The sequence below is a fragment of the Myotis nattereri genome, assembly GCF_964212035.1.
Source record: "Myotis nattereri genome assembly, chromosome: 10".
Lineage (NCBI taxonomy): Eukaryota > Metazoa > Chordata > Mammalia > Chiroptera > Vespertilionidae > Myotis > Myotis nattereri.
The window spans coordinates 41702592-41753481 of record NC_138085.1 but is presented as its reverse complement, the minus strand read 5'-3'; the positions used below and the strand labels follow the sequence as shown (position 1 = coordinate 41753481).

Below are 50890 nucleotides of genomic sequence, written 5' to 3'. Positions count from 1 at the left end.
TGGAGCAGCAGGGCTTTCCAGATTCGGGCAGGCCCGGGTGGACTGCAGAGGACTCAGCGTTCCCGGGGACCCAGGAACCCTCTGTTCTGGAGGTGCCGATAGACATCTCCTACGGGAGCAGTGTGGGAACACGGCCGGCTGCCCTGTGGAGTAATGCTTTGTTCTGTCGTCTGCCATCACATGTAAGCCCTGCTCTCCTGAATTCCCAGAAGACAATCTCATAGCACTGAAAACAGAACACTTCTCCTAAAAACATGTGTCATGTTAGCCATCATGGATCGTCTGGGTGACTCCCTCAGATGTGCTCCAGGATCCTTGTCCAGAAGTGAGGTTTTCATAGGGTGACAATTCCTCCCATTTGCACAGCTGAAAGTCCTATATCCCAGGAACTTCCTCAGTCCCGAGTGAACCAAACCACTGGTCTTGCTATTTCTTAGCTGGGAGGGAAACAGCAGGGATGGGCTCCAAGGAGCCTGGGAGCCCTGAGACCCCCGGGGCACCCTTCAGGGGGGCCGCTGTAACTGACGAAGCTCCTGGCCAGCCCTTCCTCTCCCTTCCACCTCATCTCCTGCTCTTCAGGCCACACTGGCCAGGTCTCCTGAGCAGGTGAGAAGGGAAGGGAAGCTCTGGCCCTCCCCTAACCCCCACGCAAGACACTCTGAGTCATGGCTCTGGGACCCTAAAGAACCCGGCTCCGCCCGGCCCCTCCCAACACAGAGCCTCCTCCCAGCCCTGGCTTCACTCACAGAGCTCTCCCTGCCCCTTCTCTCTGCCGATCCAGTCCCTGCCAATCTTTCAGGACCCCCTTAACACCCCTCCTCCCGGAAAGCTACCCGAGTGCTCCAGCCCATGCCAACCCCCGTCTTCCCTGGTTTCCTATTTGCTCCCAGAGTCCAAGGAGCCCTCATTGTATGCATTTACTGACTTCTGGGCTTCTTATTGAACTCTCCAGGATCAACACCTTGCCTCCCAGCCAGTCTGTGAGACCCACGTGTGCCCACCCCCTGACTGGCCAAACCCCGGGCTAGGCAGGTGGGGGTGCTCAGAAGCTGGTGCACTGGGTGCTGCTCCCAGGCCCTCCCTCTCACCTCCCCCCTCCCGGGTTTCGTAGAGGGGCCCATCCTCAGGGGGGTCCCGAGGGAGTCAGGCTCAGTGGGAGCAGGTGCGGTCTCTCACACAAAAAAGCAGCCGTGGCCGCTGGGGTGGATACGTTGGGGATGGGGCTACAACCCCTGAGGATTCTGGGAGGAGGGAGTGCAGGAGGTAGGGGAGTCTTTTGGATACTTGGTAGAGAGTGGCAGGCCCAGGCAGGACAGCTGCCTGCCCTGGAGTCAATTCCCAGCCTCTGCTTTCCTTACTCCCCTCCCTCCCCAGGCTCCAGGGACTGTCCCTTCTCTCAGCATGGCCTCCCCCAGAGGCCTGACCCGGTCCAAGGCTTGGCTGCTCGCCATATGCCAAAAGACAGACATTCAGTGCTTGCTAAGGGGGCCCTCGCCAGGCTCAGCTCCAGGGGGCCAAGCCCCAGAGGTGTCTGTCCTGAATACCCCCTCCTTCAGGGCGCCCTCCTGGCTAAGGCTGTCTGATTCTGGAACTGCCCTTGCACTGGCCCTTTCCCTGGGTAGCGGCTTTGCTGGAACACGTGGTGACTTGCTCTGAGAGGGGTCCCTGCCCATCCCCTACTGGCAGCCATCTGCTTGGGAGTCTCCCCACCAAAGGTCTGAGCATAAAGGGAGGCCGCACACCTTTCAGAACCACTTCAGCTCAAGGCAGAGGAGACTTGAAGGGCACACTGTTTATATCAGTGATCTGCACCTGCTGGTAGACTCTGGGGCCCCCGTGCAGCCCCTGCCCTTTCTGGGTTACGCCTGGCAGACCTGCAGGTGTGAGGGAGTCCTTCCCTTGCCTTACAGTTACCAACCCCAGAACCCCACTCGACCTTAGTGAGGCAGCCCCACACTCCTCTCTCTGTCACTGTGCGAAAGCCAACTCCAGCCCCTGTCTCTGCTCTGACCCCCAGATCGACAGACTGGGAGGTCAACATGACCCCACTTGGCTCCATCCCCGTGACTTCTGCTCTTCCCTGTCCCTTATCACTTCCTTGTTTATTTCTTGCCTGGGCCACTGCCCCAGCCTTCTAATGCCTTCCTGTTCCAGGTTCTTCCCTCCCTTTCATCTTGCCATAACAAGCCTGCCTGGTAAATTACCCTAACGCACAGCACAAGGCCATTCAGGCACTGGCAACTTCCCCCTGAGGACACATTAGGGCTGGATCCCTTTGAGGTCCCCTAACTTCTTGTCCAGCTCCTGCTTGCCCAGTTTAATTTTCACTTCTATTTTCTTCAAAAGCCCAACGTCTGCAAGTTGTCTCTGCCATAGACTTTGCTAGCTGTCTTCTTTGTTCACAGCGGGGCATTTACCACTTTTATCGCTGTGGCACAGCGCTTTAGCGTTTGTAAACACTCGCAAAACCATTTGTGGATCTACTATCCTGTGCTAGAAATATAGTGCTGAGTAAAAGAGATGTGGCCCTAGCCAGTTTGGCTCAGTGGATAGAGTGTCAGCCTATGGACTGAAGGGTCCCAGGTTTGATTCCGGTCAAGGGCACCTGCCTAGGTTGTGGGGTCAATCCCCAGTGTGGGGCATGCAGGAGGCAGCCAATCAATGATTCTCTTTCAGCATTGATGTTTCTATCTCTCTCTGAAATCAATAAAAATATATATAAGAAAAAGGGAGGTGTGGCTGTGCTTTCATGAACCAAGTCAACATAACCTGTTGACGTCCTCTGCCCCCAAATCATAAGTGGATTTGGAAGTTTTCTCCCAGTCTCTTGTGCCTGCTCCCCTATCCCCATGGAAATATGGCCTCCCTGGAGGCACGGGGACAAAGAACAAGACTTCCCAATTCTTAGAGGACGTTACTAACCTCGTGAGCGTCACAGGAGCAGCTGCTGGGGTGTTGCAATCCCACTGCAGAGACGGCTTTGAACTCTTACAAAGCTATCTGGAGGCTAACACTTGTCTGCATTGCAACATCTTTCCCATCTTTCCCTCCCATTACAGTAACTACCCATACCCATAGTAAGCAACAACTATTATCTGTGTGAGCCTTGGCTAGTTACTTTGATTTTGGAGCCTTCGTTTCCTCACTTGTAATATGTGGTTAGAAATCTCTTTCTCAGAGTGTTGTTAGGAAGGATCAAATGAGTGCCTGTTTATGAACTAAATAATGGCATAGGACTGATTTAAAGAAGAAATGGCATTGAATAAAAGATTAATAATAACACTATCAATAATAATACTACATTATACGTCTCAGTTCTAGAAAGCTCTCTTATATACTTTTGTTCAAGGACTGAAATATTCCGGTCTGGATGGATAGGAGACAAGACCTAAACCACACTGTAAAACAGAAATCTGTGAGCCACAAATATGTGTCACGTGTGTCATCTAAAATTTCCTAGTTGCTATGTGCACAAAAGATAAACACAGCCTGGCAAAATTAATTTTAATAATACGTCATTTTAACCTACTATCTCCAAAATATTATCATTTCCGTATGTACTTCACGTGAACATTATTGGAGCTATTTTTACATTTTGTTTGGGTGCTGCAACTTTGAAGTCCTATTTGTATTTAGCACATCTCATTTGGGACTAGCCACACTTCAGGTGCTTGGTAGTCAGGTGTGGCTGCTGTGTCGGACAGCACAAACGGATCAATAATGCATCTAAAAATTAAAGGTCTTTGTAGTGCTTCACAGTTTCCCAAACTCTTGATATTTAAAACCCATGTCAGCCTGACTAGGCAGATGCTTAGCATCTCCATTTTTGTAGATGAGCAGAAGCAGCAGCAATTATGTGTAATTCACCCAAGGTCATCAGCTGGTAAATGGTGAACTCAAGCCTTGTCTTCAAACTTGACACTTTCTTTTTGGCTTCTTTTTCTAACAAGCAATACAGAGGCAAACTAGAATATTGTCAGACCTACAAGTCTCAAGACTCATTGCTCTAGTGCATGGAAAGGCACAGTTCTTTCAGAACTCACTGACAATCTCTTCTCTTCAAAAATCACGCCCAGTTCAATCCCACCAGAATAGGTTAGTGTCATTTGTGGGGCGTGGCCACAGTGTTTTGGACAGGTTCAAGCCTTGGACTGATGAGAGGGCACAGTCCTCTCCTTGCCATGTGCAAGTCCCAGCTTGGATGGCAGAGCTCTCCCAGCACAATGATAGCCAACAGCTATAGCTGTGAGCTTGAGCCTATGGTCCGAACACATGGCCCCATGTGCCTGAGTGATAGAGTTCAGGTGCATGTAGTGGAGTGGGACTGAAACCCACGAGAATGTTGTAAACAACTTGATCACGCCCTTACTTTGCCTCGTGGCATCTGCTATAAAATAAAGACACGGCTTGTGGGCGTGGGTGCTGTCCATCAGGGGAGCAGCATCCCACCAAGACCCAACTTTCATTCTCATGTCTGTCTTTTCTAAGCCTTTCATCACCCCCACTCGGGATCACCCTTGGCTGTGCCGGCGTGGCACAGTCATTCTAAAAATACGTGTGTACTGGATCAAGCACCGTTCAGCTCTGAGGTGCTATGGGTGTAAATAATATACACGGGCATAAAACAACCCTACCCCTCTCTCTGATAGTCTCTATGACATAGGGATTTAGTTTTTCATTACTCCTGGGGGTTACATTGTAGTGTTTCAGCATCCCAAATAAGTAAGAAATGAGGTGAAGACTCCTCTCTTCCAGTTTAAAACGCACATGCATGTCAAATGTTTACACCAAAGCATAGCCAGACCCAAACGACTATCCGGGAAAGAGGCTCCTAGTGCAGGATTTCTCTATAAGAAGATGACAGACACATTGGGGTTTGGGGACAGGCTAGCTTGAGAACTGCCCTGCGAAGGACCAGCCCAGAGACTAATGTTCCCAAAGAGATGCCAAGGGCAACTGACCACCCTCCTGCCCAGCAGAGCTGCCCCTCATGAGCCCCAGCTTGACCTGGCTAGTTTTTTTGCCCCTTCGAAGGGTGGTGGCTGGAGGGCAACAAAAGGCTTGTAAAGCTGTACCTGCTACTTTGTCTGGAAGTCTACATCCCCACAAATACCCTTGTCAAATGAACTCAAAAAGAGCCTGGAGTCTTCGCTAGTAAATTATATTTATTCAAAGCTCTTGGAGTTTGCAGCTAGGAACACAGCTAGGCAAAGCCCCAGAAGTATCCCAAAAGAGAAAAGTTAAAAGTTCTTATAGTAAAAAATATATATTCTTGAGAATTATCAGTCCTGCATTCTGAGCCCTAGGTCTGGTCCACACGGTTATCAAACAGATGTCAGGCAGTCGGGATGATGGATGCCAGGCGGTCCAGAGGAGGGGTGCCAGGCGGTCCAGAGGAGGGGTGCCAGGCCTGGTCGCACCCAGTGGTCTGGATAACGGATGTCATGCGGGCATGTTTGGGAGTCCTTCAGGGCTAGAGGATTACCCGCAGTCCAGATGTATATCCAGGCATTGATGCAGGATTGGGAAACTCAAAAAAAGTTTAAGTTCCCAGGGTAGTTAGAATTAAGAATGAACTCTTTTCTCATGCCTCAACCTTCATAATGTTAATCATTTGAGCAGCTTGGTTAAAATGTGTCCATTTTAAATATTCCCTATCTTCACTTTTTTCCTCACATACCTCCCCTCCCCCCACCTCCCAAGAACTGAACTGAACTAAACGCCCTTCTCCGGGCCAAGGCCAAGGCCAGTCTCCAGCTGCCCTCCGTCCCCAGCCGTCTGGAGTCTCCAGGGGATGCGTATTCACACCCGCGCAGCATCGAGTCTGCGGGAGGGTCTCCGGTGCACGCGGCACTTGCGCCATCGCCAGCCAGGTGGTGGGTGGAACACTACACTTTTTGGAGGCGCTGCGACACCCCTGGCCCGGGTGCGCACCTACCCGACCCCAAACCGGCGGGGAGGGGGTGTCGGTCCCCCACCGCAGCGGGGCCACCGTCTACGTGGCTCCCGGGCAGTGCGCACGCGCGAGGCGGGGCCGCCAGCACCTTCCGGGGCCGAGGGGCGGGCGGCACAGGGGCGCGTCCGGCGGGGCCGGCTCCTCCGCCGGGGATCCGGGGCCCATCTCGGATGGGCTGGGGCGGGGCCTGCGGGCCCGGAGCCGCTGAGGAGCGCCCTCGTCCAGCCGGGAGTCCCGCCCGGGCAGGGCCAGCCTGCGGCCCCGGCAGCGGGCGCCACGCCTCCCGCGCGCACGGGTGTCCCCTGGCCGCGCGGGCGTCCACGTGACGCGGGGCGGTGCCGGGCGGGCGGGCGGGCGGGTAGCAGACGGCGCGATCTGCGGCGGCGGCAACCTCAGCATGGCCGCGCTCTACGGGGGTGTAGAGGGGTGAGTGCGGCCGGGTGGAGGGAGCCCAGGAGGGGCGTCCTGCCAGCGGCTTGGCCCTGCCCCTGCCCGAGGGCGGGGCGGAAGAAAGGCCGTGGACGGGCCGGTGGCCTCCCGCCTCCCGCCTCCGAGACCGGCCACTTGGGCTGCGGGGCTGCGGGGCCTTGCAGAGCAGGTTCTGTGCACGCGCGGCGGTGCCTTTGCTCGCGCGGGTGCGTGTCCTGCCTGGGCTCTGCGGGTGCCACGGCCACACCCGGGGCGGGGCGGCGGGGGGGCTCCTTTGTGTTTCACGGCGGGACCACGCCCCTTTCCCCAGGACCGACCCACTCGTCTGTTCCCCACTCCCGACCCCATGGAGGGTTTTGCAGAACAGGTGTCAGGTGCGAAGTTGCTGGCCTGGCGGGTGGGGAGGGAGAGTGGGTGGAAGCCGGGACAGAGATCTTTGCCAGAGGGTGTCTGGGAGCTGGGGCCGCTGGAACCAGGGTGCTAGCCCGGCCTGGTCCCTCCAGGCTCCTGACCCTGGAAAGAGCCCTGTTATTGCATTTTTCCTGCTCAGAAGATTGTCTCCTGGACTTTTTGTAACAGCTCTTCCCCTCGGTATTAATAGAGGCAAGACTTTTACCCAGTATAGGCTTCACTTCCCACTTGTGTATAAAGTGAGAAGAGAGATGAAGGGGATGATCGCCAGGTCTCCTGCCAGTGACAACATTCTCTGAATCCGGGTGCATCAAATCAGAGCATAATAGGGGTGGCTGTTGCCTCAGCCAGGGCACTTTGGAATCTGAATTGGATTACTTATATGGCAGCCACATCTCTGCTCGCCCATGGACCCCACCATGTTTTTTTCCACATGCATTGTTAAAGTTGATCTTCCCCATCCTGTAACTATTGCCCTTTTTTAAACAAAACAAAACAAAACAAAAAAACAACAAAAACCTAAGTACAAGAGTTTGGATTCATCCCTGTTATCTGCATAAGATATGACCCCCCCCCCCCCCAGTTTGTCAAGAGGTTCTTTTCCGTGTTGAACCTCATGCATTAACTTCCCCTTGAAACTTCTTTTTTCTTCTTCTTCTTCTTTTTTTTTTTAAATATATTTTATTGAGTTTTTACAGAGAGGAAAGGAGAGAGTTAGAAACATCCATGAGAGAGAAACATCGACCAGCCGCCTCCTGCACACTTCCCACTGGGAATGTGCCCACAACCAAGGCACATGCCCCTGACCAGAATCGAACCCGGGACCTCTCAGTCCGCAGGCCGACGCTCTATCCACTGAGCCAAACTGGCTTCGGCCCCTTGAAACTTCTTGTCACTTTTTAGTCTGGTCAGCAGGTCTTCAGTGTCCTCTTCTGATAGTCTCAGAAGTACTGCTCGGTACAGAAACATGCATCACACCACCACAGACCTCCCTCCACACTTCCATCCCCAGGAGTAAGCATGTGACCGTCTAGTTGCGTACGTGGGTATAAACTCCCTGCCACCTGGTCAGTGTTTCTCACCAGGGTGTCTTCAAGACCTTGGCAGCTGGGGCTGGATCTTGACAGGCAGCCTTCAGCTTTTGTGAGAAGCAGAGAGATGTGCCATTCTCTTTCGTCACATTTAGTGAGTGTTGCCTATGCTAGGGGTGAGGATAAATGATCTGGAACTTGTGGTCTAGTGAGAGGCAGACAGGAAAACACTGAATACACTCAATACAGAGGAATCCTTAAAAGTTCTGGGGGCACTGACTTGGCTTAGCTAATGGAGCTATGTGAGTGGGCCACACGCCAGAGGTTTCAAGGACTAGCTGACGTATACGTAGGGCCTTGCAGGATAAGTAGGATGTCCCCAGGGGAAGCTGAGCAGGACCTCTCTTAGAGTCCAGGAGCACAAACAGCCACCAAACCACGGGGGTGGGTTTGGGGATGGCGACTGGGTTTACTGGAGCAGTCTCTATCACACGGGCTCTGTGACAGGGACTGCACACGCTTAGCTGTACCTTCAGGTTTTTCTGAGCAAGACTTGTGTTCGTAGGGGAGGAACACGGTCCAAGGTCCTTTTACTCTCAGAGGATGGGCAGATCCTGGCAGAAGCAGATGGACTCAGCACAAACCACTGGGTAAAGGCCACACTGAGGGGCTTGGTTGTGGTTTTATTCTCTGTAACTCCTGGTCAGGGGTAGCAGCCTGTAGGGGCAGCACAGGTGTGCAGGCCTCTGTAACTCCTCCTTCCCTTGACTGGGGCCAGCTGATCGGGACAGACAAGTGTGTGGAGAGGATCAACGAGATGGTGAGCAGGGCCAAGCAGAAAGCAGGAGTGGACCCTCTGGTGCCTCTACGAAGCTTGGTGAGTCTGGGGTAGAGCCTGGGAGATGAGTCACAGCAACACTGGGGAAGCGTGTTTGAGCTAGATGAGTCCGATGACCTTGACTGCAGAGGTAAAGACCTTGGAGGCTTGTGCTCTGGTCTAGAAACTCGCACGAACTCACCTATTCTTGTGGCTTCAGTTGTCATCTACAAGCCATAACGGTTGGAAGAGCACCGGGCTTTGGGGAGCCACTGCGACCTTGGTGTGTCACTCAGCACCTCTGGGACCCTCCTTTTCCTCATTGGAAAGTGCAGAGGACAGGAGCTGCCTCAGTTGCTGGGAGAGTAAAATGACATGACACACTCTGAAGTGGTTGGCAGAGACCCTGACCCATAAGCACTTACTTACTAAGTGAGCTCTTCTTCGCAGCTCAGGCCTCTCTCCCAAGGTGCTTGTAGCCTTGGCTTCTCCCTGGACACGTCCTCAGTGAGATGTTCTGCAGGCACAGCCCAACCCCATGTATTCCCGACCAAGCTTGTCTCTCGTCAACCTGCTCCTCTGCCTAATTTTTCTGTTAAGGGCACTGCTGTCATCCTAAGCTCCACACTTGGCATCGTTGAATCCCCAGTCCATTTCCTGTCCAGGCCACAATCTTCCAAGGGGTTAGCATGTGGGGTGGAAGGAAGACTGGGGCTGGAGAAGCAGGGCCCAGATGTAGAGAGCAGGGGGCAGGTAGCAGGAGGGGTGGGGGTTGAGAAAGGAGCTGGGTCTACATCTTGTTTGCTTGCTCACCTCCCCCGTGGCCTAGGGCCTATCCCTGAGCGGTGGGGAGCAGGAGGACGCGGTGCGGATCCTGATGGAGGAGCTGAGGGACCGATTTCCCTACCTGAGCGAAAGCTACTTAATCACCACCGATGCCGCTGGCTCCATCGCCACAGCTACGCCGGATGGTGAGATTGAGAAATTTTTCTTGGGAAAGCTTCTTAGCTGGGAGAATTTGTCTTGCAAATATCTGGAAGGCAACCTCCATCATATCCCCTCCCCCTTTAATTAGCTTGAGTCCCTGCCAGTGCAAAGACTGGACAGGAGGGAAGGCAAGAGGGTATCTTTGATGAGAAGCAAGACCTATGACTCTATCCCAAATGAAGCAGGTCCTGAGGCTGGCCGATGAAAGCAGTAAATGCTGAGAAAAAAAAAAAAAAGGGAAGAGGAGCTTTGATAGGAGTGTAAAAAGCCTCGGCACCACAAGATTGGCATATTGATAAGGTGGCTTAGGCTCTTGACTATTACTGTGAATAGGATCCAGCACCATCCCTGGCATATAGTAGGTACTCAGTAAAGCAGATAGTCACTGGAAGGCTGGCTGGGCAAGGGGACACGGGCTCCTATTCTCTCTGTCCCCAGAGAAGGGCTGTATGTGATTGGAGTTGCTCTGAGAGCTGGTCCCCCACCTTAGCAGGAAACTAGCTCAGTTTTCTCTGCAGGGCTGGGGGCGATCCCTGGCCCAGGCTGGTGTTTGTCCTTTCTTCAGTTGGAAGCTGTGCGCTCGCTGTGTGCAGTGCGTTGGCCACACTGAGCCCCGTGTGCCCTTTCCCCAGGTGGGATCGTGCTCATCTCTGGGACAGGCTCCAACTGCAGGCTCATCAACCCAGATGGCTCTGAGAGTGGCTGCGGCGGCTGGGGCCACATGATGGGGGACGAGGGCTCAGGTGAGCTCACACCGACTGGGCCTGGCTCAGGGTCCTGGACCTTCCCTGCCTGCAGCTCTTCAATCTTCTCTCTTGCCCTCAACCTGCTGACCCCTTGGGGCTTTCTGGGGACAGCTCCTGAGTCCACGGTCTTGAGTACAAAACAATGACTGAGAGAGCGTAGAGATGCAAATGCTGGACAAGTGGCTGCCTTGCTCTTCAGCAGTGATATGCACCCCGGATTCAGGTTCATGCCTCAGCATAATAGCTGTTGACTACGTGTGTTGGCTTTGGAGCCCTGGGGAGGAATTGACACTATGTGGTTAAGGCCATGGAGGCCAGGAGATGCTCTGCTCTTCTGCTAATGGGAAGGGGATATAGAAGCTTCTTCCGCTATCACATCTTTATAGGCAGCAGTTGTAGGTTTTCATAGGGGCCCTTGGGGTCCAGTTCCTAGCAGCTGGTGTGACACAGCGTCACCTATTCTGTCTTCCCCCTCCAGCTTTCCCTTATGTGGTCCGTCAGATGCAGTTCAATTAGAGGCCACCTGTCTGGGAATCGGGGCACCTAACTTGCTATAGTATCCATGCTGACTGCGAACCCTGTCTAGGTCTGAGGTTCCTTCCCTGTGAGCTTGGGGAGCTTGCCCTCTCTTCTAGCCCTCTCTACTCTCCACAGCCTACTGGATTGCACACCAGGCAGTGAAAATAGTGTTCGACTCCATCGACAACCTGGAGGCAGCTCCTCATGACATTGGCTACGTCAAACAGGCCATGTTCAGCTACTTCCAGGTACTCCCCCTGCCCCTGGCACACACGCACACCTGGGGTAGGGCAGTGGGAGACTGAGCAGGAGTGATGCAAGAGAGGGACTGGGTGAGCCAAAGGAAAGTCGGGGTGAGTCGTGGGTCAGAGCTAGAGGATAGAGAAGTCATAGGTGAGGACAGGATTTGGATCGATACGGCGGTACATTCCAGGAGGGTATCAGGCATGAGGGAGGAGTAGGTGAGGGATGGGTGGTTAGCCACACTTCATTCTTGGGCAGCTGGACCCTGCTGGGAGGTGAAGGCAGATGACATTCTAAGCTGGAGTGAGGAGTGCAGAGTGAGATCAGGAAACAGTGCTCACAAACGGAGACGCGGGTAAAGTCCGAACAGATACGTTAGACAGCGAGCTGTTTCGGCCTGTGTGGGTCAGGGAGGAGAGGCATTAGGAGGTGGACTGGGAGAGTTCTCAGGGAGGTGTGGCCTCCTACCCAGGCTATCGGGGATTGATTTTCCTTCTTGTCTCAGCTGTGCTTATTTGTAGTGGGTTTGGAAATAGCTGAGTTTATCTGAGCCGGAGGTAAAAGGTGGGAAGAGGAGAAGGAAGAGAATATAGATGTAATAGACATCTCTCTGGGTGAGGGCCTCTTAGGTGAGCTGGGGATGGGGTCTGGGAAAGAGATTAGAAATATAGGAGGTAGGACCTGTATTTTCAAGACTCATAGGTTGATGATTATAGAGAAACTGGCCTGGGCCAAGCTGAGGAATAGGAATAGCAACTGCTATAGGAAGTGGAGGGTAAGGTATGCTGACTCAGCAACTGGTTCAAAATCCCAGTGATATATCTAACACTCCCACTTTTATCCTTTGGTCATTTTCATAAGGTCATTGTAGAGAGTAAATAAGTACTCTTTATAATAGTAATACACTGCTGTAGGAGCTCAAATTTTAGCCCCTCTTCTTCCATCTTAGTGATGTATCTGGGGAATCACTGGTTCCTCAGGACCTTCAGAGGTGTTACTGGTTTGTTAAGTTTGTTGGGATAGAAGAAGGACCTTCTGTGGCCAAATAAGTTTGGGGGAAACAAATAGATTTCTTGGTTCAGGACTTCTCAGAGCCTTTAACTTGCTAATGTGCACTGTGAATCTCTAAGGGAGAGTTACAGTGTACAGTAGTCTTTAGAGCCCTTTGATCAAATAAATCTGTTCACGAGCACCTCAGGGAACTACAGAACACACTTTGGTGAGCAGAGATCTGTGCTCTGTCCAAACTAATCTGTAAGGAGCAATGGAGCTTGTGTTGGGAGAACAAAGAACTTTTTTTAAATGAGAAATCTCAAATCCTTGCATTCTCTCTAGAGCAGCGGTTCTCAACCTATGGGTCACGACCCCTTCGGGGGTCGAACGACCCTTTCACAGGGGTCGCCTAAGACTATCAGAAAACACATATATAATTACATATTGTTTTTGTGACTAATCACTATGCTTTAATTATGTTCAATTTGTAACAATGAAATTGGGGGTCACCACAACATGAGGAACTGTATTAAAGGGTCGCGGCATTAGGAAGGTTGAGAACCACTGCTCTAGACCTTAAAAGAACAAACATTCCACCTTTTCAATCAGTAGAGACATGCGGAAGGTCACCTTGGATGGGCAGACTGAGGATTTTCCTTTGCTTCTGACGACTACCTTGAACCTTTTCTCTGCCTCTCAGGTGCCAGACCGGCTAGGAATCCTCGTACACCTGTATAGGGACTTTGATAAATCCAGGTTTGCTGGGTTTTGCCGGAAAATTGCAGAAGGTACTGGATGGAGGTGGGGCGGGGTTTGTTCCCCAGGTGGGAAGGGGGCCGTCGTGGAGGAAGGTTCAGATGGGGACTGGCAGCCAGTTTGATCTCCCTTTGACCAAGTGGCCTCAGGTCTCTGCCACCATGGGCCTTGGGGTGAGGCGGGACACACAGTTGTACTGACAGCTGTTTTATGCTACCTGTTTCTCTTGGCAGCTATCGTGGCTTGTGCAGGCTGTATGTCCATTTCTGAAAAATTTATGAAGCACTTGTCCTTTGGGCAAATCTGTAACTTTTTTTAAACCAATGGTACCCAAAGAATACTAGAGGATCCTGGAGTGGTTAGGCACGTTTGGTTGGGTGTCAGGAGGAGCTGAACCATAGGGCTTACTTGTCTGCACCCCACTCTTTCTCCACTGTACGGTCCACACTTCCTTAACTTGGATTCCTGCAGCCTCAGGGCATTGGAGGGTCCTGCTGGCAGGAGGCCCCTTCAGAACAGAGCTGGGAAGGAACTGACCAATAGCAGACTGTTGAAGGAAGGTGGGGGGCCCTGACAGGAGCACCAGCCAGCTGCTCAAGTAGAGTCTTGGGTCCCCAGAGCCGAGACCTTCTGGGACAGACTCCATAACTCCGTGTAAGCCAGAGTGTGAGCCCGGGGCCAGGGTGCTTCTCTAGTGGGGGGCTTCCCTTCTCAAGTGCCTAGAACGAGCCACCTCCATCCAGGACACCCTTCCTAGGGAGAAGGGCCTGGTAGGGGTGGGGGAAGTAAGGGTGGAGCCGCAGCTTTGGAGGCTGACTTGCCTACATGCCCTGAGGTGGGCATCATTCCGACTTAGACCTAGCTGTTGCTGCCCTGCACCAGAGAGCGGGAACTGAGCACTGGCAGCTCCCTAGGAACTCACCGCCCCCCCCTCCCCCCCCCTCCCCCAGGTGCTCAGCAGGGAGACCCCCTCTCCCGGTACATCTTCAGGAAGGCTGGGGAGATGCTGGGCAGGCACGTCGTGGCGGTGTTGCCTGAGATTGACCCGGTGAGTTGAGGTGGGAGCTGCAGGGCCAGGTTTGGCCCTTTCCCATGAGGGGTGAGACCGTCCCATCGAACTCTGTAAATTGGATATGATTTTAAATGAAAACTTGGGTTCGAGAAAAATTTTGTAGAATGTCTGTGACACAAACAAGTTCTTTGGTCCAGTGCCTCCTGCCTGTGGCTGGTCCGTGATCTTTCTTTATATGTAGAGCACTGGTTCAGTGTGGTAACGGGCTCCCCCCTTTCAGTCATGTTTCTGCCCATTTCCCTCTCTTCTGGCTCCTTCCTCTGTTGCTGCTCAATGCTTTTTCCTTTCCCCTCTCCCCCTTGCCTTTGTGAATCTCCCTATTTTCCTTTTTTCCCCCTTGAGTTCACCTCTGGTTCTCGACTAGTGGCGTGTACGTGGGATAGGGAGCGCTGGTTCTAAGATTATCCCCTTCAGCATCAGCATCGGAGACTTGGTCACCCCCACTGTCCATTTCTGCTCTCTGGCCAGGTCTTGTTCAAAGGGGAGATTGGCCTCCCCATCCTGTGTGTGGGCTCTGTGTGGAAGAGCTGGGAGCTGCTGAAGGAAGGTGAGTGTGTGTGTGTGGGAGGGGGGGGGGAATTGGGGGGGGGGGCAAGGGTGAGGGATGGTGCGGGAAGAGGTGGCTCAGGAAAGCTCTCTGCTCCAGGGAGAACTTGGGTCCTGAGGCCACTGATGCCTCAGCTCCAGCCCTCAGCCTTCAGTCTGCCAGGGAGCCCTCGTACAAGGTCCCATCCAGCTTCTTTGAATTCTTAAAAAGATGTTCTTTTCCAAAGGATTTATTAAATAACACCATTTTTTTAAATTAAAGACAAATCTAACTTAAAATCAGAGCTTCAGACCAGCGTGTGGTGACATCCCTCGTCTCAACAGTGTCCTAGCCAGAAGGAACGAAACGGGCCTTCTTGCCCTTGCCGCCTTGGGCAACTCTGGTTCCATTAGGCTCTGAAGTAGCTCAAGGGCCCTTGCTCCTTGGAGCTCCCGGCATCGGGCAGTGGGGACAGCTGGCTCCAGTTCCCCGGTCGTTACTGGGCTCACGCACTGGTGCACACCTGTTGGGATTTGGCATGTGGGTCCCCTAGGACCTGTACGGGAATGCCTCAGGGCGCGGTTCTCTCTCCTCGATCTTTGTCCCCACCGTGGACTCCATCACTGGCCGTTGGTCTCCTTCATCTGTCCTCTGCACTCTTTTCCTCCAGGTTTCCTGTTGGCGCTGACCCAAGGCAGAGAGATCCAGGCTCAGAACTCCTTCTCCAGCTTCACCCTGATGAAGCTCAATCACTCCTCTGCCCTGGGCGGGGCCAGCCTAGGGGCCAGGCACATCGGGCACCTCCTCCCCTTGGACTACAGTGTCAATGCCGTTGCCTTCTACTCTTATACCTTCTCCTAGGGGGCTGGCCCTGGCTCCACCCCCTCCGTGGCCAGTGGACAATGGGTGCTGGGAGGGAAGGGGCTTTTTTTTCCTTTTCCTTTTTTTTTCCAAAGGAAAAACAGAAAATAAATGCACTTTACCCACTCCGCAGTTGGATTGTGTTGTGAAGCACACTTGCTATGTACATTCAGTGCACCTGCCTGCAGGTGGCCCAGAGGGCTCAGGAATGGGTTTAGCCCAGGGTTTAAAGCTCCGCCCCAGGTACTTGGCCTGTGGATTACAGTGCTTGGCCTGCAGTTGGACTTACAATTTATCTGTGTGCCACCCCTCCCCCAGTGTTAGCATACTCCTGCTGCTGCTGCCAGTTAACCTGTGTCCTCAATTTTCTGTCAAAGTGTGTAATGATCTCTGCCAGAGCATTTCAGTGGAACTAAATGTCCTCCATGCAAAACATCACCAGGAATGACCTTAGACACACCACACCCTCTCCTGAGAGTGCCACATAGAATTTAGGGGACAGGATGCAAATCTCATCTGGGAGGATTGGTACTTAGGGGTGAGCAGCACATTTTGCAGTTTTCTGCGTAAATGAGTCCTTTGAGAGGTTATGAGGATGGCTGAGATCCAAGGCCAACTAGATACAATTTAACTAGGTGCCTACCTATTCTGGGATAGCCTGGCTCTGGTTACAGCATGACACTTTGCATCTGTTGTGTAGCACTGGGAAAGGTGAACATCAGTGAAGAGGAGACATGATTCCTGTCCTTTGGATAATGTAGTTTGACAAGCCCAAAGTTTCCTGTTCTGCTGACCATACTGCTTAGTGAAGGCTGAAGTCCTTGATTAATAGTGGCTACCTCTCTAGGTGTTGAGAGTGTAAGCTGTTAGAAGGCATGGATTATATCCTGGATATCAGTTCTCAAACTTAATGTATCAGTTATTCTAGAACTTGTTTTAAACCCAGATTTCTGTTTTCTTCCCCCTCTATAAGGTATCTGATTCAATAGGTCAAAGATCAGATAGGGAATTTTCTATTTTTAAAAATTTTTTTGTTAATCCTCACCCAAGGATATTTTTCCATTGATTTTTATTTAGGAAGAGGAGAAGAGGGAAAGACAGAAACATCAATGTGAAAGAAACACATCAATTGGTTGCCACGCCCCCTACCAGGGCCTGGGCTGGGGAGGAGCCTGCAACCAAGGTATGTGCCCTTGACCACAATTGAACCTGGGACCCTTTAGTCCACAGGCCGACACTCAAACCAGCTAGGGTGAGATAGGGAATTTTCATTTACTCTGAATACCTTTTGTCATTTCTGCTGCAGAGGTCCAGGATCTGCATTTGAGGGAGCGCTACCTTAAAGCTTTTGAATTCTGATTAGGTCCTGGAAGGGGACTTGATATTTGTTTCCCAAGTCAGATAACACTTATTTCATAGTGTGTAAGAGAATGGCAGCAGTTCTCATTCCAACAGGTCTTGCCCAACATAGTAAGGTGGAGCTTTGAGCAATGAGAACTCAAGCCAAGTCCCTTCCAAAGGGACAGCCAGACATCTTTGTATCTAGCTGTGGCCCAACCCACTGGGGTCCAGCTCTCAGCAAGTCTAATACATCATTTGGTAAAGAGAATAAGGACACATTGGAGATGCCTTTGCTATATCTCTTTGACCTAATAACACTGTTAATAGCAGTGAGCTTTGGAGAACATTTTTACATGTCAAGATCAAGCAGTATTTTAGATTTAGAATCTAAAACTTTAGGTAAAGAGTTTAAAATAGAAGCCTTAGCTTTCTTACCACTGTCTAGGCCAGGGGTGGGCAAACTTTTTGACTCGAGGGCCACAATGGGTTCTTAAACTGGACCGGAGGGCCGGAACAAAAGCATGGATGGAGTGTTTGTGTGAACTAATATAAATTCAAAGTAAACATCATTACATAAAAGGGTACGGTCTTTTTTTTTTTTTTAGTTTTATTCATTTCAAACGGGCCGGATCTGGCCCGTGGGCCGTAGTTTGCCCATGGCTGGTCTAGGCTCTGCTATTCCAACTGGACAATGGAGGATTTAGAGCAGAGCAAGAGCACATCATGACTGATTTTTTTTTTTTTTTTTTTTTTTTTTAGTGCCAGCACATAGGTTGTTACCACAGTAGCACTGGCACCTAGGACAGTGCTTGGGACCTAGCAGGCTCTCAGACTTGTTCAATATTTGAAAGGCAGATACAGAATCCTTATTTTCTACATAAGAGTCAGTTTTGCCCAGAAACAGGAAAAATAACAGCTATCCAGTTTCCCTTCAAACCCAAGGTTTTCCTGTTACAATTTGTTTGTTCAGAGCTGTACACAGTATTACCACTATTGCTACCAAATATTAAGGAAGTATTTTGAAATTAAATTTAGTCTAATTGTCACATTGGCCCTAGGAAGGAGGTGTCAGCTTTATAAACAAACAAGTTCAGACCGAAAACACAAAGGAAGTGGAGAAGGTGGCATTCACACAGGGCAATGCTTAATATTATAACACTATTTGGAATGGAAAATTATACAACTAAAACTATGATCAATCTTGAGACAAAAAAAATCTCTCGCAAACACACACACACATATACCACCACCTGTATAGTGCGATTATATAATAACCCAACCTTAGGAAAAAGAGTTCCACTGCCAGAAAATACATTTTTTTCTCATTTTATTAATATTTTCAACAGCTGCCATTTGGTTTGTATAGCAAAATTTTTAAAGTAACTTTTTTCCCTATTTCTGATACTTTTATGAAAATTATTTATTTTAAAGCCCTGCTTCTCCCCCAAAGAAGTATTAATAACTACCATGTAATGTTTATGGGGGAGAGACAAAAACAGCTTTTAAACACTTTGAAACAGGGATAAAGGTCCAAAGTCAAGACCCGGGCCTGCTGGAGGTGCTAAGCTGCCTGTGGACACCATCAACGCTTCACCACCCACACCAAGAGAGGGGGGCATGCACAGATCTCTGGGCTTCTTGTTCCACAAGCTGCACTTTCTCCTCTGCACCTCCTCTGATGGTGGTCCTCCTCTCCCCAAAATCTGTCCCACAAAGGCAGCATGATCTTGAACAAAGGTTCCACCTTGTCATGGAGATGATACTGTTTAGAAATTTCAGAGACTCCGCTATCCAGTTGGGAAGGAAAAACATCTCCAACACAGTATTACTGATGGTTCACTTTCTTGTCCACTCAAACACATATTCCTACTTCAGAATAAATTAATTACCAGATGCTTCAAAAGTACTGACATGTAGATAGCAAAAGAGTTTCTTATAAAAAAGTTGCAAAACTATAAAAATTTCTGCAGCAGTTTAGGCTCCTAATGTCTGGAGCTCCTGATAACAAAGCTGGTTCCGATACGCAGTTCCTTTGACGTGAAGAGCACCTTCCCCTGGAGTCTATGCTCTAAGGGTTCCTTTAGACCACGGGAGGTTGAAACCCAAGTTTCAAGGACCCCTTGCTGACAAAATGTGGTATATCTATCAATGGAATACTATAGCAATAAAAAGGGACAAACTACCAACACAAGTTAAACATCATGGATAAATCACAAAATATGCTAAGTGAAAAAAGCCAGAGGCAAGAGAACAGACTTTGTATGATTCCACTGACATGATGTCCAGAAAAGGCAAGTTTATAGAGATGGAAATTAGTGTCACTTAGAGCTGGGAACAGGGATTACTGTGCAATAAATGAAGGATCTTATTGGGGTGGATGAAAATGTTCTAAAACAGTTACGGGTATGGCTGTGCCACTCAGGAAAGTTACTAAAATCATTCAATTTAACACTTGAAATGTGTGGATTTATTATATGTAAAATATGCCTCAATAATTTTTTTAAAACAACCCTGCCTCCCGAACAACCCATCAAGCACTAAACATTCCTGAGGTTCACAATCAAGGGCAGGATTATCACTTAGTGTTGAGTTCAGAGAGAAAACACTGTACCGTTTTATGGTAAACTGCCTAGGATGTTTCTTCATTATAAAATAAAAGGTCACCTGTAAGTAGTAGTCCCAAAAATGAGCCTCCTAGTAACAACAAAATCTAAGGGGGCTTTTTCTTTTAGAATAAAGATGGTGCATCTGTCCCTTTGCAGATTTCTTTTTTAATCCCCTGGGGTGGGGTGGTGACTCTTGGCTGACACCTTGTGGAATTCAGTGTACTTGGCTGTCCTATTCCTAGGACTCCCATAAAAACTAGACTGACAGGGGCGGTGGAGGAGGCGGGGGGGGGGGGGGGGGGGGGCGGGGGGGAGACGGACACACAGAAGTAGGCCGGTAGGCAGAAGGTCAAGTAGCAAGCATAAAACCTGAGTGTTGCCTTCAGTCAGCCTCCTACTGCCCTGTTTCTTGTCACCAATTATAGCTGCAAGATGGGAGAAATAAAAACAGAAGATTAAAAGCAAGGGGCGGGGGGGGGGGTAACTTTCAAAATTGTGACTAACAAAGTCTGAATGAAATTCACACGACAGCAGAGCAGTGGCTGAAGAAAGTACTCTGTGAACTACAAAGGCAGAGGGACCAGAAGAACTAAGGATCCCCATGGGCAACGAGGGGGCAATGATTCACTTGGGAACTGCAAGCAGAGGTAGGAGGAAATGAAGGTTCCCAGTGTACAGCAGACCTGGGTCACCTCTCCTGTTCTTCCCACCCACCTCCTAAACAAATGAGGTTTGCATTATCCCCAAGGAGAGTGCTGGGGGGTATCTCCACATCTTAGTTAAATGTCTGGTCTCTTCTGCCTGTTCCCATACCTCAGCATCACCTAAACCAAGGAACATTAATTTGCTGGTACCCTTATCGAAGACCACTTGCCCCTTCCAATCAAGCAGGTAGATTCCTGGCTCCTAATGTTTCTAGTGTTTGCAACAGCCCTAATATAAGAAGATTCAGTCAAGCTATTTCCTTTGGCTACTTCAAACGACTTTCCTCTCTGACATATCATTACCAGAGTATCCCACTGACCTCCTTACTTCTAAGCCTCTCCGAAATCAAGACAAAACTTTGACATTGTAACAATACACAATTTGAAAAATGCTTAGTATTTCACTAAAAACATTTTTAAGCCATAGAGTTAGCATCAGAACCTGAATTTAAAAGATCCCAGCTATTTTAACTTTGGAAACCGAGGTGCTATAAAGGTTCAGCCTTTTATGATTTTGTTTTATTTGACCTAATAATACCCCCCAAAAATCATCTGCTGTAAGCAGAAACTGGCCCAAAGACCCAAAGTTGCAGATGCTTAGGCCTAGGCTGTGCCCATCAAGTTTTCTGCTGTAGATCTCTGGCCTGGAGAAACTGAAAAGGCATTTCCTTTATTTTTATGTTTTTCTCCTTGAAGAGCAAGAAATAAAATAATTTTCATCTTGGAGTTTTAGAGTTCAATAACCACAAAAATGAGAAAGTAATCCCTAATAAACTAACACTGAGACCAACCAGAATTGGCAACCGGTAAAAATGTATGTTCTGTTTCTATAAAAATTCTCAAACTTCCAGTTGCCAATAAAAAAAAAGTTTCAACAGAATAATGACTGAAATTCAACATCAAAGTGATCACTTATAAATAACAGCCCACCATTAAAGGGTAACGGTGTCCAGCCTGGCTGACACCCAGACCCTCTCCTATGAGATAGAGGCTCCCAGCCTTTCCCGGTCAAGGTCCAACGAGACCCAAATGCCTTTTTTGCTAAGAAACTGGCAAACACTAACTATAGCTGAGCCTGTGATCTGGGTAACAGCTGTGCTCCCACCTCACAACAAAACAGATGAAGAGTTGAGCTATAAGAGGAGCCACTGGAAGCATCAGCCTAAACATTTAAAAAGGGGTCGTATTGCGAGCTGCTTCCTGATCCTGGAGTCAGCACACTCTGGAAAATCCAGCCCTCAGGTTCACTGCTCACTTGGCAGGAACATTTCGTAGTCCTGCCTAAATATGCCTTGTGACAGTACACTGAAGACTGACATCCAAAGTGGAGCCCCAGACGGAAAGACAAGCCCTTTGGACCGCACCACCTAGCATTATAGCCTGTCCTGGTGTCAGAAGAGCTAGCCTTCAGGATGAAGAAATGGCTAGATCTGGATCCCGGTAGCACTTTCCTGACTGGAGCACACAAGAACCCATTGTACTCTGTGACAGCAATACCCAGATCTAGAAAATGTCTCTCTCTGCAAACACAACCTTTCCTACCAATCTCTCTCCCACATCCACATACTTAATTTGCACAGACTTTATTTCAGGTTACAAGATCTTTTCCTGATATGTCTATCACGCAACATTTCCAACAGCCTTTATAATTCTGAGCTTGGACAAGCTACTGGAGATGAAAGAAAAGCAGCCCCAGAAAAGAGAGAGACTTCTAATCCTGCACTTCCACGGCCCTCTCCTTGTTACAGGCAACAACCCCAGTTGGAAGCTGAAGCTGTAATAAAGAAATTCCTTTGTCCATACACCTCCCTAGAAAACAAGTGAGAGTTCCATTCTTTTGAGGTAAAGGCTTTGGGAATGAATGTGCACGTCTGGCAATACAAGCTGCCTATGATATGTGACCGAACAAGGAAGGCCAGTTCAAATAATGCCGTCCAATAGACGCACATAAAAAAACGCTGTGGGTTTGTATTTTAAATCTGACCGTAGACTGTGGCTGTTCGTAACATCAACAAGGAACTCCTAAGAAAAAGGAGAAGTTCTTAAGCTTTCCAGATCCTAGTCTTTTCCTTCCAACCTCTCTCCCACATCCACATACTGATTTTGCACAGACTTTATTTCAAGTTACAAGATCTTTTCCTGATATGTCTATCCACAACACAGGAGCAGTCACACAGAAGCCACCGTCCTCCAGGCCCTGGAAGTCCTCATCCTGGGAGAATGGCCAGGAATTGACGCACTCTCTTTTAGAACTGACTCTGCCACCTACATCTCTGTCACACAAAGGCAGCACCTGGTACCCAGTTTAGTTCCCTGTGAGTATCAGCAAAAAAACCCTGTGACTTACAGGCAGGAAAGACAAAAGGAATGTGCCCAGGGGCCCAACCTACAAAACTTACAAAGCTGGGCATGTAGGAACAGCAACATTTTATAACTGCTGAAATATCCCAGTGGGTCACACAGCCACCTGGGTCAGGTAGGACTCACTCCTACTAGGCTTTTTTTTTTTTTTTCTTTTGCATAATTCTGTAAAGTGGGAGAAGCATCAAAATTGTGAACTGAGCTTCTTGCTAGTGTCCTAAAAATATATTTACTTATAAAAGTGCATAAACCTTTCCAAGAAAGTAATATACCAAAAGGACTGAGTCTTCATGGGCTGGGAAAAACAACTGTCAAAATAAACTTAAGACACACTAACAGGATTCAAGGATGGCTTCTCCAGGCTGAAGCTGCTGGCCAGCATAGCATGCCTTTCACACACCTTTGGTAATAATATCTTTTCTTAAAATCAGAGTAGGGTGGGGGTGAAAAGGAATATGGGACTAGATACCATGAAAGACAAAGAGGCAAATCTACCTACGTGCTCCTGTACCTTGTAAATGATGAGTTTGATGGTAGCTGTAAACAGAGGCTTAAGAGTAGGCCAACCGTAACTGTATGACTCAAGTGGCAATAACCATCACAGTTTTCCCCTTGAATTACAACGTTCATCAACATCAAAAGAGTTACTGTAAACCAATACTTTATAAGTCCATGTTTTCTTGAATGGAGGTTCAAGGCAGGAAGACATGGGCTCAGCAGGCAATTGGTAATCCCAGTTCATTGCAGAAAGCCCTCAGGGGTCGCATAGTTGCAAAGGCTGGTTTAAAACACCTGCTTCTTCCACTCATCCCTCTTCCCATCCAGCTTAACAGACTCAGTAGTTTTCTAGGTGCTCACTGCCCTTGCAAGCATACAGCAGGGTGAGAGGGCATTCGTGTAAACACCCAGATTTTCTTGGTCAGCTTGAGCTTATTCTGTTTAAACACACATTGCAGAACATTCCTGATGAAGGGGGGGGGGGGGGGGGGGGGATTGCGATAATTTCCCTAACTCAAAAAGGCAAAACCTAATAATGATAATAATAATAATAAACTGCTCAAAAGGAAAGTCAGTAGAACAAAAGAGAAATACTCAGAGGCTTGTAGAGTAAGACTGAGCACGTTTAGCTACTCCAGTCACAGTGTTAAGTTAAACTACTATTCCCCTCCCCAACTGTGCATCCCTAGCCCCCACCCCCCACCCCCCTTTAGTTCTGCCTTTTTGTGCGGCACTGTCCCCAGATGTGGGGACATACAAGTCCTCCTCAAAGTTTCTGTCAGCTCAGTACTTCACTCCTGGAATAAATTCCTTGGCATCCGGGTTCAGGTTACTTTTGCTCTGAAATAAGAACCAAGAGATAATAAATCCCACGGCAAACTGTACTTTAAAACTTATTTTCTCCCTGTCTCCATTATTACCAGTACCTTCCCCTCAGCCTCAAGAGAGAGAAAAACAGAATTCCTTCAACTCAGCTCATTACTGCTGGGCTGGTCTCAGTGGCCCCTGACATACTAAGCCCTGACCAACCGCACTGTCTCCGTCCTGCTTCAGATTTCTGCTCCCTTTATGATGCTTTCATTAGGGGCTTATAAGTTTGACTCCAAAAATAATTCAACTCATTGAGCACCCTAATCTGATGAACATCAGCGAACTCCATCAAACCAGTTTGATTACCACAATCCCTATGCACATATATCTTTCTTCATCTTGCTGTACTCTCTTTGATTCTCTGCTCTCTTGTGAATACCCAAATCTTAGCAAACTATGGGCACAATCATTCAGACCATGAGTTGTGTGAGAACTAATCACTCAGAATTCCGTAGGGAAACATGGAAGGCAGGGAATTATTTACCCAGTCTGCTAATTTTAAGTGGAAAATGGCCTCTAATGAATATGTTCCTTCCAAAATGAACAGTTTTTATAACAGCATCATTCAAAATTACAAATGCAGATTTGAGGGACAGTAAAAGAAAAGAAGAGCAGCAAATTATAATTTAAAACCAAATCTTGCCCTAGCTGGTTTGGCTCAGTGGAAAGAGCATCAGCCTGTGGACTGAAGGGTCCCAGGTTCGATTCTAGTCAAGAGCCCATGCCTGGATTGTGGGCTCGATCCCCAGTAGGGGATGTGCAGGAGGCAACCGATCAATAATTCTCTCTCATCATTGATGCTTCTCTCTTTCCCTCTCCCTTCCCCTCTGAAGTCAATAAAGATATATTAAAAAACAAAAAACAAAAAAAACACCTTTTCTATGTTCAAATTTTTATCCTTAATCCCAATTCTATTTTGAAAAGCCCATTGGGAAAAATGAAAGTTGGTGATGCTGTAACATTGATGTTTTCACAATGCTTGATTAGGTGAATGCATCTTCAATGTACCCAATTATTAATGCCCTCAAGGTAAGTGAAGAATAGCGGCCTAGAGGGCTCCAGGGATTTTGCCCAAGGTAGTAGTGCCAGAAAGTAAGACAGTGACTACAAATCCCATATTCTCACTATGTCACATGTGTAACTACTTATGGCTCTTACCAAAATATCTTCAGAATCATGACCATTGCTGACAGATAGTCCATTTAACTGTTGTTGCAACTGTCCCATGGCCTGAGGCAGGTCTCGTGATGGAATAAACCAGTCTTGGTCTTCCTCGTCCAGCATCTCCTGGAAGCACCGGTCCAAGAAGTCCTGCTCCAGCAGCTCCTCCTCCACCTGACAGCAAAGGTGCAAGCTCAGACTCACCCTCCCAGAGGCACTCGTCCCTTCCAGGTTTAATCTACCTCTTCGTGTTAGAGGTTTACTCCAAGATTAAGAATGATCTTGCATGAGATCTACTAAGAATTAAGATGCTTCTAATGACTGGCTGGACAGAATATTAATTTTTCAATTGTTAAGTTCCATTAGCAATAAGACTAAAGAAATAGTTATTCAAAATAGCAGAAATTCTTCACAGATCATCTAAGACCTCTAATATGTGACACAGATATTTTCCATTCACATGGCACTTACCAAAAATCTTTTTTTTTTTTTGTAAAAATATTTTTTTATTGATTTCAGAGAGGAAGGGAGAGGGAAGGAGAGATAAAAACATCAATGACGACAGAGAATCATTGATTGGCTGCCTCCTGCATGCCCCCCATGGGGATTGAGCCTGCAACCCGGGTATGTGCCCTTGACCAGAATCAAACCTGGGACCCTTCAGTCTGCAGGCTGATGCTCTATCCACTGAGTAAACCAGCTAAGGCCCGAAAATCATTTTTAAAGCTTAAAATTCTTTTCTCAATCTTATTAAGAAGGAACTTTTCCTAAATTTCCCATTTTACAACTATGAAAAAGGTATAGCAACTATGTAACTAGACCACTACCTGGACAGCAGACAGTAAGTCAAAACCAACTCTCAGCTTCTGGCCCACTTTTCTGGTAATGAGGCCCCTAAGGGTGAAAAATACTTTCAGAACCTCAGAAAAATATAAAGAACACTTTTTGACATACCAATAGAAAATGATTTCATCAATGTAATATTCTTTCAAAACAAGAAACAATATGAGCCCTGGCCAGTGTGCTCAATGGGTTGGAGTATCATCCCATATACCAAAAGGCTGCAGGTTCGATTCCTGGTCCAAGCACATACCCAAGTTGTGGGTTTGATCCCCGGTCAGAGTTATGTGCAGGAGGCAGTCAATCAATGTTTCTCTCTCTCTCTCTCCCTTCTTCTCTCTCTCAAAACCAATGAAAGCATGTCCTCAGATGAAGATAAAAAAAAAAAAATACTATGAATATTGAAACAAGTCCATATTTCTTAAAGATTGCCCTAAACTAAAGCAATATGTATCTCAGATATTTTATACCTGTTTACAGTCATTGACTATTAACTCTTATGAAAGAGTTCAATCTGCACACTGTGTGACTTTAACAGGCCTCCTGCCTCACATTTGGCCATCTCTTCTCCAGAGCTGGCCTGGTGACAGATTCACAGCTCACTCATGCCACTGCCAGGGAGGAGTCAAACAAAAATCATCACCCAAACTAGCCAATACAGTTAACACCTCATGAATTCAAAGGAAAAGTCACTGATAGCAAGACTCAAAAATAGTATTTCAACATTACAGTTAGCAACATTTTTAAATAATTCAAGTAAATTAGAAAGTTATGAAGTACTTAGCAATAACTACAAAATATTTCTAAGCCACAAGATTTAACCTAATTGTTCAAGATCTGCCCTGACTCCCCCCAAAAGTGTTCCCCTTATTAAATTTATCCTTATCCACAGGCACAACCCTCAAAAACGGTTACCTGGGTTACACAGGGGTGTGACCGAAGCATGATATATATGCTACTCACACAAATCATGACACCATGAGCCACTTGGAGTGGAAACTGCTGACAGTATCCCCAAAGCCTGTTTTCTTCTTCCCTCAGCAACAGACTGCTCAGTTAATACTGTATTTCCCATCTCCCGTGCTAGACATGGCCAGTAACTATCAAGTGATGTCCCCAGAAGGGATGGGAGCACTTCGCATCACTTGGTGAAAAGGAGATCCCTTGCCTTGGCTTTTGACTCTCCCTTTCCCAATGGCTAGACTTCCCATTTTCCTTCAGTTATTTACTAGTAGCTGATAAGTACCCTGGAGGTGCAAAGCAACACCATGGAAGGAACTATGTGGTCCCACCTGTCTACCTGGAATGGCTTACCTTGGGCTATTAACGTTACAGAGATAGTAGACACTGCTGAATCTTTGTTGACGCGGTCTAGCCTTCCCCCACCCTACTACACACATACCAATCTCAGGCTCACATTCTGCCAGTCCCTGGGTTCTTGACTGGGGCATGCCAGGCTGGCCTGTCTGCACAAATCTGCTGTTTCTCAGAAGTCTATACCAGATCACCATGGCACTAAATCCTCTTTTAATTAATGTGGCAGAAAAATATCATGCTCTTCCTCCAAAGTACTACCTGGTCTTTTACCAGTTGAAGATGTTTCCTGGTCAGCTCAGACTATGCCTCCACGTATTTTTAAGTTATTCTAAAGCCGAGGAACCCATTTCTTTTGTAACAGAACTACAATAAAGTATAGCTGCTGAGTCATACACATCATTGTCCTTCCTCTTCTTTCTTTACCTGTCTGTTAAAATCCTCTTCATTCTCCATCCACATGTACTCTGCAAATGGGTTTTCTTTCTCATCGTGCCCATTTAACATCTGGTCCTCTTTGGATTTTACATTGGGTGATGTATTTGCCACACTGGATCCATTCATTATGATAGAACCTAAACAGAAACAAAAGAAAAGGTAAAATGTTACAAGAATCAAGGAAATGAAAACCTATAATATTCAGATTCTCCCAGAAGCTTCTGAAGTTCTAAGTCCAAGTTATTAACTACAGATGAACACAAACTGCTAATCTGTATCTGTTACAAAACTAATAATATCTTATAATTATCAACTATACAGATGTATAATTCTTTAAGAGTTAAAAGAAAAATATGCCTTCTTTCTGCCATCTTGGAGTCTACAGAGTCTGCTGGGAACAGGACTTCTGTAACAATAAATATCTCTGGAAGGCCATTTTTGCTGACTATAAGTGGGGTTTCCAGAACCAGAGGGAGCACACAGCTCTTCTTAAAATTGAAGGTGTTTAGTCTGAGCGTGCGTGGCTCAGTGGTTGAGTATCAACCTATGAACCAGGAGATCATAGTTTGATTCCCAATCAGGGTACATGCCCGGATTGTGGGCTTGGTCCCTAGTGGGGGGCATGGAGGAGGCATCAATGACTCTCTCTCACCACTGATGTTTCTATCTCCCTCTCCTTCTCCTTTTCTCTCTCTGAAACCAATAATAAAAAAAAAAATGTTTTTCAAAAAATTGAAGGTGTTTATACTTGAGATGAAACTAAATTCTACTTAGGCAAGAGATGTGCTTATGTGTACAAAGCAAGAACACCACAGTGACTCCTGGTAGCAAATGGAGTAAAACCAGAGTAATCTGGGGAAAGGTAACTCGTGCTCATGGAAACAGTGGCATGGGTCACGCTAAATTCCAAAGCAACCTTTCTGCTAAGGCCACTGGACATAGAATCTGTGTAATGCTGTACCCCCCAAGGATTTACACCTATTGAAAAATAAATAAATAAAATGGATTTGTTCTCTTGTAAAATAAATAAATAAATAAATAATAAATAAATAAATAAATAAATGGAAAAAAACAACAACAACCATGTCTACAGTTAGCCTTTCTAGCAAGTGAGAAGGAGGATGAATCTTTTCAAGGCAAACTCTGTAGGTTTTAGAACCTAATCACAATCACATGGCTTCCTTAAAGTTTAAATAAGTAAAGGAAATGCGTTCTTAATGAACATGGTAAGCAACTGTCTCTTATTCTGATTCTCAAGATTGGTTTTATTTAGAACTTATTTCAAAAAAAATACATGTTTATTATATTGATAAGCAAAAAAGAGAAAATTAAGGTCACCAGCTGTTCAACCAACCAGAGTAAAGAATCATTAACAGTGTGGTGCATATAACCTCCCTGACTTCCCTGAGTGTATTCAGATACACAGACACACACACATGATGTACCATCATTTGCTTTTTCTCATTCCTATGATAACACAGCCATATTGTTTCTTGGGGTGTTTTAATGTTTCTGTATTACAAAAGTTTGACGAACTTCTTGGGCTCATTTTAAAAAAATGATTTCCTTAAGATAACTCCTAGGAATAGAACTGCTATATTAGAAGTTACATTTGTTTTCTTAAGGCTCTTGATTTATTGCCACATGGTCATAAGAATTTAAATTCCCATCAGTAGTATATAAGTGCCTGTTCCTCTGCATTCAGGAGTATTATTTTTTTTATATTATTATTTATTTATTTATTTTTTTACAGAGAGGAAGGGAGAGAGATAGAGAGTCAGAAACATTGATGAGAGAGAAACATCGATCAGCCGCCTCCTGCACACCCCCCACTGGGGATGTGCCCGCAACCCAGGTACATGCCCTTGACCGGAATCGAACCTGGGACCCTTCAGTCCGCAGGCCGATGCTCTATCCACCGAGCCAAACCGGTTTCGGCTACAGTTCTTTAATTTTTAATGAGGCTGAATATTTTGAGATATACTTACTGGCCCTTTATATTTCTTGTTTTATAATGTTTTTGCTTAAGTACTTTGCCCATTTTTCTATCAGGGTATATATCTTTTCCTTATCTTTTGAAGAACGTTTATAATTTTTATAATTTTAATTTTTCATAAAATAATTTATAAATACAAATATTTGATTTGCTTAATTTTTGGTAGCAGTTTTGCTGGCCTTAATATTTGTCTATGGCAGTGGTTCTCAACCTGTGGGTCGCGACCCCTTTGGGGGTCGAAAGACCCTTTCACAGGGGTCGCCTAAGACCATCGGAAAACACATATATAATTACATATTGTTTTTGTGATTAATCACTATGCTTTACTTATGTTCAATTTGTAACAATGAAATTGGGGGTCACCACAACATGAGGAACTGTATTAAAGGGTCACAGCATTAGGAAGGTTGAGAACCACTGCTCTATAGCTTGATGGAGGTTTATATGTTTTGTAACTCATCTGAATATTAAGTACTCCATAAATATTGGTGAATCATTACTCAGGAATCATTACTTTCCCATTCTATTTAAATACCATCCACACCCCATCCCCCTTGGGGCACCTTTAAGTTTTCTTTAACAAATTATTTCCTAATTCATTTCCATCTTGGCAACATTCATGAAAAAATCCTTTGCTTCTTCTGTGTACACTAAAAAATTATTGCTTACTCCCCTTTAAAATATTTGCAATTTTCTAACCTGTTATGGACATTAGGTAGAACTGTGAAGAATAAAGAATAGCCAGTAAAACAACTATTGATAGTTTAAAAAGTATTTCATTTATGCCCAGCAGCATGGCTCAGAGGTTGAGCACTGACCTATGAACCACAAGGTCACAGTTCGAGTCCCGGTCAGGGCACATGCCCGGGTTGCGGGATTGATCCCCAGTAAGAGGTGTGAAGGAGGCAACAGATCAATGATTCTCTCTCATCACTGATGTTTCTATCTTTCTCTCTCTCTCCCTCTCGGAATTCAATAAAAAAAAAATATTTTTTTTTAAAAAGTATTCAATTTAAGACAGAACCCATTTAATTTACTGTTGGTATAAACAGGCACCTAGTAAGAAATTATCAGTTTTACATATTTTAGATAAAGACAAAAGAAATCAATAATAACAGTATGGTGCTCCATTATTTGCTTTTTCTCATTTCTATGTTAATAAAGCCCTACTGTCCTTTGCAGTGTTTCCAATGTTTCTACATTACATAGGCTGCTTTTGTATTCCAAATCCAGCTCCATAATAAATCCCTCCCTCAGGCTATAGAAGAGAGAAAACCATTTCCTTGTTTTTACCACTTCCATTTGCAGCATAACAACGACAGAAGCAAGTCTGCTCTGTATCAGTGGGTTATTCCTCAACACAGCGACTCTTAAAGGTCCGGATCCTTGCTGGGTAGCAGGTTGCACAGCATCATCGTTCCAAAGATTCACTGGCAGCTGTTTACAGCCAACACAATGATTTATCCTTATTAATAGGGAAGTCATTCATAGAAACTCAGAGTTTAGTTTTCTAAAACATCTGCCTTTGCCCAAAAAATAAATCCTGAGTACACACAACCATAAGGAAAAAGGGAAGGCAGAGGAAAAAAGAAAGAATAACCCTTCTAATTCAAGAACAAGGAGGAAGACAGAGAGCAAATTGCAGGATGCACTCGTTCATGAGAAATGGAAAGGAAAATTACCATAATCTCACATGGAGACGTTCCCCAAATTAACACACTTTATTTTAGCAAAGTTGAAATCATTGAGAGATGGGGCTGCTAATACTAGGAAAGTGGTTTTCTTACAGTTGGCTACTCAGTATCGATTTGTACTTTATACCATTCTACTTGTGTTTTCCACACAATTGGAAAGTTTGGTTTCTCTTAAATAGCAGCAACTTAATAATTTAATTTGTATAATGTTTAGCAATTTATCAAGTACTTTCACATCTATCGTCTGACTGCCTCATAACCTGTCTTGCCTCACTTTATTTTTTAAAAATATATTTTTATTGATTTCAGAGAGGAAGGGAGAGGGAGAGAGAAAAACAACAATGATGTGAGAGAATCATCGATTGGCTGTCTCCTGCATGCCCCCCACTGAGGATCGAGTCCACAGCCCAGGCATGTGCCCTTGACTGGAATCCAACCTGGGACCCTTCAGTCTGCAGGCTGACGCTCTAACCACTGAGCAAACTGGCTAGGGCTGTCCTGCCTCACTTAAAAAACCCATCCAGACATTGCTATAGGAGAAACAAAGAAGGTACCAGATTCAGGGGTTAAGCAAACTGAGTTGCTGGGTTAGTTCAAGAACACTGGATTTGGGCTTACTGGCTGACAGTGCTTAATGTGCCCCTGACCTTTTTTTTATTTTTATTTTTTTTATTGTTTTATTGCTTAAAGTATTACAAAGGGTATTACATGTGTGTCCTTTCCCCCCCCCCCCCCCCGCCCTTGCCCTGACCTTTAGTAGGAGGTGGGAATGGGAGACTTTGCTGGAGACTAGAGACTCCTAGGTAAGGCATTTGAGGAATGCCTTCCAACTTGGGGAAGACACTGGGTAAGATAGGATCGCTGCCCCGTAATGTCCGACTTTCCGGCTTCCAGAGCTTAATGTAATGTTCTCCTCTATTCCCAGCTCCTCTCCAGCTCGCCATCCTCCATGCACACCCTCTAAGAGCAGTGTTTCTCTAACCATCCTACCCTGACCTTTCGCATTCCCTCAATCCTCACCCATTCCAATGCACATCATTATGATACTGTAGTGTAGCGGGGATAAAGAAAATGACTCCAAAGCTTCCAAAGATGGGGGAAATGCTTGATTCTACAAGGAGGATTACAGATCAGAATGGCTCCACATGGTCAGCTATGCTATGGAGAGGCCCATGTGGCCAGGAACTGAATCCTATTAACACCCTGTGAGTGAGTTAGAAGTTCATCTTCCCCCAGTCAAGCCTTCAGATGAGACAGCTGTCCCAGTTGACAGCCTGACTGTAACTTCATGGGAGACTCAGAGGTAGAGGCATCCAGCTAAGCTGCTCGCAGATTCCTGACCCTGTTGTTTTAACCTGCTAAGCTTTGGGGAAGTTATTGCATGGTAACAAATAAGTAATACAAGTAATCAATAAACAATGACAACTAGCTCTGCCACACAAACTACCAGCTGCCACACCGTTTCTCTTATCTACTGAGAGGGCAAATGTGCAATTTGAAGTGGGTCATTGCTTGAGAAGTTCTTTAGAATTAGACCAACAGAAGATAAAGGAGTTTATGTCTAGTCTGTGTCTATATTACAGTATAAAATCTAAGAACTACTTGAAACTTACTCCCTCCCCACCTCACTTTCCCTCATATACACTGCAAACAGGCTGAAAATGGAACATAACATTTGTCATTTTGGCTGAAGATGGGAAAACATGTAACCCTTTTCCTAGTCAAAATAGAGGTGCAAAGGCCTGCCAAGCATTTGACTTAGAATTCTACTATGGTCAAGGATTCAAGCCTAAAAGGGCTTGAAAAAAGGGGTTTGGTTCTCAGCCATAAGGAACTTTAGGCTTTTAATGTATCTAGGATATTTCTAGAATACCTGTTTCATCAGTGAAACACTTTAAACACCCACAAACTTTCAGATCCAACATGTTCACAGCAAAAACTAGCTATTCTTAGAACCTAAATGAGATTTGGGACTTTCGACTGAATCACCTGGGAAAAAAAGTCTACTGAGCAATGGATATAAAAACTAGTCTCTACTATTCTGTTTCCTGCAGTTTTGTTAACTTCATTCAGTCCGGTTAATGCCATTTTTTAAAAGTTAAACATTGTGGATAACAGTTTTAAATTTTATTTTACTTCAAATACACTGCTACTAGATTCAGGTTTTGTCCATTCTTCGTTATATCTAGGTGCACTCACTCGTTAATGTCTGAGTGCCTGTTTACCCCGGCCAACTATGCTGGAGTGCTTTGACAGGTTGTACAGTCCTTGCCCTGGTAGTATTTACATTCTCTCGGGAGACAAGCAAACAATTAAGAATAATTATGATCCCTGTTATAAAAGGAAAAGAGGGACTATTAGAAAACTAACAACAGAGGGATCCAATTAAGCCCAGGAGTGGGGGGTGGTTAGAAAAGGTTTCCCTGAGTAAGCAACACACTGATACGTAAAGAACGTAAATTAGCCAGAAATAGGGAGAAGAGGAAGAAGTACGTGCGAAGTCTCAGAGGCAGGAAAGAACTAAAAGAGAAGCTAAAGGGAGATAGGTATGCATATAGTTGGAGCATCAAAGGAGAACAAGTGGGAGAAGGGCAAGGAAGAGGGATGAAGATGCATAGGCAGACAAGGCCAGCTCATGCAGGAAATTAGAGGCTAATGAAGGATTTTGGATTTCATCCTAAAGCAATGAAAGCCATTTAAAAAAAAATTCTAGACAGCCAGCATAGCAACAAAATTTCCATTTATATTTGGACACAATTCAGGCTGCCATATGGAAAATGGACTGCACAGAGAGTGAATAAAGGGAGACCAGTAAGGCAGGTAATGTGCTAATTCAGATGAAAATAATAATAATGGCTGCTTAGACTAAGATAGTGGCAGTAAGAAGGGAGTGGGAAGATTCCAAAACTATTTTTGGTTGTTTGTGGTGATGAACTGAAGTGGGGAGACAGGATGAGAAAAATATCACGGATAACTTTGGCATGGTAATGCCATTCACTGAGCTAAGAAACACTGTGAGAAGAGCACACTTTCCCTGGGTGGTAATAGGTGGTGGGGGTAAGAAGGGTGATGAGTTCAATTTTGGACATGTTAAATTTTTAATGCCTCTGTCACATTCAAGTGGTGATGTTAAGTAGGTTGTCTACATGCATCAAGAACTGGAGAGGTCGGGCTGAATAGGGGTCTTTGTAGATGTAACTAAATTAAAGATCTTGAGATAAGTAAATCATCCTGGATTATCCCAACAGGCCCTAAGTCCAATAATGTGTCCTTATAAGAGAAAAGCAGAGGGAGATTTGAGACAGAGAGAAGAGGAGGAAATGTGATCATGGAGGCAGAGACTGGAGTAAAGTGACCACAAGTCAAGAAATGCCTATGGCCACAACAGTTGAAGGGGCAAAGAACAGATTTTCCTTCTCCCTCAGCCTCTAGAGGTCTAGATACACCTTGAGTTTTGACTTCTGGCCTCCAGAACTGACATAGAGTAAGTTTATGTTGTTTTAAGCCACCAGTTTGTGGTAATTTGTAATAGCAGCCACAAGAAATTAATATACCCAGTACAGGGGTGTGTTGAAGGCTGCTGAAAGGTCAAGAGGAAGGCTGAGGAGTGTCCATAGAATTTAGGACCTTAGAGGTCTCTGATGAGTTTAATAAGAGCAGTCCCTTCTGTCCCCAAAGTTCATGCTCTTAGCCACTGCCCTACTCTCTCATACTTGCCCCACTTTAGTTCCAGAATGGCTATGCTATAAAACTCTTGATTTTTCTTAAATATTGCTAATGGGCATAGAGGAACAAGGCTGAAGAAAAATGCTGCCCTGGCCAGGTGGCTCAGTTGGTTGGAGCATCATCCCATACACCAAAAGGTGGTGGGTTCAATCCTGGGTAGAGGTGTGCATAAGAAGCAGCTGATCACTATTTCTCTCTCACATCACTGTTTCTCTCTCCCTTCCTCTCTCTCTAAAAATCCATGAACATATCATCAGGTGAGGATTAACACGTTAAGCGCCATGTCAGTCACCGGTGACTGGCACTATACTTTTTGTTTGGACCTCATCAGTCTCCGGCCGCCAGCATATTGGTGAAATTGGATATCGCGGGCTAAATGGAAAGGAAGACAAAACAGGCTTGGCGCTTAACGTGTTAAAAAAATAAAGAATAAAAATTAGAACTACATAGTGTTCTTCATAAAGTTAAATTTATTTTGTACTGAATTAAGGCTTTCTTATGTTTTTTGGTGTTAAAATATCCTTGTATAAAATGATATTAATTAGAATGTTTTTACAATCCTTACTTTAAAAAATTGTAGTCCTAGTTGTCCTCAAAATATTTTTGGAAATTTACTGGCCTGTGAAATCCTAAAGATTGAGTATCTCTGATCTAATCACTCTTCGAAATTATTTGTGATATGCAGCCAAGCTTCAGAAGCACTGGTCTAGCCTGTAGGGTCTAGTTCTACTCTTCTTTTTCTTGCTCCAAGTCTTGTCTGAGGGGAAAGGGGAACAAAACAGGAATGTTTCCAAGTAGGGAGTCTGCCCAACCCACTGTCTGCAATACCAGCTATTCCTTCAATAGTCAGTGTGGACCAGCTGATCAACTTGAAAAGTGAGGCTGCTAGAACAACAGAAATTAGGTAGCAGACAAGCGAGAAAAACTTGTTGAAGCTAATCTCCTCTATGAAAAGGTGTGGCTTCCAGAGTTTGCTTTCTCTTCAACTTGAAGCTTCTACATGATGCCTAAGTTCAGAAGAGGTATCTTTGTCTTTATTTAAAACAAAAAATAAAACAATTAAAAAATATGTGTGTTAAATATGTACATATGTGTGTATATCTATCTATTCCTTCATAACTGTCTCCTGTGTCCAGCTTTATGCCAGGTCTATGATTTTGGCCTTCATTTTTCATCTGCAGAGGGATTATAAGAATTACTAGTATTACCTCAAACAATGCAATGACAAATCATTAAAACAAAAGTCTGATGTTTTATGCAGCAGACTTTATTCTCCAAATTCCAATAAGATAATTCCAGTGATTTCTTTCTTTTAAAGTTTCTCTTATTATCTTGGGTTAGTTTTTAAAAATCTCAAAAAAATCTTTAAAATGCACACAAAACTTTCAATTTAATAAGCACTCAAAGTTCTCTGACATTAAAAAATATTACTGGACCCTTCTAAAGCAAGGCTAAATAGTAAGTGACGGATAAAAGGGACATATAAATAACCCCTATTTTCATGGGATTAGTCACAAAATTCTATCTGACCAGTGTCCTCTTGTCTCTAAGCCATGTAAATGAAATATGTTCTCACCTGACATTTGACTAAGACAATCATGAAAAGAGAATTGTGTTGTGTCACTGTGTATTACTAATTAACTGAATGCAACACTATGCTGGGAGCAGAAAGTTGGTCTTTCATGATTTGCACCATAACCTATGCAATACTCCCACACCAAATTCAACTTTCATCTAGAACCAGATTTCTAGTATTTACAGTTAGTATACAGCAGTAGTTCTCAACGTACAGTCCCTGTCCCAGCAGCATCAATATCACCTTAGATGGGAACTTATTAGAAATGCAAATTCCCAGGCCCCCAACCTATACCTGTTGAATCAGAAATTCTGCGTTTGAACCTAGAAATCTGTGTTGCAATAAGACCTCCAGGTGATTCTGAAACAAACTCAAGTTTGAGAATCACTGGTATACAGCAAGTAGGTCCAAAGCCAGGGGTATTGTATATTCTATCTTAATATGAAATGAAGACGTCCAATTAAAAAACAATCTCCTCACAACTCCCACCCTCAAGCCAATGTGTTTTATGTTTATGAGTTAAATAAGAAAACAAGCTGCAATAAGAGATTTCATCTGAAATGTATACTTCGGCATCAGTTCCCATCCAGCCTGATTATATACAATACATTGTCATACATCTAAAGTCCTAAAAAAGGATCTTTATAAAGTGAGCCTCCGACACTAGGGATTCTATAATTTCTAATCAACTAGGTCTTAATATATCAAACTTACTAGAGAAGTAAAGTGGAATTATTTGCTCTACCTTAAAACTGCATTCGACAGGGAGCTAAAGTTTAGGATTTTGTTCACCTCTATACTTCTAAGTTAAAACAATTAGATCAAAAGATCCCATTCTCCATAAGCTTCTAGCACAGCGAAGTTTCACTGCATAACTTCTTGCTTTCAGTGAGAATAAAGCAGACCCCTGGTAGGCACATTACATATCTTCAAGACTGCAGATCTAAACAGTTATATCTGTTCAATATTAAAACAAAGGTCCTATGAACTCTCAAATAGTGAGTATACTGCCACAGTACTAGCCTCAGTAATAAAAAAACACCACTATCACACTAACGTCAGCTCTCACTGGATATTTACATTCGGTTCTGCTCCCTTTACACTAAAATCTCTATGTTAAAACTCACTATCCCTGAAATAATGACATTTTCAATGTTGGGCAAAACCAGTCTGTAGTCCACACAGCACCTACTTTCAAAAAACAGGCTATTCCCATGCAACTGTTCCAGAGCCCAGAGACATGAAAAGAGTATTCTAATGGTTAGTATATAGGTAACTCAACACACTAAAAATAACAAAAATACCACAAAAGAAAATTATAGACCTATTTTTTATGCTACAAACATATAAGTTCAAATAAAGCATGAGCAAATAAAATCAAACAATTTATTTAAAAATAAAACCGCTTTGATTAAATAGGCTCAGTCCAGAAATGCAAAATGGTCTAAAATTTGAGAAATATAAAGCCCAGCCAGCATGGCTCAGTGGTTGTGTGTTGACCTACGAACAAGGAGGTTGCGGTTCAATTCCCGGTCAGGGCACACACATGCCTGGGTTGTGGGCTTGATCTCCAGTGGAGAGCGTGCAAGAGGCAGTTCATCAATGATTCTCTCTCATCATTGATGTCTCTCTCTCTCTCTCTCTCTCTCTCTCTCTCTCTCTCTCTCTCTTTGTTCCTCTCTGAAATTAATAAAAATATATTAAACAAACAAACAAAAAATCAAAAGGGAAATGGAGGCAACTGATGGTTAGGTAGTTTTGCCCAAGGTCATTCAAATAGAAAACTGGCAAAGACAAATTTCAAACCCAGATCTTCTGACTTCAAATTCAGTGAGCTATCAAAAACATGATCATTGCTTCCTTAATTTTGTTAATCCTCACCCAAGAGGATATTTTTCCATTGATTTTTAGGGAGAGTGGAGGAGAGAGGAAAAGGCAGAGAAAAACATCAATGTGAGAGAAATACATTGATTTGCCTCCTGCACGAGCCCTGACCCGGGCCGGGAGGAGTCTGCAACCAAGGTATGTGCCCTTGACTGGAATCGAACCTGGGACCCTTTGCTCAGCAAGCTGATACTCTATCCACTGAGCCAAACTGTCTGGGGCTGCTTCCTTAATTTTAACAATTCCTCGGGAGTTAATCACACAATTGACAGAGGAGTTCAAATTACATAGTATAAGGACTCAGTCCCTAATGCTCATATAATCAAATTTACTGAAAGGAGAACATTGGCATACAACCCCCAAATATCCAGAGTCAGAAGAAGGTGTGGATTTTCAGTATGCTCCTAAATAAAATACCTAATTGGCAAAATATATGTCTAATATGACCCAATATGAATGCATAAAAAAAAGCAGCATCCTCTCAAGTTGGAAGATTCTCACTTTCAAGACGACCTTTGCCTTTGCCCCCAGCATTGACTTCTATTCTGGTTTTGCAACACCCCAGGGTATCACCAATGGAATTTCAAAATATGAATAAGCCATACTTTTCAATGAGGGGCTGTGTGTTTATATAACTTTTTAAAAACTTGGAACTTATTGACCAAGATGATGACTTGGTTAGAAGATATTTTTTCTCTTCAAATGTCTCTCCTTCTTTCCTATAAGATTATACAGATTATTTTATAATGCACATGGAGAGCACTAATACTAGTAAATCATGGTTTGGTAAAAATATATTTTAATGCATCATTCCTCAAACTATCCTATATAATAAAAGCCTAATAGGCTAAGTGTCCGGTTGTCCATTCAACCAAAGCGTAATATGCCAGTGATATGCTAGGGCCACTCAACTGCTCGCTATGACTTGCACTGACTACCAGGGGGAAGACGCTCCGACTGGTAGGTGAGCTTGCTGCTGGGGTCTGGCCCATGGGGACTGAGTGAGCCGAGCTGGACACGCCCCTCACGCATCCCTCCCCAGCCCCAATTGTGCACCAGTGGGGTCCTCCGACCTGGCCTGTGCCCTCTCGAAATCTGGGACCCCTCGGGGGATGTCGAAGAGCCGATTTTGGCCCAACCCTGCAGGCCAGGCTGAGGGACCCCACTGGTGCACAAATTCGTGCACTGGGCCTCTAGTGCAGTGATGGCATACCTATGACACGCGTGTCAGAGGTGACATGCGAACTCATTTTTTTGGTTGATTTTTCTTTGTTAAATGGCATTTAAATATATATAAAATAAATATCAAAAATATAAGCCTTTGTTTTACTATGGTTGCAAATATCAAAAAATTTCTATACGTGACACAGTACCAGAGTTAAGTTAGAGTTTTTCAAAATGCTGACACGCCGAGCTCAAAAGGTTTGCCATCACTGCTCTAGTGTCTCATATAATACTGTTCAAAAAGATGTTTAGGTATGCTGCAGGGGTGGGAGAGGTAGGAGGAGGGAGGAGAAGCCATGGGTAAATGTAATGTACCCCTTTTGGAGATCCACAATTCACAATGACAAAAATATAATAAAGGCTCTAGAGAAGTCCAGCATTACAGAAACCTTTGGTTAAATAAGTTTATTTTGACACAAAATTCTTCTATTATAACTATTCACATTTTGTGTTTATAAAAACTGTTTGAATAAGTGTAACTATTAATTAAAACCCACAACAGATAGCAAAAATGGGTAATTCTTAAAACTCTCCTACCACAAAATATTAATTCTTTAAAGAATCCCTAATTTCAGTTTAGTGAACTCCTTCCTCATCACCTACCAATGCCTAGCTCAATTACCACCTCATTTGAAGAATTTTCCCCCAGCACTTTCTATATTACTATTCCTTTTTCCTTATTTAGACAGCATTTTATTCATATACTAGAAGCCTGGTGCATGAAATTCATGCACGGGTAGGGTCCCTAGGCCTGGCCTGCGATCAATGCCAATCAGGTTACCTGCTCTCCACCTCCCTGCCTCCTCCTTCCCTTGCTCCCTCAGCACTCCTCCGCTGCTGCTGGTGGTTTGCCATGTTCCATGCCACCCCCTGGTGGTCAGCACACGTCATAGCAAACGATCAACCTCCTGGTCTCCTGGTTAAACTCCCGAGGGGACACTTTGCATATTAGCCTTTTATATCTATAGACTAGAGGCCTGGTGCACAAAAATTTGTGCACTTGGGGGGGGGGGGGGTCCCTCAGCCTGGCCTGTGCCCTCTTGCAGTCTGGGACCCCTTGGGAGATAACAACCTGCTGGCTTAGGCCTGCTACCGGGTGGCAGAGGGCAGGCCCAATCCCTAGGTGCAGCCCCTGGTCAGGCTCAGAGCAGGGCCGATTGGGGAGTTGGGGCGCCGCCCCCTGCCATGCAGAGCAGGGCGGAGCGGGAGGTTTCGATGCCACCCTCAGTCACGCTCAGGGTCGGGCCGATTGGGGGGTTGGGGCACTGCCCCCTGTCACACTCAAGGCAGGGTCGATGGGGAGGTTGTGGCGCCACCTCCTGTCACGCACAGAGCAGGGCCAATCAGGGGGTTGGGGCGCTGCCCCCTGTCACGCACAGAGCAGGGCCGATCAGGGGGTTGGGGAGCTCCCCCCTGTCACGCACAGAGCAGGGCCCATCAGGGGGTTGGGGAGCTCCCTCCTGTCATGCACAGAGCAGGGCGGATCAGGGGGTTGGGGCGTCACCCTCTATCACCCACAGAGCAGGGCCAATCAGGGGGTTGGGGCGCTGCCACTCTCACACTCAGGGCAGGGCCAATGGGGAGGTATGGCTCTACCCTGTCACACACAGAGCAGGACCCGTGGGGTAGGGGGGTTGGGGCGCTGCACCCTGTCACACACAGAGCCGCAGGGCGATCAGGAGGTTGGGGAGCTCCCCCATCAGGCACAGAGCAGGGCCGATCAGGGGGTTGGGGCACCTTCCCCTGTCAGGAACAGAGCAGGGCTGATAGGGAGGTTGTGGCCCCGCCCCCTGTCACACACAGAGCCACAGGGCGATCAGGGGGTTTGGGCGCTGCCCCCTGTCATGCTGATCCTGGTGCCGGGAGACCTCACGGCTCCACTGATCCCGCTGCTGGGAGGCATATTACCCTTTTACTATATAGAATAGAGGCCTGGTGCATGGGTGGGGGCTGGCTGGTTTGCCCTGAAGGGTGTCCCGGATCAGGGTGGGGGTCCCCACTGGGGTGCCTGGCCAGCCTGGATGAGGGGATGATGGCTGTTTGCAGCTGGTCACACACCCTTCAGGGTGGGGGTCCCCACTGGGGTGCCTGGCCAGTCTGGGTGAGGGGCTGAGGGCTGTTTTCAGGCTGGGACTGAAGCTCCCAACTGCTCCTTTTTTTCTTTTTTTCTTTTTTATTCTGAGCCAGCTTTAGCTCTGAGGCTCCAGCTCTTAGTCCTCCGCTCCTGAAAGCAGGTATCTGGTTTGTTTAGGTTCTACAATCGAAACTCTGTATCAACTCCAGGTCTGAGATCCCGGCTAGCTGAAAGCTGGTTTCTGGGGTTTTGTTTAGCTTCTATTTTTGTAACTATGTTTCAAACTGCCAGCTCAGAGGCCTGCAGCGGCAGGCGGGGAACGTTGGAGTCCTCCGTCACTGAAGCAAGCAAGCCTCATGTTAGTTTCAAGCTGCCTGGCTGCCTGCCACCATCTTGGCTGACAGTTAATTTGCATATCTCGCTGATTAGCCAATGGGAAGGGTAGCGGTCGTACGCCAATTACCATGTTTCTCTTTTATTAGATAGGATTACCTCACTAATCATATGATAAATCAGTTCATCCATCTTTCTCCTTGTTAGCTTGTGAGCTCTTTCAGAATAAAGTTTGATTATATTTTGAGAACCCTGAAAAGTATAGAACACATGTAAGTTTCATGATGAAGTAAATATTTCACTGCAGTATAATAGTTCCCAGAATTCAATACTTGTATTCCTAAACTGTTACTGATACCCTGCCAACTACTTGAGAAAGTTTCTCCCTAAAACTTACATTCATAGCTGGGCAGCTGCGGTCATGGTTAACTCAGTTGTGACATGCCCTCTAGCTAAGCCCATTCATAGTTATTTCCTCAAGTGATTTCCGTTTGCTTGCTTTTCGTGTTTTGTTTTTTTTAATCAACTAGGAATGTTCAGTAACCAACCTTATTACCTTTTCATATCTCTGTGCCTTTGCACATGCTGGTCTGTACTTAGCATGCTGTCTCAACTTTTATTCACTTGGAAGACATTCCTATTTATCCTTTATGAAAGAGCTTACGAAATACCTTCTCTAGGAAACCTTCATATGTTCCCATCCTTTCAGAAAGAGTTAGAAATTCCTCAAGTCATACACTTGTGCCTCTATTACTATATAACAGGCACTGAACTAAGTGCCAAGGATAGAAGAATGAAGATGGGGATCCTGCCTCATAGAGCTCAGTCTAGGAAGGAAGACAGCCATATGAACAAATAACTGCACTATATTACATGCAACACCAGAAGGAAGATTTATGGAATACTGTGGCATGTGTCAGTTACTTTGTTAGGTGCTTTATTGAACATTATCTATGATCACGTGATAGGTATTTGAATTGGACAGACATTCAAGAAACTCTAAGGACTCCCATAGTCTTAACTGTCTTCTGAAGAAACTGTCTTCAAGGGGTTCTTTTGTATATTCTATAATCTGTGGGACAGATAATGCATGAAACCAATCCTACTTCTTTTTATTTTTTAAGATATAATTTTATTGTTTTCAGAAAGGAAGGGAGAAGGGGAGATAGAAAGAAACATCAATGATGAGATAGAATCATCAATCGGCTGCCTCCTGCACTCCCCCCACTGGGGTTCCAGCCTGAAACCCAGACATGTGACCTGACTGGGAACTGAACCGTGACCTTCGGGTTCACAGGTTGATGCTCAACCACTAAACCACACTGACTGGGCCAATCCTACTTCTTTGACCATAAAAGACTGGACCAGGACTCAGAGTCCTAACTAAGGACAGATTGAACTTGGAGGAGGAAATAATCTAGGACGTGGCTTGGCTCAAAAGGAAGTGTTATGCACAGAGTAGAACAGAAATGTCCTGTCAGTCAGTATTCTAAGGGATGTGAAGTGGGAGGGGGCACAACAGGTTTCACTGTGGTCAAGTTAATCTATAATTCCAACCTGGACCTCTCCCCTGAGCTCCAGACTGCTAGCTATCTGTCCCTCTTACTTAAATAACACACCTATAAGGGCAGGAGCTTCATCTCTAGTTTGTTCACAGTCTAGACCAGACCCTGACTTACAGTAAATGCTTAATAAAAAACTGTTGAATAAAAGAATAAGTGAATGAACTCTCAAAGAAGCTAAGGAATCTACAGTGGACAGGGGGGAGGGGGAGCTTAGGGAGGAGGGCTAACAGGAAAGAGACTCCAGGGATCATTTACAAGTACAGTTGATCCTCATTATTTGTGGATCCTATATTTAAGAATTCACCTACTTGCTAAAATTTACTTGTAATCCTAAAATCAATGGCACTTTCACAGTCATTTACAGACATGCACAGAATGGCAAGAATTTCCAGCTACGGCGGAACAAGGCAGTGCTCTCTGCCTTCTTTCAGCTCTCATATTGAGATGACTAAAGGACACAGACGGTAGGGGGCAGTGCAGTGCAGTGTAGTGCAAGGAGCTTTGCCCCGGGAGCCAGTAGGAAAGGGTTTGAATCCTAACTCTGGCACCTGTTAGGGGGTGGCCTCAGGGAAGTCACTTAACACTTCTGAACCTCATTTTCTCTTTTTAAAAATAAGAAAACAGAATCTACCAGGATGAGTTGTATTTAGTATTTAAGATTATTTTCCCCGAGAACAATAGTTCATTATTTGCTAATTTAGTGACCTAGGTGACTTTATAGACCATAATCACTGTGAATAATGTGAATCTACCGTCATTATTTATAACAAACTAACAGAAAGAGATTTAAAAACAATTATTTGGATGGAGTAGAGGTCAGTGGCAAATTCAAGAAGATTTTAAAATAGAACCTCATCAGGCACACAGACTGTGGAAAAGGCCTTCCAGAGGAGAGAACAGCGCCTACAGAGAAGCCAAGGTGTGTGAAATAAACATGAGGTCCAGGAAAACGGCACTTCAGAACGTCCAGAGCAGTGGACGTGGCAGGGGCCACAGTGCTTGTCCGGGTCCTGTTCACATCCTGTCCTGCAGCACTTCCTCTACCTTTCATTCTTAGCGTACAGGTCTTCCATTAAATTGTGAACTCCTTAAAGGCAAGACCTCTACGAAGAAATCATAACTACATAACTATAGTCCCTTAAATCTGCAAACAAGTAATTTATAAGTACAAATCCACATGAAAAGACAGGACAAATATAACTTTGGTTTTCAACTGCAGCCTTATATACTAACTCACAATAGCGACCCACCCATAAGCTTGTTATTTGTCCAGGACGTTTCTTTTTTGACTGCTAGTAATTCTGTCAGAAATTCTTTTTATTGTTCTAAACACCTGGGCATTTGTTGAAATAGCTTTAAGATCTTCCTCTTTTTAGTGTGATTTATTAATAGGGCTCAAACATATGGTCCGTCAAACAATGATGCCTCTTCATAGTAAAGATCCCTTTAACTCACTGTACTAGACTTCCTTCTCTACATACAAGATACAGTCTTACCATAGCAAAATACAGGGAGGCACACTGATACAGATGTTACAAATAGAGTAAGAAAAACAGTAAGAATTTTTCACAAAAACCTGCCAAGTTCTGACCAAAACAGTGTGGACATGATTAAATTCACTGCTTACAAGTCACCACTGAGAACTAGGAAAAACAATTCCAATTTATGTGAAGCCATGACACTAAGCACGGTTAGAATCTACAAGGTTTTGTACACGTGTATTTTCTCTCTTCCACATGCACTCTCTCTCAGACATGCACAGCCCAAGGAGCCATCAGACTTTTCCAAGCACTTCAATTTCCTGCATCTCCCAAAACAAAACCCTGCAATACCTAGGTTAGTATTTTTAAAACTCTAAAGTCTCAATCAAATCTAAGTGTGGTGAGTTACTTTTTCCCCCATAAAATACTTGGCATAATTTTATTTAGGCACAACATACTAGTAGTTTGTACTATCATCTAGAACATATGGCTACAGTCAACACTATTGGAACCCAAAAGGATACACTATGGAGGTGAACACAAATTCTCGTGAAAGTGGAATAGAGAATGTTATTTTAAAACAGTTTCAACGCTATTATCATCCAGAGGGTGGGCGTGATCAAATCACACTGTGCTCAAGTAAGTTCTATAATTTACGATCAACTAGAGTGGTCAGGCCCTCGCACTGCAAACTCTCTGCCACCCCAGTTAAGCTGTTTAAAATGCAATCCAATTCTGTCTACTTAAAAAAAAAAATAACAACACATTTTAAATTTCTCGCTGCCGGTAAATCCTTCTCTCCTGCGTTTTCAGAAATGATCACCCAAACAACCGTATTGGGAGGAAGATTCTAGAGAGGACATTAACGACCCAAAGCTATTTGTAAGTAAGACAAGAATGGCTTACCTTTAACAGAACCGATTCAAGTTCCCACTGTGAAGTTTCCCTGGACAGTGTCTTCTGCTTCTCCGGTGCTCACCTTCCAGCTGCCTGGAAGGGACCAGCGGAAAATGTTAGTTTCCATGAGAGATGGGGATGAAATCTAGAGGGTGGGAGGAGGGTGAAGGACTCACTCGCGGCGGGGAAGGCAGAAGAGAGGCGGCCAAGGTCCCTAACGCAACTCGGGGATCAAGAACGCGGGCGGGAGTACAAGGGGTGGTGGGAGCAGAAGAGGAAACGCAACACCCGCACGGGGGCCGCGCATGGGGGAGGAGCCTCGAAGCGCATCTCCCCGCCTTCCCGCCCGGGAAGGGGACAAGGGATGCCGCGCTGCTTCGTGTGCCTCGGAGGAAAGGGACTCGCAAGCCAGAGACGTCAGTCCCCGTGTGAGCGGGGGGTTGCGGGGGCCCAGGGAAGTTGGGGGTGGGAGATGGAGAGGGCGCCTTTGCAGGAAAAAAACGACGAAGAACCCCCGCGCCTCCAAGGGGCTAAGGGGCACCGCAGTTGACGCGACGTGGGACCTGCCGGTTTGCCCTCCCCGCCGGAGCTCGGGCAGGCGCGCGCCGCCCCTCACAGCCCGAGGGCGGCGGAGAGGGAGGCGCAGGGCGCCCCCGAAACCTGGAGAGCGGCGCTTCCCGCGGGTCCCCGCCCCAGCAGCCCGGGCGCCCGAGCCCACCTGAGCTGACCAGAAGCCCCTCCTTCAGACCCCACGCGCTGGCTCTTCCGATAGCCTCAGAGGTCGCCGCCGCCAGAACAGCCTCGGCCTCCCGAACCGGAGCGTGAGCCACAGCGCCGAGGAGCGCCCCACCACTCGCCAGGTGGCCTCTTAAAGCGCACTGACTCCTCACCCCGCCCCCGAACCCAAGCTATTGGTTGCTGGGCACCGCCCTATTCATCTATTGGGCCGAAGAGGATGCCGCTCAGTCACCTAACAGGGCACGTGTGATGCTTATTGGCTTAAATGTGAAGTAGTTCCCGCCCACTCCCTCCGAAGTACCAGCTTCTGATTGGTATTAACATCTGTCTCTTTGCTCCCTCGTTTCTTTCCGTCCTGGATAGGCATCGGGCCAAAGCGTCGGGCGTCCGGCGGGGCGGAGCCGCAGGAGCAGCACCTCTGCGTTTGTTGACCCAGGCTCCTGCTCCCGCTTCATCCCATTGGTCGGTCCCGCAGGCCCTCCCACAGGTTGCGCCACTCAGGATAACAGGAGGGGCGGGCCTCGGTGGGGTTTCCCCAGCTGTCAGTTTCCAGGGAAGGAGCTTTGAGTAAGGCGGGATAGGAGATGGCTCTGGCGGAAAATTAGGGAGTTGGGCTGTTTGAGGGAGTGGAAGGCAGCATTTATAGAAACAAACCTAACTGCTGGAGTGTTTTTAAAAACATACAATCTTATTTCCCCCTTGGATTTAAGGTGTCCAATCTTTGCTTGCTAAGGACTTCTAGTTTATTCATCAGGAAGTGGGGACTTCTTTATGGACGTCTTACTTTATACCTTTTTTGGTCTCTCCCCACCTCGCATGCTAACTATATACATAACACCAAGTAGAGGTTCGGTAAGTGATTGCACAATGAGTGAATAATTGATAAAAATGAAAACGATAGTTAATGTCAGATTAAATAACATAATAGTGCAACAGATGTTAAATATGTACTTCATATAAATAATATAAAGTAAATCCATGCATAACTAAATTCATTCAATCAACAAGTATTATTGAGCATATGCTCTGATCTGTGCTCTGAGTAATTGATGTGAATAAAACAATGAAGATGGTACTTATTCTCTAGTGGAGGAAACTGATGATAAACAAGTAACCAATAAGTGATAAAATGTCATCTTGTGATTAAGTATTACAAAGAAAAATAAAGCAAGGTAAAGAATGTTTGAGGAAATGGCTATTTTGGGTAGAATGATTAGTTTAAGAGCTGTTTGAGGAAGGAGCATTGGATAGAGATGTGAATAATGTGAAGAGTGGGAAGGTGATTGATAAAGCAGGGCCAGGACATTGCACTAGTCACATTGCTTCATAGATTTCCAACATGTGTTATTAAGTATAGATCCTTTCAGGATTGCCTGCTCTTGTTTTAAGCTTTATCTGATTAGATAATTTAAATGGGTCCTACAAGAAACACAACTCTTATTTTTTATATTTTTATTGATTTCAGGGAGAGGAAAGGAAAGGGAGAGAGAGGAACATCAATGATGAGAATCATTGATTGGCTGCCTCCTGCACAACCCCTACTTCACACCTCACAACCCAGGCATGTGCCCAGACCGGGAATCAAACGCTGACTTCCTGGTTCATGGGTTGATGCTCAACCACTGAGCAACACCAGCCAGGCAAAACACATCTCTTTTAGAAAAAACAACAAACTGTCTTCAAGATAACTTCCCCATACCCTCCACTGCTTCTTTTCCAAAGGTGGCCTTTCGGTGTATGGTGCGCTATCGCTTACATTACCTCATAGCTTTGAAAAACAGGGTCTTCAGGTCCATACGGTATCCTTTCACAACCAGAAATACTCTTCAATGATGAAGATTTATTACAGGATAGCAATGAGATGTGGTTGGTGGGGACCTGTCATTTCCCTCCCTACCACTAACACTGTCTCTTATAAATTCATTACTGGATATCACCAATGATAAAGAGAAAATCTTAAACACAGACGGAGAAAAAAGGTATATTACATACATGGGGGGACAAGATAGGAAATATAGCAGACTTCTTACCAGAAACTAGGGAAGCCAAAAAAGACAGGAGGGAAATAGCCAGGTGGATATTTGGTAGTAATATTCAGAATAAATAGGCATCCAAAGGCCCAGATAGGAGACAATGACCAGTTATGAAGCTGTAGGGGATGGTGTCAGTTGGAGAGAGGGAGACAAGAGGAGTCTGTCAACCCTTCCCCACATCCTATTGCTGTCATGGTGATAAATTTTCATCCTTGAAGAGTATCTCTTAATTTTTATTGTGGTAAAATACACATAACATGTATTTTATTTTTATCATTTTTAAGTATGCAGTTCATCAGAGTTCACAAGAACATTCACATTGTTGTGCAACCATCGCCACTTCCATCTCCAAAACATTTTCATCATCCCAAACTGAAATTCTGTACTCATCCTATCTAATAAAAGAGTAATATGCAAATTGACCACCACTCCAACACACAAGATTGCCGCCCCCATGTGGACACAAGATGGCCAGTAGGGGAGGCAGTTGGGAGGGACCAGGCCTGCAAGGGAGGGCAATTGGGGGCAATCAGGCCTGCAGGAGAGGGCAGTTGGGGGGGGGGATCCAGGCTAGCAGGGGAGGACAGTTCGGGGGGACCCAGGCCTGCAGGGGAGGGCAGTTTGGGGGGACCCAAGCCTGCAGGGGAGGGCAGTTGGGAGCAACCAGGCCTGCAGGGAAGAGCAGCTGGGAGCAACCAGGCCTGCACGGGAGGGCAGTTGGGGTGGCCAGGCCTGCAGGGGAGGACAGTTAGGGGCAATCAGGCCAGCAGGGGAGCAGTTAGGCATTGATCAGGCTGACAGGGGAGTGGTTATGGGGTGATCAGGCTGGCAGGCAGAAGCAGTTAGAGGCAATCAGGCAGGCAGGCGAGCAGTTGGGAGCCAGCAGTCCTGGATCATGAGAGGGATGTCCGACTGCCCATTTAGGCCCGATCCCAGATTGGAGATGGTGCAGGCTGGGCTGAGGGACACACACACACACACACACACACACACACACACACAGGGGCCCGGTGCATGAATTTCGTGCACTGGGCCTCTAGTTAAACAATAACTCTCCATGTCCTTTTTCCCCAATTATCTAGAAATCACCATTCTACTTTCTGTCTCTACTAATTTGACTACTCATAAGCAGAATTATATAATATTTGTCCATTATGACTCGTTTCTTTTACTAGGTCTTCATTTTCTTTTAAAGCTGAATAATTTTCCATACTATTTATATATACTGAAGAGTATATGCATATGTATATACCACCTTTTTAATATATTTTATTGATTTTTTACAGAGAGGAAGGGAGAGAGATAGAGAGTTAGAAACATCGATGAGAGAGAAACATCGATCAGCTGCCTCTTGCACATCTCCTACTGGGGATATGCCCGCAACCCAGGTACATGCCCTTGACCGGAATCGAACCTGGGACCTTTCAGTCCGCAGGCCGACGCTCTATCCACTGAGCCAAACCGGTTCCAGCTATACCACCTTTTGTTTAACCATTCAGCCATTAATGGAATTTGACTATGTGATTAACGCTGCTATGAACATTGGTGTACAAATGATCTGTTCAGATCCCTGCTTTTAGTTCTTTTGGGTATATACCCAGAAGCAGAATTGCTGTATCATATGGTAATTTCATGTTTAACTTTTGGAGGATCAGCCATACTCTTTCCCACAGCAGCTGCATATTTTACATTCCCACCAATAGTGTACAAGTGTTCCGATTTTACCACATCCAACATATGAATTTTGGGAGGATACCAACATTCAGTCTATGGCACTAGAAACTATACCCAGCCATACTATCAATTAAGCGTGAGGGTAGAATAAAAACGTTTTCAGACAATCAAGTTCTCAACAAATTTACCTCTCAAGTACCCTTCATCAAAGCTATTGGAGGATGTGCACCACCAAAATTAGAAAGTAAATCAAGAAAGAGGAAGACACAGTTATGCCTTAGTAAAGCTAGAGGGGGGGAAACAAGACAGAGGAAGACTGAATCAAGGAAAACAGATCTAACAGAAGAGAAAAATGAAGGAAATCCCCAGAATAACAAAGAAGGGCCAACAGCTGTGCAGCAGGCAACCTGCTTACAGGGAGAAGAGAACAAAGGACTCTAGGAGTGATGTCTCCCCCACAAACAAATAGAACGGGTATGTTACCGATATGATATGTATGGCCATATTGACAATTT

General features: G+C 45.7%; 2 protein-coding genes across 3 annotated transcripts; one reads left to right on the top strand and one right to left on the bottom strand.

Annotated features, from left to right (window-relative positions):
- Nucleotides 1–6049: 6049 nt before the first annotated feature.
- NAGK (N-acetylglucosamine kinase) lies at nucleotides 6050–15472 on the top strand. Of its 2 annotated transcripts, none has more exons than XM_081101465.1 (10): nucleotides 6050–6382; nucleotides 8393–8477; nucleotides 8606–8704; nucleotides 9474–9615; nucleotides 10264–10374; nucleotides 11032–11144; nucleotides 12833–12920; nucleotides 13839–13936; nucleotides 14429–14507; nucleotides 15157–15472. In XM_081101465.1, exons 1-10 carry the CDS (start codon nucleotides 6354–6356, stop codon nucleotides 15345–15347), a joined length of 1035 nt encoding a protein of 344 aa, XP_080957591.1. In that variant the 5' UTR covers nucleotides 6050–6353; the 3' UTR covers nucleotides 15348–15472. The 2 variants fall into 2 exon arrangements, with proteins under 2 accessions (XP_080957591.1, XP_080957592.1); XM_081101466.1 differs by having other exon boundaries at nucleotides 6160–6591.
- A 7044-nt stretch (nucleotides 15473–22516) lies between these two features.
- PAIP2B (poly(A) binding protein interacting protein 2B) lies at nucleotides 22517–46813 on the bottom strand. Its single transcript, XM_081101464.1, has 5 exons — nucleotides 46649–46813; nucleotides 45940–46023; nucleotides 27469–27617; nucleotides 24886–25062; nucleotides 22517–23697 (listed from the first exon to the last, which is right to left on the bottom strand). The coding sequence occupies exons 3-5, from the start codon at nucleotides 27604–27606 to the stop codon at nucleotides 23641–23643; spliced, it is 372 nt and encodes a 123-aa protein (XP_080957590.1). The 5' UTR covers nucleotides 27607–27617; nucleotides 45940–46023; nucleotides 46649–46813; the 3' UTR covers nucleotides 22517–23640.
- Between the last annotated feature and the right edge of the window lie 4077 nt (nucleotides 46814–50890).

Excerpts from the sequence above, each read along its gene's own strand:
- NAGK (XM_081101465.1), top strand. The coding sequence starts at position 6,354 with ATGGCCGCGCTCTACGGGGGTGTAGAGGG. Across the intron at positions 6,383-8,392 it reads CTCTACGGGGGTGTAGAGGG|GGGAGGAACACGGTCCAAGG; the intron begins GTGAGTGCGGCC and ends TTGTGTTCGTAG. Across the intron at positions 12,921-13,838 it reads TTGCCGGAAAATTGCAGAAG|GTGCTCAGCAGGGAGACCCC; the intron begins GTACTGGATGGA and ends CCCCTCCCCCAG.
- PAIP2B (XM_081101464.1), bottom strand. The coding sequence starts at position 27,606 with ATGAATGGATCCAGTGTGGCAAATACATCACCCAATGTAAAATCCAAA. Across the intron at positions 25,063-27,468 it reads AAGAGGATTTTAACAGACAG|GTGGAGGAGGAGCTGCTGGA; the intron begins GTAAAGAAAGAA and ends CTTTGCTGTCAG. Across the intron at positions 23,698-24,885 it reads ATGATTCTGAAGATATTTTG|AGCAAAAGTAACCTGAACCC; the intron begins GTAAGAGCCATA and ends TTCTTATTTCAG.